The 61461-nt window shown below is 39.1% G+C and overlaps 1 protein-coding gene, 1 long non-coding RNA gene and 2 other non-coding genes across 7 annotated transcripts; 3 read left to right on the forward strand and 1 right to left on the reverse strand.

Annotated features, from left to right (window-relative positions):
• The first annotated feature begins 4469 nt into the window (after window positions 1-4469).
• TRNAN-GUU lies at window positions 4470-4543 on the forward strand. The gene has a single exon. It is a non-coding gene; the product is annotated as a tRNA-Asn (tRNA).
• A 250-nt stretch (window positions 4544-4793) lies between these two features.
• TRNAV-AAC lies at window positions 4794-4866 on the forward strand. Its single transcript has one exon. It is a non-coding gene; the product is annotated as a tRNA-Val (tRNA).
• A 1988-nt stretch (window positions 4867-6854) lies between these two features.
• Window positions 6855-23588, reverse strand: USPL1 (ubiquitin specific peptidase like 1). Of its 2 annotated transcripts, none has more exons than XM_039718286.1 (8): window positions 19409-23588; window positions 18671-18799; window positions 16564-17209; window positions 14331-14417; window positions 13786-13915; window positions 12799-12924; window positions 11978-12138; window positions 6855-10426 (listed from the first exon to the last, which is right to left on the reverse strand). In XM_039718286.1, exons 1-8 carry the CDS (start codon window positions 19409-19411, stop codon window positions 8526-8528), a joined length of 3183 nt encoding a protein of 1060 aa, XP_039574220.1. In that variant the 5' UTR covers window positions 19412-23588; the 3' UTR covers window positions 6855-8525. The 2 variants fall into 2 exon arrangements, with proteins under 2 accessions (XP_039574220.1, XP_039574219.1); XM_039718285.1 differs by having other exon boundaries at window positions 19338-23588.
• On the forward strand, window positions 23581-57480 carry LOC120506587. 3 transcript variants are annotated; one of them, XR_005628547.1, is made up of 7 exons: window positions 23581-23636; window positions 34949-35123; window positions 37010-37110; window positions 37443-37509; window positions 38580-38644; window positions 42781-42923; window positions 56894-57480. It is a non-coding gene; the product is annotated as an uncharacterized LOC120506587 (long non-coding RNA). The 3 variants fall into 3 exon arrangements; XR_005628548.1 differs by lacking the exon at window positions 23581-23636 and adding an exon at window positions 24327-24455; XR_005628549.1 differs by lacking the exon at window positions 23581-23636 and adding an exon at window positions 34083-34429.
• Window positions 57481-61461: the final 3981 nt, after the last annotated feature.

Raw genomic sequence — 61461 nt, forward strand, 5'->3', positions numbered from 1 at the left:
TTGCTGCTGCTCAGTGCCTCTCACCACAGACTCATCCCCACTTTGCTCTCCTGCTCTGCCCCTTCTGATTTCCCCCTGTCCCCTGGCACCGCTTTGGCACTTGACATCCCCAGTGCTCTTCTGGAATTCCAGCCCGTTCCCTCCTCTCACCCAGGTTTGCTCCAAAGCCATCCCACATGTATGTGTGGAGGAAAGCAGGGTTTCACACTCCTCTCTGCAGTAAAAAAAAAACAAACCATGACATCAACTCCAGGGCTTGTTAAAATGATTTCTTGGTGTGCAAGGAGAAAAAAGCTTTGCCAGCAAGAGCCTCTTCGGTATGGCTGCCTTAAGAAAGAAACTGCAGGGTTTTGTTTTCTTTGGTTTTTGTTGTTTGGTTGGTTTTTTAAGTGCAGCATCACTCTGAGGACTCTGCTTGAGGAAAAACAAGGAAATCAAGATGGTATGTAAGACATGGAAAAAAAAGCCCCTTTACAATGGCAAGGCAACACTGCTGTGTAGCCAGACAGAGCAGAAACCTCCTGTGGGAAGGAATATTACCTTTTCATACCCCTTGGCACTGGAATAGCTGCAGGGTAGAAGGAGATTCTGGCAATATTTTTGCAATTTGGGGAATTGCATTGGCAAGGGAGTGCTAAAATGATTCTGCCAGCAGCTTTTTCCATATCTACACACTAAATCATTCCCTCTCTCTGAGACCTAAACACACACAGGATCACTGTCTGGATAAGACAAAGTTGGCACCACTGGAAAACCCCATCCACCTGGGAGAAGCATCAGTGCAAAACACCCCCATCATATCTCACTCGGCCATTTGAAATAAGGGATTTTCCTGAGCAGATAAAAATAAGAAAAGGGGGGGGTGTGGGGAGGGATACACCCATTGGGGAACAGTGCCTGCACCTTCTGTAACCCCCAGCTGTGGTCAGACCTCTTCAGGCACAGGCAATTCAGCACTTCTGCAGCTGCTGTCAGACCCCAGCCCTTTTTCTTGCTGCATGGCTGTTGGACATCCACACCATCCTGTCCACGGAAGATAACCTTGACACAGTGAGCCATGAAGCTCACGAAAATGTGCAAAGCCAGCGAGCTTTTCCAGTTGCGCTGCGAGGCTGCTTGCACATTAATCTCCTCCCCTGGAATCTTGAACAGCCAGTCAAAATAATCCCTTTGTAGAATTGCTTTCATGGTGAAAAGGAAAGGAGTGGGAATGCAGATCTATAAATATCTTTTGGGATGTTCATCTCTCCTCTCATGCACTCTGATCAGAGCTCAGGAGAAAGGACTCTAATCAAAGCGTGTCTCTTGATAAAATAAAGGCTGCTCGTGTGAAGCTCCCACATACGAATGTCAGGTGACACCCAGCTGTCATGCTTTGTCATAAATGCAAGGGGACACAAACCCCTTGGTCTGTCTGGTTAATACAAGCACTGTGCTTTGCAAACTTGAAGCGCCACAGCCCCATCAGATGCAGCGCACACGCACACGTGTGGGTGACTCCCTGCTGTCACCACAGCCTGCCTCAGCATCGCATCCTTGCTGAACCCTGACAAAACCCCAGTGGAGTGCATGAACAGAGCTGGAACTGTGAAGTGCAGCACGAAGAAAAGGGCAGTGCTGCAGGTTTTAAAGTGCTGCCTTCATTCTGCACAGCCAAGAGAATGAGCCAACAGAGCACCGCCCCAAAACCCCCTCCTTCTCCACATTTCACAGGCTTCCTCCTTTCACTCACTGTTTTCATATTCCTTTGGTACAAATTCAGCTCAAAACAGAGCTGGAAGATAGAAGCTGTATTCCCTCCAGGTGCCCTGGCACAGCCTCCTCCTCCTCACCCTCTTTTTCCCATTGTCACGATTCAACCCCAGCCAGCAACTTAGCCCCACACAGCCACTTGCTCACTCCCCACCAGTGAGATGGGGGAGAGAATCAGAAGGATAAAAGTGAGAAAAGGGTTAGGAAATTCCACACATGCAAGCAGATAAAAATAATGAATGCATTCACCACTTCCCACAGGCAGGCAAGTCTTCAGCCATTTCCAGGAAAGCCATCACACATAATGGTTACTATGGAAGACAACACCATCACTCCAAATGTTCTCTCCTTTCTCCTTCTTCCCCCAGCTTTATATGCTGAGCATGATGCCATATGGTAAGGGGTAATCCTTGGATCTGCTGTGGTCTGATGTCCCTGCTCTGTTATCTCTCAGCTCTTGTGCATCCCCAGTCCACTGGCTGATAGGGTGATGTGAGAGGCAGAAAGGCCTAGACTCTGCATAAGTCCTGCTCAGCAGTGACTAAAACATCCCTTTGTGACCAGCAGTAACATCCCTTCGTGACCAGCAGTGTTTGTAGCAACAATCCAAAACAGAGCAACATGACAGATACCAGGAAGAAAATTAACTCTACCCAGAGTATTTCAGATGTAGCCTCACCTGAGCTGAGCAGAGGAGCAGAATCACTTCTCTTGACCTGCTGGCAATGCCGTGTCTAACATGACCCGGGGTACCATTCACCTTCTTGGCCACAAAGGCCCACTGCTGGCTCAAGTTCAACCTGCTGTCCACCAGGACACCCAAATTCCTTTCTGCCAGGTTGAATTCTAGATGGGTGCCCCCAGCATGTCCTGGTGCATGATGTTTGGCTTTTTTTTTTCCTACAGCAGCAGGACTTTGCACTTCTCCTTGTTGAACTTCATGAGGTGCCCATCAGCCCATTTCTCCAACCTGTCAAGGTCCCTCTGGATAGCAGCATCACCCTCTGCTCTGCCTGCCACTCCTGTGAGTCTGGTGCTGTCTGCAAACTTGCTGAGGCTAAACTCTGGCCCATCATCCAGATCATTAATGGAACGTTGTGCAACACTGAGCCCTGATAGTTGTTGGCATCCAACTACATCATGCCACCACACTCTGGACACAATGGTCTGGTCACTTTTCAATCCACCTCACTGTCTGCTTATCCAACCCACACATCAACAGCTTCTCTGCAAGGATCTCACAGGATCTCACAGTGTCAAAGGCCTCACCAAAGCCCAGGCAGACAATGCGCACTGCCCCCCTCTCTTCTACCAGGCCAATCACTTCACCATGAGAGTAAACCAAATTGTCAAACATGACTTCCCCTTGTTCGAGCCATAGTATATCCCACCAAGACCAATGGACTTATGTACATGCAGGTTGCCTAAGTATTCCCAGACTTGCCCCTCATCCATCTAGGGTATATCTTCCTAGCTAATTCGGGTTTTGTAACTCATGTTTGCTGCCATTATCACCTTATTAGCTTTTAGGTGGCTGCAATTTGATTAATAATTCATTTTATGGACTGTTTAGAGCTGAGGTGAGGCTGCCTGAGCAGCAGATTCACAGGTCTTTCTCTCCACTTTGCTCTGAGAAGTCTCTTTCGCCCCGTCTCATGTCTGTCAGTGTTCCCGCTTTCCATTAGCTCTTGCAAATAATTATCAAAGGTCTTTGAATCAAAAGACACTGCGGAATGAATTTTGTCTTCTGCTCTTCAAGTCTCTGGTCACAACTACTCCTTTTGGTACTGTAATTATCTGAAGGAAAGATTTTGGATCCCTTGACCACCTTAGTAACAGGGCAATGCTAATTTTTGCCTTCCCGATCCCTGGCACATACTGTCAGAGCTTCCTCTTGCCAGCTGAGCTGTCTCAGAGGGCAGCTTTCAGGCTCCCATTTGCAACCATCCCACAAACAGGCAGAACTTCAACCACTACATTTTTCTTCTTGTTCACTCTTCCCCAACACCTCAGGAAAACAAACAGAAAAGGCCACAGAGAAAACAAAACAATAGAGAAAACAAAAAAGGAAAGCCAAGTGTGAAAATTGCCAATCACTTGTTTTTAGAATTTTAAAAGTTTAATAAAATGGTTATAAAATGGTTATAAAATAGTAATATAATTAGAGTAATAAAAATTTGGACAATTAGGATTTAGGACAATACAAGACAATAAAAACAAAGAGTTATGGACAGTCTGGGTACCTTTTTCTGGGCAAAATAATTCCGAAAAAGGACACACGTTAACAGAGAATTAACCCTTAAAAGCAATAGCCTGTTGCATATTCATACATCTCATACATGATGCATAACTTCCATTCAAACAAAGGATTCTGTCTGGTCAGTGTCAACTGCTTCCTCTTAAACCTGACGGCATCTTTAGGGCTGAGCGAGGCGGGAAGAAATTAGTTTCTTCTGATAAGGAAGCAATAAATTCCTTTTCTTTGAAAGATTCAGGCGTCCTGTGGCTGCTATCTCAGTGCAAGTACTTCATTCCTCTTTAAAAAATTAACTCACATAGCATAGTTTCTATTTCAACATTTAAAAATTAAAACAATTAAAAGCCCAACCCACGCAGTGCCCCGAAGGAGCGGGAACAGGAAGAGCACGAAGGAGCACAAAGCCCGCCCCAGCCGCCGCGGGACCCAGGAGTGGCTCGGCGGGCGTCACTTGCAGCGCGTCTCTGTGGCGCAATCGGTTAGCGCGTTCGGCTGTTAACCGAAAGGTTGGTGGTTCGAGCCCACCCAGGGACGGAGCGCAATTTTTTTGTGGTGCGCCATGTGTTTTTTCCTTCCCTCACTCCTGCAAGAGGCGGCGGCTGCGACCGGCCCGCGCCGCCTTTATACCGGCGGGAACTGCCCGAGACCGGCTTTTGGCTCCGAGACCTCGCTGAGCGTGCATCGCCAAGAGAAGTTTCACCCGCACGGTGCGCACACAATGGGGCTCCGGGTGCTCCGTCCGATTGCTCAAGGGAGAGTGCAGGAGGGCAACTGTACAGAGGGAGTTTCCGTAGTGTAGTGGTTATCACGTTCGCCTAACACGCGAAAGGTCCCCGGTTCGAAACCGGGCGGAAACACCAAGTTTTTTTTCCCTTCCCGTGTCACCACGGACGTGTTTCCTCTTTAGGCCCGGGGCCCGTCCCACGCCCCGCCGTGGGAGAGGGCGAGCGGGCTCCTGGGCTGCCGGGGGGCGGGAGGAAGGAGCAGGGGCAGGGCTGGGGGCTGTGCTGGAGTTCTGCTTCATTCCCGTGCTCCAGCTCCTCGGCAAACGCACTTTTCCTGCAAAGATCGCCCAGAGGAGGGGACAGGATGTTTAGCTGAAACGGTCTGAACTTCATCAGAAAACTTGGGACAAAAGCTACAACCGCTTGCTGTGGGCATTACAGAAGTCCCTTTAGATATTAACTTACATACAAAGAATAATATAGACCCAGGTCGGGGAGAAGCATCTCCTGAGGGTGTCTTCAGCCTCCTCCTTGAAAATATCTCACATACACTGGAGGCACCCAACCCCTTCTTCCCACCCCTCTTTTCCCAGCATTTTCTCTCCTTTGTGAGTCCTGTGGCTCTACTGTGTTCTCTTGGGCTGTGCAGCTTCAGCATCTGCCTCGCAAACAACCACACCGTGCTGTTTGTGCACAGCAGTGTAAAACTAAAAATGCCTCAAACTCCATCAGCCTTGTTATCCCACTAACCTCTCTTGCTCTGTCTGCATGCTGTCTTAGATCAATACTCTAGACTGGAAGTTCTTCCACTCAGAGACCAAATCCTGGTGGTCTTCAAAGCACAGCACACGCTTTTTGAGTATAAGCTGCACAAAAGGCAATGTGTTTTGCTCCAGGCACGAAGGGGCTCACATCAAGAGCAGCTGTTTAGCTTTGCAAAAGGAACACAGACAAGACACACTGGCTCTCGCTGATATATCGTCAGGAAGGGAATAATTATTTAAAGCAAAAAACAGTGATGGAAGAATAAATAGCAATACCCAGCCATGAAAAACATAAAGATCAAAATCAGATTTGTAATCAGCACCACAATAGATTTCTTGAAGAATGTTCTAGCAGGTATAGAGCTAGAAATCCATCCAGGCAGCTCCTTTGCAGATGTGTTGGTTTTTTGTAGGCAGAATGCGAGAAGGCAACCCTGTATTTCACCCTTTACTGTGTTATAAGAAGTGTTTGAATGTATCATCAAGTAGTCAGATCTGAATCACAGTACCTTCTCTGCAGAGCTGATTCCAAATTCTGATGCCACGATTATGCCTTTCCCAAAGCAGGAGACACAGACTAACAAGGCTCTGCAGAGGCTCTGGACAGGGGGGGTTGATGAGCCAAAAGCAACAGAGCTGGGGAAGGGTCTGGAGGAGACTGATGAGGAGCAGCTAAGGGTGTTTAGCATGGAAAAAAGGAAGCTCAGGGGGGACCTTACTGCTCTCAACTACTTGAAAAGAGAGTGTAGCCAGGTGGAGACAGGCCTCTTGTTGTAGGTAGTAAGAGACAGGATGAGAAGAAATGGTTTCAAGTTGTCCCATGGGAGGTTAGATTGGATGTTAGGAAAAATCTCCTCTCTGAAAGGATGGTTAGGAATTGAAAGAGACTGCCCAGGGAAGTGGTGAAGTCACCATCCCTACATTCAAAAAATTTAGATGTGGCATTTGGGGACATGGTTTAGTGGTGAAGATGGCAATGCTCAAAGCCCTTAGACTTTGGGAAATCTACCCTAGAACACTAACAAAACGTCCATAATACAGGGACCAGTTTCTGATCACTACCTGTACTTACTATATGCCCACCTCCTGTACTTCAAATTGACAGAAAATGACTACAATACTTCGTATTCTCTTCATGGCAAATTAAGAGCTGCATTTAAAAAACTACTCTTAATATAAAACACCCAGTAACATTTCAAATTCCAAACAATTTCTTTAGTCATAGGGTTTTCATTCAACCTCAGCTGAATTCTCACTTGCACAAGATTGGAGGCAGTAAAACATTGATGGAAACAAACAAATCTGCACTGCATCATCTTTAGTTTTCTGTTTCACAGAAAAAGGCAGACAGGAGCGTGCAGCACCAACAGATTTATTTTCATACCTTCTTTAATGTCAAGTGCTATTTGTTTGTTCTTGGAGCTTCTATATATACCTGTACCCACACTGAATCCCACACAGCTGCAGACCAAACACTCCCAACCTCAGTTTGTGGAGGGGGTGCCAGTGGTGACCAGAGGTTCTTGCTTCTGTCTTGGTGTATCTGCACAGCAGGTGTGCCCCCACACCCTCCCTCCTCTGCCATGAACTTCATTATAAACCTCTCCACCAGGACCTCCTCATCTTCTAGCAGGGTCTCTCTTCCTCCTGTTGCCCTGTGCATTCTGCATCACCAACCCTGTTTTACTCACCCCTGGTTTGTGTCCCAAGCCAGTGGTGAAGGGCTCCCATGTCACAGCTGCAGGTCATTGCAACCCATTCATGGATAAATCAAACTCATTTTGGTCAGCTCTTTTGTTTTAATTAGGGAATTCACAAATGGGCAGATATTTCTCAAGCAGTACACCAGCCCTTAACATTCAGAATCCATTCATTTGTTTTCTGTTGTAAAATTACCAATTACAGTATTTAAAACAAAGAAGAAGCTCAAGTTCTTCACAATAACTTGAATTTCAGAAATTCATTGCCTAAAGTGCCAGTATGATAACAGTGTACCCAATTGCAGCAGAAATAAGTGGACAGAGCAAGTTCAGGGCCAATGATAATTTTTCAAACACTTTTTGAACGTAGTTCAAACAATCCAAAACCATTAGAATCTGTAACCATGCCTTGTAATAGCATTATGTTTAACTGCATCCACTGGAAAAGTAAGACTGAACTTTTAATGTTTTGAACTTGGGATCTGAAAGAATGAAAAAATGCAGGACAGCTCTAAATATGCCTGATATAAAGACTTCCTGATAGAATCCTTCTTATTTCCAAGAACACGAAAAATGTACAGCTAATCTAACTTGGCATATAATAACCTCAGCTTTGTGGCCATGCATTTTAAAAAGACTCCAATCTAGCAAAATGAAAGCTACACATATCCAGAAACACCAAGGTGTGAATCCCTCTGCTTACTCACTGCTCTTGCCACATTTTTCCATTTTCTTCCTACTGACCTTGCCTCTCCTTGGCATCTCACATACGGTTGGGGGTGCACTGCCTGAGTCATGAAAAACTCCAAGTGACAACAGTAATAGGCATTAACTTACAATTAAATTAATTCTAAGAAACCTCTAAGTTCATATCAGAGGATGCAAAATTCTCTAATTACAGAAGGTACTGTAATTTTTTTTAAATGTTGGACAAAGTAACTTCAGGAGTTGAGTGGTCCTGTAAAATCATTACTACATAAATAGTACTTACACCATTACATCATCAAGACTACAGAACTTAAATTAGTTCTCAAACTCACTAGAGTATGGAAGTTTTTTATATTAAAAGCAGCAAAAATTAAGACTCATAGGAGCTTTTAATTAAAAATCATTGTCATATCTGACAGCTAAAATAACTGTTTCTCAGAAGAATAAAATACATTAAACCCTGATTTGCTTGTTACAGTAAAATATTAAGAAAAAAAATCTCAAATGTAAATTGTTCAAGTACAGCCAGTGTGCAATTAAACTAGTTATAAAATATAATTTAGTAGTGCTTTGTTTCAAAATATACATAATACTGAAAAAATACTTAAACTGAGTATTTTTACCAAGTTTCAAACAGAGTTTCATCAAAATGAGGTAAATCCATGTCACCTGCCATTGAGCTTGGTGCTGAAATGGAGAACAGGTCTTCGAGGATATCATCTCTCGTAGGACTTTCAAAAGAAAGTTTTTTCACACTGTGTTTGTTTATTGCATCAAGCTCCGGAGTCGTGTCCTTTACAGGACTGTAGTAATTGTGGTCCTCACTTGTCAGTGCTGCCTGTGGCACACTGGTGTTCTCAGGGGGCACGGCTGCTGCCACGCTGCTGTGCACCATTTCCATGTACATGCACTCATCTTCGCTCTTTGGCGCCTCCAAGGAAGTGACAGTGGAAGTAGGGGACAGTAATTCCGCCAGTATTTCATCAGTGTTATCGAGGCCAGCGCACCCTGGCACGGCGTTTGCATTCAGTTTGGATGCATTACCTGTCACATCAATCTGATACTGCAGCTCCCTTAAAAAGCTCTGCAATAATTCACTGTCATTCTGAGATTCAGTCTGCGATGGGGTGCTTACATCTCTGCTCACAGGTTTTTCCTGTTTCATCTGTTCCACTGCTAATCTATCCAGTGAAGCTAACTTCTTCTTTTTAGCATTAAGTTTTTTTAACAATTTTAGGCGAAGTTTTTTTGTTTTGTCACTGTCTGACTCTTCTGCCTTACCAGAGTTATAGCTAGATGAAGAGAACTGAGTCACTTTACCTGAGGTACCCAACGTATTTTCTGACTTAATCCAAGTTGGACCTACAACAGTGGTATGATTTGCTGTTGGAAGACAAGTGTTTTGAGAAAATCCTTTGAAATTTGATAGAGGATGACTATTATTACTCTGAGGAGCCAGTAACTTTAGGGTCTCAGTTGTTTTCTTTGTACCTCTGCTTTGAAATCCACCAAAGTTACTTGCACCCTTAACTGGCAGCCGAACGTCACTTATTTTTTGCACTGAGGGAGTTTTGCAACTTCTCTCATTCTTGAGAGCTGAGGCACTTGAAGGCATAAAAGAAGTACTCTTGCTTAATTTCTTTACCCAGCTTCCTACAAATCCTCCTTTTCGGTCTTTGTGTGAGAACTGAACTGAATTACTGGCACCAGAAGAACTGCCAACTTGAGAATTAACTACAGTTTTGCTTGCATCTTTCAGGTCAGGTGATTTTTGTATAGTATTTTCTTCTGCTAACAACTCGTTGTTTAGCAGTAGTTCTGAACTGAATCCATGTTCTCTGTTAGCTAAATTAGTTCTGTCATTTATTTGAAAAGACGGTAAGTCAGATGAATCAGGGTCATATTTTTTGGGCACAGGAGCAATAATATGTACTGGGTTCAACTCTTCTAGAGGTAAGCAAATACTGGAATTTTCATACAACATTGATTTATTGTCCATAGCTAGACTAGTTCCAGCAAACTCTCCTGTATATGGAGTGCTAAGTGAAAAAGCTGGTTCCTGCTGTTCTGGTGTGCCCCATCCACCAAGAAGGTTATTTCCCACCATCTGTCCATTAGGCAGCGATTTATCTTCTGAGTCAACTAGAATTTCTTCAAGCATCAGTGTTACAAGATCACCATCTCCCAGATTTTCTGAACCATGATGAACAATACTTTTGTCTTCAGTTACTTGCTGCTGTTTCTTCTCTGGAGTCCTCACAGAATCCTCTTTGTGGTGTTCTGCAGGTGTTTTGCCAACAGTGTTATCAAAACCACAATGCAACACTGTGGAATTTGAATGTACATTATTAAGAGGAATATCTTCACTATTTTTACTTTGGAACTGTGAATTCAGTTCTTGTGACACATGGGATGCTTTCTTTTCCCAGATAACAATATGTATCTCTGAAGGAGGAACTTCAAATCTTTTATGTCTCTTGCAATATGGACCCTTTAAATCATCACATTCAAGCCAAGTTCCTGAAAAATAGCAATCAGTGCAGAGACTCAGAGACTTTTAAAATTGAAATCACTATCCTCACACTTGTCAAGTACTTCTATTAACCCATTCCCCTGACAAGCAGAAAATGGAGTTTGGTTGGTTTTTTTTTTTCCTCCAGAGAAAACTGGGAGACTTCCACTGTAAAAAGATCAAATACAAGAAGTTGCAGCAATATTATTACAGGTCAGAGTAGGTCAACCATAAAACAAAGCTAGCTAAGGGTTTTTCTTGGCTGAAATGTCTTGTCTGAAAATACTCTCACAAGTCTGAGGTAAGATCCACCTCTCAAATTAAGTTTCTCTGTAGACCTTTTAATTGCCTGGGTAGGAAGCACAGGGGCTAAAAAGAAACTGCTTATTTTTAATACTCTTGTCTCATCACCTGCAAACTGTTCATAGATCATGAAAGAATATTTTATAGCTTCAAGAATTTAAAAACAGATATATACCACATATAGGAGCTTCTTAACTAGACACTTCCCAGCTGCTTGCTCTTCCCATTTATTTTATCTCTGGCAATATGACTTAGACAATTTTCATGTTGTCACAACATTTCATAAGACTGTACCCCATGCTCTCTACAAAGCATATCAAAATATCACCTTTTCACCTTCTCTGATTATGGATCTTCCATCAGTGGTACAAGCATCATACCATTAGTAATGTTTCCAAGATGGATTTGTGCCACCAACCCCTGAGGTGCCATAAAGTTCAGATATAAAAAATAACTTCATCAATTGCTCATAGCACCATAGGTTACCTTGCTTCCAGCCAAGAATGGATGAATCACTAGTTTAAAAATAAACAATACTATTTGTTCCACAGTCATGGTCAAACTGCATTTTTTAACTTTTACGAAGTAATGAAGGGAAAAAAAACTACAGCCAAATTACTTTTTCCAGTAAATGCACTCTAAGTCAGCACAGTGCAGTTAAACCAACCAAAAACCTTCACTCTGAGAAACAAGTCCTCCCAATTATTCACAAGGTTTTAATAGGAAGTTTATAACGCAGACAAAAGAAATCTTTGTTATTGTATATCAACGGTTGAGAATACTGCAGTAACCCATAAAACATTTCATGTAGACTCATGAAATATTATGGTAGATAAGAACCATAAACTCTATCTTATCTCTCTCTTTTATGAGGAAAGACTGAGGGAGTTGGGTCTGTTCAGCCTTGAGGAAAGACAACGGAGAGGGGACCTCATCAGTGTCTGTATCCAGAGGGAGGGGTCAGAAGACAGACCCAGGCCCTGCTCAGCAATGCTGAGCAATAGGACAAGAGGCAATGGGCAGAAACTGATACACATTGCATTCCACCTGAACATGAGGAAGGACTTTTTTACTGTGCTGTGGCCACACACTGGAGCAGATTGCCCAGAGAGGTTGCAGACTTTCCTCACAGGAAATACTCAAGTACTATCTGGATGCCATCCTGTGCCATGTGCTCTGGGATGACCCTGCTTGAGGAGGGAATGAAGATGACCTACTGTGGCCCCTTCCAACTTGACCTATTATGTGATTCTTACCATCAGGATTCAAAGACCAGCTTATGAAGTGCTTCTTATCTTTTTGGTACTGAACAACAGATGTTATTTGGTAGGTGTCTTCTTCAAATTGAAATGAGTATTTCTCCAGGTTGTTATGTGGCAAGCCTCCCACAAAATGTAACATTAATATTGAGGGTACTCTGACAAAGAAACAATAAAGAACCAGTTTATTACAGTAAAACAGTGGCAAAAGTTCCTAATGAAAAAGTAAGATGTCTCTAAGAGTATTTGGTTCTGCCCTTACTATTCTACTTCCTCACAGACTCTTCAGATTGCTCAGTAAGTGCAAAGGGAAAAGAATATCCCAAGTGGATGTTCCATTTAATTACAGATTAGGGAGGAAAAAACCCAACACCAAATAAGGAATTTGGGAAGTGGGGAAAAGTTGAGAAAAAACACTCCTGTGCCATAAACACAGTAGCAAGACACATTGTTCCCAGGTCAAATAAGTAAACAAATGATCAAACAATTTTCATCCACAGCAGGGGCTGTGAAAAGGCTGACACTGGATATCAGCTGTCTGTATTTACTATTTGATAGTTAAGTATTTATGACCTAGTTCAAACACGTGCTGGTCAACATGTTAAACACTGCTCTGTTTCATCTCCAGCAAACACTATTTGCTATTTTAGCTTTTAAGAATTATCTAAAAATCTTTAAAAGTGAGTACTGATCAGAGTTTAAGGTTTAGAATCTCTGCAAAACCACAACAATAGTTTGGTTTCAAAAGTCATAGGTTCAATAAATGAAATCTCAGAACTTTATGTATGTTACTTTCAAGTTCACATATTCAAACTTACTTTTCCAAGATCATCTGTTGTCTTTGAGATGTATTTCCACAGTTAATACATGGTCCAATATGAACAGCATTGAGTGGATGCCAATCAGGGATTACATTTGTAAACGTTGTTAGTGTTTTCTTCAATCTGGACACACACACACACACATTTAAAGAGGAAGCTGAGTTGGTGATCAGAAAACAATAAGTATACATACTTTACCAGGAAACAAGTTATAAAAACATTATGGCAAACCCAAATTCCATTCATGTTCATGCATTTGTGTGGAATTCACTGTGATAGCATCGCATCCAAGTCAGCCCTGAATTCAGTTCTGCCAAACAGCATCAGTCACAATTTGTTTTCAGCAGCCCTGTGGCCTTCAGTTTCCCATGATTTGCTTTTTCTCCCTTTTAATGTTATCTCTGTTTTCTTTCCAACATGAGACAGAGCTTGTACCAGGATCTGCATAATTTACTACCTAATACAGATGTTTTTCAAATAAAATGAGCTGTCTTCTGAAAGTGTCTCTCTTTCCCTGCTGACTCTAAAAGGAACCTAAATTACAAGCTTGTACCTGCGGCTACACAGAACTAAATCAATTCTCAAGAAATTACTCCCCTGCAATACTATTTTAAAATAGACAAACTATGTTAGACAATCTCTATTTGTTTGTAACTCAAGTGAATATTCCAGGTATTTCTGAATAGCAAAAGTGTGCTAAGCACACAGTCTTTAGAACCACAGCAATTTGTATACTCTCAGCAAAACATCAGAGTATGTCCAGAGACTCACACAGTTACCCATTGCTTCTTTCTTAATTAATTGATAACATGGTTGCTTAACACATGGAATAACAGTAAACTATTTGCAAATGAAAAAGCAGATCATGCAGAACTTCAACAACTAACTTCAACCTGGAAATCTGAAGAAAACCAACTATGGTATGCAGATTTAAAAAGGTAAGGTAAAACAGCTACATAGAAGCTACTTCTATGCAAATCTCACCGGTCCTGGTATTTGTGGCCACAACGTACACATTCAAACTTCCATGAAAAAGAATGCAAGAATAGTTTCTCAGCTTGTTCATCCACTTGTAAGAGTAGCTGAAGTGCAAACACTGGTTTCTTCATATTACCTTCAAAGATGGGGCAGAAAAAAACGGTCACTAAATATGTGAAATCACCTTTCAGTACCTCAAAAAGGAAGAAGATAAGCTTATTACTATGATTTAAATTTCAGTTATTATTTCAAGGCTCTATTTGCAATTCTCACAGCAAAGGGATTGATCCGTGTTATTAGGTTGTTATCAGTGACAATTTCATGACTACAGCAAAATTATAAAGATTATCTGCTCTCTAAAAAGTCAAAATGGGCAAAGAACAAACCAGCTGATCATACTGTAAAGTACGTGCAAGTCATCAACAGAAACAAATGTATTTCCAAATGTTCTTGTATGCATTCCTACAAACATACTTTTATGTATGACATAAAAGGCTTTACATCTAGGGTTTCCTGAAAGTAATTACTGAGATGCTGCACTAATTACTTACCCAATTCACACCTCAGCTGAGGCTGAAGTTCTGTAAAAATTACGTTTCTGATTTCATTGAGCTGAGATTCTGCTTTTGGAAGAACATCTAAAGAAAAAAATACGTATGTCTTCATACAGTCACATGTAAGAGCCCCCACACCTTTTCACACACATATGTACCCCCAGCATGCACTCCCTCTCTGCAAAACAATGCCTTTCATACTGACCCATACTTGCCTAAGACTTGCTGGTAGAACAGCCAATTCTTGGTATTAATCGATTTGAAAATTGGAGAAGAATTTACACAAGTTACTCAGAGTTTACTGCAGTCTGCTGACTAAAAACTACTTGCTCTGACTTAAATTATGACTAAGAGCCTACGCCAACAGCTTTGTAGTAACAATTTTTAAGGATAGTGTGACCACACATTACAAATCCTGAAGATTTAGAGATTAAAAGAAAATTTTAAAACTTAAGCATTAAGACCAAAAGCACAAAAATTTGCTTACATGTTTTCTAAGGTTATACAATTCAAATAATAAAACATTTTAATGTATTATTTCACATTAAATACCAATTTCCTAAGCGAGCCTTTAAAACAGTAAAAATAATTTTAAATTTAAAAATAACTTTTTACTTTTATATATCTTTGTATTTTAATTTTGCATGTTGTTTAAACACAAGTACATTCTTTAAACACAAGCAAGAACATAACTTCTACTATACAATCATGATCATAACCTGCAGAAATGAAAGGAAATGTTTAGAATAGCTGTTGAAACTGCTTAATACATATAAACTGTGTATAGAAAAAAAGAAACAAAGTTTCTTCCAGCTATATTGCTTTTAATTGTTTTTAAAAACAGCTGCATACAAAAGATACTGTAAAATTGCACAGAAGAACAGAATGAATTCTACACCTATTATCCACAAAGATACTCTTCACCCAATCCCCTCTCTACTGGTACCCAAATAAACTGATTTGTTTTGTAGCAATTGACATGAAAAGGTTTAAGTTCTTTCAAAACAACACTGTAATCCAATACTTAACATTCCCATTCAAGGGTTACTGCACACCAGCAGAGCTCCTTTGCAAACACAGCCCAACAAAGAAAAACATCTCAGACAGGTGCTAGGATAGCAGAGGGCTTCCCAGTAACAGCTGAACACCTAAACTCAAGCAGCCTGACTTCCTGGCAAGCACAGTACATGAACTAGTTCAGAATATTTTGGAGTTTTCTACCTGGTTTGTCACATGGATTAAATCACTTGTGATACACATTATTTTTCCCAGGAAAGATAGGACCTTTTCCAAGTTGCCTAGGGCTGTTTTGTGACTGTGGTCTGTGACTGTGGACTGTTTATATATTCAAATATAGTCCAACAGTGTCCACTGAAATTCAGGAGAGCTGCTGGCTAACCAGAGAGTTTTATTCCTTCTGTGGCAGACCATATCTTAGAAGTTTAGACTTATGACACCAGTGGTCCAGTTCAAGAGCAATAAAAAATCCATTATCTTAGTTTAGGAGTCTTAAAAAGAATCCACAGAACAGAAAATTACTAAAGGTCACACCAGTAGAATACAGTGACACATCCTCCTCAGTTACAGTCCTCCAATGTGTTAAGCTGAGCTGACCTGTTAGCACCCTGTTAAGGGTTACTGAGTTACTAACCCTTTCCAGACCATAGGATCCAGTGTTTGTTTCATGTGTTTCACTACTTCTGACTGAAGCAGGTCAGGAAACACTGTCATCTACAGCAGCTCACAGACCTCAGGGAAGCATTCCTTCCACGAGCAGAGCTGGAGCCAGGAAAGAACTTATGTTTCCAGCTTTACTATTTTCAGTGTGACAAGGCAACTGTCCATTTACAGGATATAAACCACAACAGAAATTGTTTCAATGATCAAGATTATAACAGTATCCTAACATGTTAACCAACAGAGAGGAAGGAAACAAAGTAAGTGTGAATTACATAATAATTCACAATATCTTTATGTTGGATATGACAAAAAAAAAATTTAAGAGATGCTTGGTGTTTGATGCCTTCAAAGAGTGCCCCAAGAAAAACAATTTCAGATGTTACCAGGATTTTGCCAGATAAAGCACACTATTCTGCAAATTCATGATAATAGTAGTATTTTTTATCATCTTGAAACAGAATGGAGGCATAGGTAAGTGCACTGTACTAAATTCCACACATTTGTAGCAAATCAGTCTAACTATGAGAAAACAGCAGCTAAATTTACCCACCTTTTACTTTACTCCTTTTACAGGTATTCAGAAGAACAGATGCTTGATTATACTTTGTTAAGAGTTTCTGGAGTAAACATTTTCCACCGTTACATTCTTCTGCTAGAGCAGATTTTAATGTTTCTAAGTGTACCAGTGCTGACAAAATACAATCTAACCAACAAAGATTACGTGCATTTCTCCACTGAAGACACAAATCTCTGTTATTAATGGAACCTTTATCCTCCTTGAGTGAAATTTCAGATGCTGTTGATAAATTTGGCAACAGTTGTGTTTTGGGACTAGAAGTCTTTGATGGACTTTCTTGGTAGTTGATCTTGGTGGTTGTTTCAAAATCCACATTCTGCATGCAAGACCCCACATGGTTGCCAGGGTTTTGCTGGCCATTTTGTAATACATCGTGTTGGCTTGCCTTGGGAATACACAAACTATTCTGGCAGCCTTTGACAATGGAGTCTGCACTAATGGCATGCTCAACATTGAACACATTGTTAGTTCTTGCTTTTTTTGGATCTGATTCAACAGCAGAAAAGTCACTGGTATTACCAAATTTCCTCTTCTTGTGAGTAGATGGAGCTTGATGATTTTCTGAACCAGTAGAAGTAATTATGCTGTTTAATGGTTTATAACCAAGTGGGTAGATACACTGAAGGAAAGAAAAAAGGTTACAGTGAAATCTACAAAGCAATTTCAGGTGAGAAGTACAAAGTACTACATTTTAAAATACTTTTAAAATGGAGTTCAATCACAGAATCATAAAATGGCTTTGTTTGGAAAGGATGCTACACACCATCCAGTTCCAAACCCCCTGCCATGGGCAGGAACACCTTCTACTGGACCAAGTTGCTTAGACCTCCATGCAACCCAGCAATAGGGACTCCTGTAAAGTGATATTTTAATTAAATCAATACATATATTCAACACAGGTATGACAGGAAAGGTGCGTTATCCCACCACTGTCTTATAAGAAACTGTGAAATAAATATATCAGTAGTGCTACTTCAACACTACTTTTCCAGCAAATTCTCCAACCTCTGAAAACAACTTAATTTTGCTAAGGAGAGTCCTCTTGTCTTATTCTGCTAAATCCATTCCTTTAGGGTACAGATTTGACATTATTACCTCATGCCTGAGAGTCTACTGCTGCCCAAACTGACAGGGTATCTTTCAGACTAGCTCAATGAATATAGACAAATCCCTATTACCAATCTCCAGAACTATACCACAATTAGTTAAAAGCAGGAAAGAATGGGAAAACAACTCTGACACCCATATCTAGTCAAGTTTCTACTAATTTAAGGGCAATTTCAGTTTGTTTGGGATTGCTATACCCTCCCCACATACATGGAGCAGTGAAGGGATAGGTAGAAAAATCACAAGTCAAATATTAAGCAGCACAGAAATACAGCTAAGGTTAAATTTAAAAGGGGAAAAAATAAATAAAACATTGCAATTACAATTACCTATATGCATTACCCAGACTTAAAGAAGGGAAAATGGGAGATTCAGATCTGCTTGTTACGTACTAGTTCCATGGATCATCACCTTCTACTCTGACTTGTACAAAAACTTATTCAGTACCACCTGTGATCCCTTGCTAATGAGGTAGCAAAATCACAAGTCAAGCAGCACAGAAATCCAGCTAAGGTTCAATTTAAAAGGGGAAAAAAACAAAAATATTGTAATTACAATTATAAACCTATATGCATTACCCAGACTTAAAGAAGGCAAAATGAGAGACTCAGATCTGTTAGTTATGTACTAGTTCCATGGATCACCAAGTATTCACCTTCTACTCTGACTTGTACAAAAACTTATTTAGTACCACTTGTGATCCCTTGCTAATTGAGAAGAACCCTCCTTTATTTCATTATTTATTTACTCTTTTTAATCCTTTAGGGTAGCTACCTATGCCTGAACACTGCATGTACACAGGTTAGTTCTGTTTTTCCCTATTTGCAAGCAAATATCCTCCAGCATACAGGCTCAGAGGGGTCCTATTTCAAGAGTCTGCTTACCACCAACAAAATCACAGACTTAGAGAGGTGTAGCTGCTGAAGGTAAAGGCCTCTGCAGGGCCAAATAAAACTCTTTATTAGTGTAATACCTGAGGATTTTCACAAAGGAAAATGGACTCTTGAAAATTAAGGCGATAAGTCCGTAAACCTTGGATCTGACCCTTCTCTTTGCAGACTGGACAACACTCATGTGCAGTTGTTTCCACAGGATTACAGTTCTAAAATAAAAACAAACCAAGAAAGATAAAGCAGCATAAATTTATGTATTTCATACATTATCCCAAGGTAAGACATACTTATACAAAATCATTGTTCAATTTCTAGATTTAATACGATACAATATAAAAAGCAAACTACATTGGTTTCTTTTTTATTTTTTTTAATATATTTGTATGGTAGCATGATTTAAATAAATGTATCTTTTTATTTAAATATTCAAATAAGGTGTCGTTAACAACACAATTATGCATATTTTATTTTACTTGAACTAAACCACAGGACCCTTATTGCCAGGGAACACAAGCTCAGATCTTTTGAAAGACAAATCAAATTTCATAGGAATGCAAACAGTTGTAAAAATAGTGCCAGTAAAAAACATAGGCACATATTTACTTAGAATAATCTTTCGCCATTGTTATAGATTTCCGTGGAAAATAACTTTGCTTTTTTTTTTTGTAAAATTAAGACCAATTAAAAATCTCTCAAAAAAGAGAAAAATATGAACTTTGCACATATGTAAAACAAGTTTCAACTGACTTTTCCCAAATACCCCACCATGTGGAGTGTCGATTTCCCTATACCAGTCCCTTCTCCAATCACTTGCAAACCATTTGTAGTCTTCTGGGTATCCATCATTCTGAGCCACTGGCTAATTTATGTCACTTGTAACAATGTCATGACCACTAAGGATTTCTCAAAGACTCCTGAAAAATAAGAAGTAAATAAAACAATTAAAGAAAAATTAGACTGAAGTTTGGGAAAAAAAATACCAACAACAATGCAGCTTGCATAGTTTGTGGAAATTAATTCAGAAGATTATTTCCTAAACTGAAAATACTTTTTTTTTGTTCTAGTACAGACTGTGAACTCAAAACTTTAAATTAAGAACTACATGCATCCAATCCTGATCCTGTTGACTTGAAATTAACTACAATAAATATATATCTCTTCAAGATGCATGAGAAAGTTGAACTGCAAAGTCATCAGTGCAATACCTTTCCTTCAGCCACAACTGCTCCCTTTTCATTATTTCAATGAAAAACATTCTCTCCCACACCATGATATACTTTCAGCCCTTTCTACAGTACAGCAACAGCTCCTTACAAAAAAAAATTCTCCAGGCATTCTATAAATGCTAATTCAACCTAGACCTACTTATAATATTTGGCAAGAAGAGACCCGACAGAACTGCATGAAACGCTAAAATCCAACAGAGCGTGAAGTAAAAAAGCACAAGAGAAAAACACAACCACTCAGATTTCAAATCAGACCCCCACAGCAACTTAAGAGTGGGTCAAAATGAGATGATATCCTATTTAAACCTTCAGTGTGTCCAGCAGCCCTTTGCAGAATTACCAGTCTGCAGCATGCAGAGACAGTATTCCCTGTCTGATGAAAGTAATGGTTGTAATAGAAGGCAAGAACATAAAAATATTAATCCATGTCCCTTAGAGCATGTTTAGCTTTCCAAGTAATGTTGTAGGCTGCACAAGAAACAGCATGGCCCAGGGCTCATACAAGGTGAAAATTAATGAATTAGCTCAAGGTACACAAGCTTGTTGGAGTGTAAAGGAAACACAAGCACCCCGACTTTCCACACAGCAGCAACAGCACTATCACACTGCAACTCTACTCTGTTATCATGTATTTTGTCTAGCCAGGAAGCTGACTTGTTTATACAATTACAAGTTGTACAGATAAGAACCTTTATCATAGGACATATCATACTAAAATACATAACTTTATTTTTCGAGGGGCTTTTAGTCAATTCCTTGGCATGAAGCAGTCTCAGCGCTCCAGAGTAAATCAGAAACAGACCACATGTCATGACAGAAACTCCTGAGAAATTTCCCACCACAAAAATTCACCACACACTCAAAAGGTTAGTAAAACTAAGAACCTGCAGATTGTTCTGTTTTAAGCATGACCCTTGGTTTTATAAAACACATGTGTTTCTTTGCAAGGCCTTGTTTACCCTATCAGCTCTCTCAAAATGAAAACAACTTTGTTTTTTTTCTGATTGTGTTCAGTTTCTGTTACTTCTGCCGTTCTTTTTAAAGATTGAATACTGAGATGTATAAGATTTTCTGACATGTACAATACCTTCCCCAGCTACAATCATCCAGCCAATAGTACCACAATACTGAAAGAAAGACTTTTATTTCTCTTATAAATATAATAGCATTTTTTAAAAATTAATTATCCTTTTAGTTCAAAGGCAAATACAATGAACAAATAAAATAGGTCTGCCAGTACTAGATATGCAGAGTGGTACCAAGAGGCCTGCCTGTACTCTTGGAAGTTTCTAACATTACAGGAAGGTATTGGTGATCTTTGCACAAAGTACAAACACTGGGCATCAGATGGACACTGGCAAGAAGAGCCAAGTAAAAGACTGCTGCATCCAGTACTGCAACAACTCATCACAGCCACGTGCAATAGCTGCATTACACTTGGGCAAGTACAAAGGAACACATGCTCAGCCTTACTAGGGCATGTTCTAAACAATTAATGCTATTTTCCTTCTTTAAGTCTGAATATTGAAAAACGTAATGCAAAATATGCTATGGATGTGATCATTATGCTGTGGCTACACTTCCTTGAGTAGATGAGTTGATCTAACAACTTGCTGCTGCAGAATAGGAGCATCACTTTTCTCTTTTATTTCCCTTCCCCCCACTTTCCCTGACAGCTCATGTCCTAATCAGATTTTTTAATGAACTAAATGAACTCACAAAACAGCAGAAAACTTAGTAAAGAACAAGTTTTTCTGCTGTTCCATGGAATTAAATTGGCCTATGAAAACTCTAATGACCTAGGAGGGCAGAAGATAGAAAATAAGGAAAAGATGAAGTAACAGAGACATATGGCCTTGAAATAGAACTGCTAAATGCCTAAGAACTAGCTGATGGCCACATCCAAACAGCTGCAGCTCAATGTACCGAGCACAAACCAGTGGTGTCCCTCAAGGGCCCCTAGTGAGGCAAATACTGTTTATTATCCTCAGCAAAGAGACACGGACTGTGGGATCTGGATTCTGCCCCTCCAGTCTGCTCTGGTGAGACTCCCCCTGAAGTGCTGGGAGCTGAGGAACGATGTGGACCTGCTGGAGCGAGTCCAGAGTGCCTCTCCTGTGCAGAAAGGCTGTGAGAGCAGATTGCTCAGCCTGGAGAAGAGCAGGCTCTGGGGAAACCTCACTGCAGCCTTTCAGTAATTAAAAAAGGCTTATGAGGAAGAGATAGAGGCCTTTCACTGGGATCTGTAGTGACGGTACAATGTGCAGCGGTTTTAAAGAGGGCAGATTTGGATTGGATTAAAGGAAGAAATTATCTACAATCAGGATGGTGAGACACTGGGAGAGGTTGCTCAAGGAAGCTGTGGATGCCTCATCATTGGAAATGTTCAAGGTCAGGTGGGACAGAGCTTAGAAAAACCTGGTCTAGTGGAAGGTGTCCTTGCCCGCTGCAGCGGGGGCTGGAACTAAAGGATCTTTAAAGGTCCCTTCCAGCCCAAACCACTGCATCAAACAATTCTACGGAAAAAGGGACCTGGGCCTTTTTGACAATAACTGTACCTTGAGAAATGATACTTCATGAATTAGAAGCAGTTACAAACTGCAAAAAGCAGGCAACAACAGTGATTACACTACAGTGAAGAGGACATCTCATTGTTTACAGGCTAAAAGGACATTTAAAAACAACCTTCTTGTAAATCACCTTACAAGTCTTGTTTCCTTCATCAAGGGGGTATTGAAAAGATTAAAAGAAAGAAGTGTGAAGAAAAATAAAGTGGTGTTAGTTACCTTTCCATTCTTTACACAATAAGAAATCAGAGTACTAAGGTTTTTCTTCATCTGAGGTCATAACTACAAATATCCAGATCCCAGTCCCTCCCTCAAAAATTGACAGTTTTGGCCACAAAAAATATTTTATTACATGCAACAGTAACATTGTTCCTGTGAGAAAGCAACTCCCTCTCCAGCACAGCCTGGAAGTACTGGGCAGAACTGCAAGGCTCCATGGTGTGGGAGCAAACATAAATTCCCTTCCTGAAAACAGCCTAGCATAGACAAAGCAAATAAAGATAAATCTGATCACGCTGCAAAATGAACCAGCGTGCAACATCATTACTCCTCTGTTCTAAGAGTTTCTTCTACAGGCAGGCTTCTCTGAGATGCCCACATGTTAAATGCTTTTATGGGTGTATGACAAGGGACAGGAACTACGTTTTGCTGGCAAATCATTCAGTCCTTCCGAAACAAAAATGCGAATGTAGGAGAAACACAGCCTGAACTAGTGCAGTTTATTTATTATAGCCGCAGCGAAGAGGGAAGATTTCAGGAAGGCAGGCGATCTGTGTCCCAAGGCAGTGGAAACCAGAGGCACGGGGGTGTGGATGCCGTCAGGGCAGGGCCGGCCCAGCGCGGGGTGCTGCCCTCCCTCCCTCACCGAAACGTGCCCGGCCTTTTCAGATAAACCTATGGGTACACACTGCCTCCTGAGTTCTTATTCCACATCCAGAGTGCTCCACACGCTACTGCAGAGGAAAAAAGCGTGCACAGAGTTAATCGCTGAACACTAGAGACCCGTGCCAGGGGCACATACGGGCGGACACGCACACGCGGTGCCTCCCCGGGTGCCGCATCTCCGACGGGCGAGGCGCGGAAGGCCCGCACCCTCCCCCGAACGCTACTGACATGAAATACTCAGTCGGCATTTCGGGACCCGCGACACCCACCCCGCTCTCCGCCCCGCTCGCACCGAAGGGACCGGGCCAGGCCCGGAGCCACCGCCGGGCGGGCCCTGGGCCGCGCCGAGCGGGGCGGCAGCGCCCGAGGTATTTCTCGCTCCCTCCCTCTCTCCTCCGCGTCCTTCCGCCCCGCTCCGTCACTCAGGCGGCGCGGTGGGAGGGGACGGCGGCCAGGCCGGTCCTGCGGCGCCTCCCCGGGCAGGGAGGGGCCCACACCTGCTGCCCCGGCCGGGGCCCGGCGGCGGGAGGGGCCGCGCCGCCGCTCTGCGCGGTGCCCGGGGCAGGGAGTAAATGATTAACCTGCGGGCCATTGAATAGCTGCCTAAAGGCGCGCCCAGGGTGGGGTTTAACCTTGTCCCAGGCTCGGTGCCTCCCGTGTGACTCTGCCCGAGAGCCTGGGGCGGCCAGCTCTGCTGCTGCCGCCGAAGCGCTGCGGGGATGCGCAGCTCCCTGTTGAAAATCTCTGCTCTAAATGTCAGCCTAGAGCTCGAGTCGTTTTTGGAAGTATCAGGCTCAGGAGGTCGAGGTGATGTGGGGGTCTCGGCGAGCGGCTCTGCAGCAGCAGCAGCAGCCTCGGGCTGCAGGGGCTCGAGTGTTTGTGGCTGGCACTTGCATCCATGCTGGCCCCTTTTCCTCGGGCTGAGCTGCGAGGAGCGCAGCAGCTGCGGCATTTAGGTCAGTGCTCCGCTTGTCTTGCGTCAGGAAAGCTGTCAGCGCGGCCCCAGCCCGCTGCTCCCCGCGGCTGCGGGAGGGAGGGAGGGAGTGAGTCAGGAGATTGTTCCAGTGATAGCACAGAAATACCTTCTCTCCTGCTGCTGCCTCTGCTCTCCTGACACGCTGCTCCTCGTTGCGTTTTTAAAAAGCGCTGTGTGATTTACATTGCCAAATGATGTGTTACTATAACGGGTCCGTCGTAACATCCGTAACCTAATATTTTGCTGTAGTTATTCCTTTAATTTATGCAACAATGTTGTCAAGGTTGAATTAATGTTTGAGAGTATTCTGTTCTATTGGAGGAAGTTTTATGCCTGACTGGAGAAATACTGCAGTGAGATTTGTGAAGAATTGTGTCACGAGTAGCTATTTTTAAGATTGATGTTGGGGTTTGCTTCATTAGTGCTTTGATTGTAGTGTAAGTTTTACCTTTTCCCAGGGGTGGCTAGAGTCTGCCGTTTTGTTTTAGCCTGCCACAAACTTTTGTTTTAAGTGTGTACAGCCTAAGAGAAAACGTGGTAAAAGGTGTTTACTTGTGTGTGTTTGTGCTCTGGAAGGATTAAATAGATGTTTTTCCTGCTTGTTAGCATGGGCTGATTTTGAAACAGTTCTAGTACTAGATCCCAGTTCTCTGGTAAGTTAGAATTCATGACTCAATACTGTTAAGATTTTTAAAGGTACCTAATGCCTCCATTCTCTACTTTGTCTCCTCCCTCCCACCCCCAACTTTTTTGGTAAATTAACTTATATTTGGGGACAGACATTTTAGCAGGGTCTAGGAAGAAATACTTTACAAAGAGAATGGTGAAAAACTGTCAGGTTGCCAGAGAGTCGATAGATGCCTCCTCCATGGAAGCATTCAAGGTCATTTTGGTCAGGGCTCTGAGTACCCTTGGTCTTGTAGATGTCCATGCTCATTGCATGAGGTTGGACTAAAGGAGCTTTTAAAGGTGCCTTCCAACCCAAAGTATTCTATGATTTCAGGTTTTTTTTATGTACCCCTGAGTACCACAGTAGGATTTACTGGTGCCCTTTATCTTTTTTCTTCCCTGATATTCAAGTTGATTAAAGGAAAGCTCCTGCCACATATAGAATCCAGAACCTGAGTTTTTCCGTATGCCTGAGGAACAGAATTTGTGTGTTGGCAAAGAAAAGAAACTGATGTTTTTCGTCTCATTTTACCATAGAACTTCATTTCTCCTGAACAAAACAGTCCTATCGTAATAATTACTACATGATGCCAGCTCCAGAGTCACTAGGAATTGATTTGAGTGTTCCAGATGTGGACTGGTAATGACTTTGGGATCTAGTTAGACTGCTGTTTGCTCAAATGGAGTTTTGTATTGCATGTTGTGTCAATTTGACTAGATTTGGTTTCTATTTAATTAACAGTGCATGAGCACATAGCTTATTTCTTGTTTTATCAATTTCTATCTGCCTTTTGAAACTTTTTGCTTAACATAGAAAGAATTAGGAGGGTTTTAAGATTTTTGAAGCTCCTTTGGTTTAGGCAGGTGAATGGATGTCCATGTCTGATTTAACTTCGTGAGTCAGGGAATCATCCTCTTCTTGCACTCTGTTCAAGCATTATTTGCCAAATTTGTGATTGCACAGATACAGTGAAGACTCAGAGTCTCCCCCCAAACCCCGAGATGAACTCTTGAAATGAGTGTTGTTTAAGGCTTGATACATATGTATGTGTGTGTATATATATATATGTGTGTATCTCTCTCTCTCTCTCTCTCTCTATATATATATATATGTATATGGTGCTTACAAAGAGTAAAAAATCTGTGCAAGAAACCATTATCTGGAACATAGTTAAGAAACAATATTCAGGGCATTTATTTGCATAGAAAATGTTACTTGGGCTGAGAGCATACGCTATTCATGTGTGCCTTCTAAAAATATTTTCACATGCAAATTACACACCCGCTGCTCAGTTCTAACCATATTGTTGCTGCATGATGGTCTCTGAGAAACTGAGAATGGAGTGGGAGCTACCAGTTGAAAACTTTTGCTTTGAAGGTTTTGTTTCTTGAGTTTTACTTCTGCTTGACTTTCTCTTTTTTCCAAAACCTGACATAAGAACATTTCCAAAATGGCACTTTGCAAGTTTAAATTTTAATATAAGAATAATAAAGTAACTAATTTTAGGTGTACCTCATTTTCTCTGTTTAATTGCTTAATATATTAATTATGTTCTGTTTTTCAAGTACAGACCACAAGAAAGCCATTGTCTCAGATAATTTTTTTTTTTGCATATGAAGTCCAGGTGACTGTGATTGTAAACTTTCTTGCATTCCTCAACTATTTTTAAGCCCACAAATTAGTAACAGTACTCATTGTAATATATACACAAAGTATCCTTTTGCTATTGTATTGCAGTACTTTAACCAAAGGGAGCGGGATCTTTTCTAAGAGAAAAGAGAGTCTAAAATAAGAGGCCAGGTAGTTTTTTGGTGTTTTGTGGTTGTGGTTTTTTTTTTTTTTGTCAACTGCTGCCTGTTTAAACCCTTTATTTTTTCTGGAGTAAAAACCTCTTACGTTTTTATGACTCATTTTCAACAGTACAGGGAAAAAAAAAGAAGTGCTGCATTTTTTCCCTACTATGGTGCCTGTAGCCTTGACAGAGCAGGAGAAATCTATATATTGCTCTGAGGTAAAGGTAGATTTCTTTTTTCTTCTTGGATCTTATAAGAGTGCCTCTTACTTTGTCATCCTTAGCAGGAGTGTGTTTTTTGCTGTGTAGAAAGAGAGAAGCTGAACACTTGACACCTGATGCAGTGCTCTCAGAAATCACTGCAAAGATTTCCATTTGGGAATTGCAGCTGGCCTTCGAAATAATTTCTTCATTTTCATGCTGTCCTTAAAGTTATTTTACTTCCATTTCCTACAGCCTGTATGCTTCTAACCCCATTCTAGGAGGGAACAATAGTCAAGAGTTAACTTAGTATCTCTTGTGTTTTCAGAGGTGAATTATTTTCAGGAATCTTTCTAGTGGGAAAATACCTGTGGTGAAATGTTGTTTCTGAAAACCATGGAAAGCTGTTGCTATGTGATATGATCATAGTGGCTATGTTGTGCATTTGTGTCCTTAGGAATCTTCCAGTAGTTAGGTTATGTTTCTGTGGCATTGTGGTGTTGTATTGCTACTCTTGTGAAAATCAGAAAAAATAGAAAATAGAGCTTAATATTGATGGAAGGATTTGAATAGGACTCAGCATGAGGTAATATAACAACAGTGAAACAAAATTCATGTCTCTGTAGTGGCAAAGATATTGGCTAGCTTGACGTTAAGGACTTGAAAAACTGATGGGAAAATTTGGAGATGCATTGGTTAAAAGACTTACAAAGTAAGGAGGATTACAGCAAGCCAAGGGTTTTGAAATTAAATTAACAAATAGTTAACAGTAGCCCAGATATGATATGCTGGTTTCTGGTTTCATACATTAATTGCTCTTTTAAGGCAGATTATACTTGACTCTCCTTTTTGTTTGGCCTTTATACTGTTTTTCTCTTCCTCTGTATGGAAGTCTGGAATTTCTAAGGTGGTTTTAGGTTTAACTGATTGACTTACAGCAGAATTCAAAGATGTATTATCAGTAAGGTTTCATTCATTTTGAGAATAGTGATTTTTCAGCAGTAGTTGCTAAAGACGGTGTTGTACTGGAATGGTGTAAAAGGTGTTGTCACTCTTGTGTGTGTTTATAAAAGGGAAATTAATACTAAATTATATCTATGCAAGTAAACAATAATTGATATAATGACACTTCCAGAAAGTATCTTAGTTGTTTCATTCTGTTTTCACAGTAAGTTTAAAGGCTGTTTGTTTTCTTGAACAAAGAAGTGGTAATCAAATACATTAGTTAAAGTTGAACTCTTGTGAATCTTGGAAAAAGAATTCTAAGTATCTTAGCTGCAGAACCCAGTTCCTATGTTAGCAGATCAAAGAATATTAAGTAACACACCTGCTGTCCAACAAATTGGCCAGTTTTTTTTACACTCCATAGTGTGCTTGAAGATATTTTTCATGTATTCCGGTACTTTCAGAAGGAAGAAGTCTTTTCAAGTAGACTGATTGTAAGTTTGTAGGATGTCAATTGGTACTGACAACGGAAAAAAGAGCAATGATCCATTTTGTGAAATTTAAAGGTGACAGATCATCCATTCTTACTTACTATTTAAACTTATACTGATGTAGCATTATCTGTCCATTAGAGACTTTCCCCTCTGGTACTTGAAGCAGTTGAACTACGTTTTATCACCATTATTTTGTTACTACATATACCTAATAACTACATATTTTCTTATGTAGTCTGGGAGGTTTTTGCTTTCTGCAGTCCCATTTGGTTAAACGTCCTGTGTAAGGATGCTGGTGTGGCTACAGCCACTTTACCCTGTGTGTGAACAGAGGCTCCAGCTTCTGGCATCTCTTTCGAGTGAGTGCTGTGTAAATGCAATGAAAGACTGATGCTTTTCTGAAGAGTTTCAAATGCCTGTCCTGTCTCCTGTTTCTGGAATTGCCAGCATATTGCATACTTCCCTGATTTTTCAGAGTTGCTTGAGTCTAAAGAGTTTGTAAAAGTTGGTAGGACTAATTCTGTGTGAGCTTAAAGCCCTTGCAAAATCTTTCCTGTTTCTGAATTATCATGTTGTGGTTTTGTTTGGTTTTTTTAATATCTGAAAATTTTATTTGTATATTAAGTCATTCCTTAGGTAGGGCTAATGAAAGAAAATAACTTGTCTTTATTAAGGTGTAGGACCCAGATATTTTTATATGACAGTTTTCATTTGCTTGTGGTGCTGAATCACCACATGATTTTGTTACACTGCTTGCTGTAAGAATGTATCTTCACTCTCAAATAGGAGATGTTTGGGCCTGGAGATCACTACCCTTTCCTAAAGAAATTATTTTTTTTAAGTCTCCAAACTGATTTTAGAGCATTTTTTCTGTAATTCTTGGACTCTGGGTTGACAGGGGGTGTAAGGAGTATATGATTGGGATCATGGTGGTAAAAAAAAAAAAATTACCTTTTTTCCCTCTAGCCTAAAATATCAGTAGTTCAACTTCTAGTTGAAATGAAATATTGCTGAGTTCTGGTTTGCTGATGTAAATTTAGCGCCTCTCTCCTTTTCAACTGTTACAACCCATTGGCCTGTTAAGTGCATCTAATTGTATGTCCTCCTCCCTGTCAATCTCTCAACCTTTCTTTGTACTTTAAAATTAGAGATATGTTCCAAAGCTATGGTAGTGTTCAGTACTTGTTCTATGTAAAGCATCATTTCTACCTTTGCCTTTAGAATAGAGGGAATGGCTGTGATTGTCCTTTTCAGCCTGATAGTGCTTTTTCCAAATATCAGAAATGTTATTAACTAGACAGACTGGTAATTTTTATTAACCTGTGGTGTGCTAATGTAGAAGTTTTGAGGTGTGCTGTTTCTCTTTTTTTTTTTCTTTTTTTTCTTTTTTAGATTGCTTTTTTCCTAGTTAAAGCTTTCAGTAAAGTAATTTTGCACCTTGGCCGAAACTCAAAACCAATCATCTGCTTTTTACATGGCAGCAGCACCTAGCAATGTGGGCATACCTGTGTTGGCAACATACCACAGAGCATCTCCTTGCAATTTATTATGTCTTCTCTCAGACAGTGTGTCAGGACAGGGACTTATTGATTGGTAGTCAGGTATTGACCTTCCTTTCTCAACTAGTATGCCAAACACCACACTTCTAAGAAGGGTTGCAAACATGGAAATGCAGTTAATTTTGTTGCAAACTATTCTAAAGTAATTTTTTTTCCTAAAACACAAAAGCAATAGAGTTTATTGTTAAAAGGGAACTTAAATATTTAGTAGAATCAATTACCTTTATTAATCAGAAAAAATACTGAAGTTTCATAACACAAGTATAAAATAAAGATATCTAAGGTAGGAATTTGCTGGTGAAGATGCTCTGTCAGTTTGAGAATCTGACTGACCTCTTGTTTTTGGCTTTAGAATTGCTGGCTTGATTGTTGTCTCTTGCTGCTTCTCACCTGCATCTTTGAACCATGTCCCTTTCTTTCATGGCTTCGTGGTTGATGTGGGTGCACCATCCTGTGACCTAACTTCTGCCACTTGCACACTAGTGGAAAATTTAACTCCTTTTGTGGATGTTGTTGGAGTGTCCTGTAGTTTAAGTGAGTGAGGTCAAATAGGGACAGGCCCTCTATGCAAACAGCAGTGGCCACTAGTGAATGCTTGGGGAAGGCATGTAAATAATGCCTGGAACTGTAGAATTTAAAAGGTTTTCAGTGTATTTAAAAATACACTGTATTTAAAAATACCCCAGAACTCAGTGTTTTAAAATGCTTTTGGAATGGTCCTAAGACCAAAGTTAGCAAAGCTGCTAAAGTAAATTTCTTTTTTTTCTATATATTCTGCTATTTATTTCTTCTTCTTGTTGTTACCACTTAAATATTGCCTATATTGTTTGCAGTAGTGTCCACAGTATTAATATTTGAAGTTACTTACAATAGCAGCTATTAAATGTTTGAATAAAATAATTCTTTAGAAGATGAACTTTTTTTTTATTTCGTTTGGCAGAGTTCATGTATTGTCACACAGCATAGACTGTCACTATATTTCATGCTTCAGAACAGAGGATATTACTGAATTAATATAAGGCAAATTTATTTTGTAATCCAGCTTGGGTAACCATGTTTTTATCAAACATTTCAATTTTTTTATTATTATTATTTGTGGATTGTTTTAGTGAGCGTTTCTTAACTTTTTTTTTTTTTGTAACTAGCAATACTGTGCTGTATTTCATGCATCAAATAAAGGTGTAAATTTATGCACAAATCCAAAATGGAGGTCATTATCAGAGCAAAATTGGAGGAACAAAACAAAATGTCAGTACTATAGAAGAGGTTCCCAAACTTACTCTGCTGAAGTTTGGTCACTGACCTTGATATGTAAAGGACTGTTGGTGCCAGTAGTGTTGATTTCTCTTTATAGGTGTTTTTATTTTTTTTATATTACCTCTATAGGTATCTCTCAGCGGGACCTCTATCCCACATTCATCAGCCTGTGAACCACCTGAAACCAGGACCCAGCCCTGTGCTTAGGGGCTCATCAGCCCCTACTAAACTCCATCCTTTTGTCATCCATCAAAATCTACCCCTGTACAGCAGGTCCCCTTGGAAAGCTGCTCTCATAACAGGACCTGATTAGAAGCCATTTGAAGTGAAATGCAGGCGTGGTACTGGTTCTGAGTACAGCTGGAAGTGCTATAATGTTCCATGCTTAGGAATAACGTGTGGCCAGTGACTGGTCCCACAAACCCTTCTGCAGATAAGTAATCCTATCAAAGGCAGTTGAGTGCATTTGATTAAGGATTACATGAGATTAGTGGGCTGCAAGGTTGAGAGTACAACTGGTATCATTAATGAGTATTCACATATTAATGCTGCTTTGAGCAGAGATTGAACTAGATGACCTCTGAGGCCTGTTCCTAGTAGAATGATTTTTTGATTATCACACTTGTATTGTGCAAATAGAAAACTTCCTTTATAAAAAAATTCATTAGTTGGATAAGCTAAACTCTAGTAAGTCACTGCCGTTATTTTACCTAATTGCATCCTGTGGTAACATGGAGTTGCAAATTTGACCCAGGTGTAAGATTTAAAACAGTAAGAGGAATACACCCATGCCTTTTTTGTGTATTGCCTCAAATTCTTTGTATACAGTTTTATGTCAGATTGTATTCCTTGTGTAGGAATTCTTTCCTAGCATACAGCTGGCTTTTTCTAGAATTAGTCCAGAGCAGAGTGCCTGAAAATTGGATGCTTTATGTGCAAATGAGGTGTGTGAATGGATTTAAACTTACTCTGCCTAATTCTTGTACCACTAGTACTGAGACTATGGTAACGAAGGCATCAGTGCAGGTTAGCAGCCTAAGAAGGGTTTGAGGCCCTTAAAACTTTCCAAAGCAAGGGCTCAGAATGTGAGAGGGCATTCTTATATTAAAAAAAAAAAATCCCAAACCCACTGCCACCCCAACAAACTCCCCACTGTTAGAATATACTATATAGAAACTGAATATATGTAGATGTTGAGACACAGCTGGTTGAGTTTAATAAAGAATAATCCTTCTTATGTGCAGGGAATCATATGGATTTTCTTCCTGTGCCTGGATAAACTTTGTACCCATTGATACTTCTATAACTGTTCTCATTTAGTATTGTTAATTACTTACTTTTAAGCAAGAAGTTTGTGATAAGGGAGGAAATCTCTTAACTGCTACCTGTAAAAGGCCAATCACTTTCACTTGCATGCAATTAGAAATGTTTTTATGTAACATTTTAAGCCTCCCAATAGTTGCATTAATCTCAGTAACAGGCTATAGTTGTTGTCCTGTGTTATTGGTAACAGTGTATTTCAGGAAAACACTTGGTTGTATGCTTTTATTTAAAAATACAGGGAGTATGGTCACATTGCAAGTAATGTGTTAAGGACCTGGCAGGTCTCTTGGGCTTTTAGGGAGTATAGAAAGCCATTAAAAGGAATAAGAGGTGCTAGGAAGGAGTGGAGTTATTTCTTTATGCTGCTCTTCACCACAAGGATGTTGTGAGCATTTTATTCTTTTCAAATAATGTTGATTGGATGTTATCTGATTATGGGATTAGAATGGCAAAAGACTGAACGCTAGAATGAAGTGCTAAAGACTCCTAAGTCACCAGGACTCGGTGCTATTCATTCCTTTAGTGGTTCTAAAGGATGAAGTGGCTGATCTGCTAAGAAGAATGCATCTCGTTAGGATGAGATGCTGTGCCAGGAGACCGGAAGCTGTCAAGTGCTGTACATACTGTACTTCTAAAGTGAACACAAAGAGCAGAGCTGGAATTTGCAGACCAAGGACTCTTCTTTTAATGCCACTTAAGTAGCTTTGAATTCTGCATGGATAGTCTAGTAGTTCAGTGAGCACAAGATACAACAGCTTCTATGCAGTTGTATCTTAGATGTAATGAAAAATACCAGCTGCAGCTGGGGTACTTGTCATGTGTCTCTTGTTTGTGTGTTTGTTCCCTAATAACAAGGGCAGAGGCTGCAGTCTGTACTTCACTTTAGTCTGTTTGTCGGTCTTCTATATCTATCTGCCCAGTGCTTGGATTTCTGAAATTTCTGAATTCTTATTAAACTGTAAATGACTTTTCAATTTTCCGTCTTGATAAAGTTTGAAATCAGGTAGTGGATTTGAAAGTTAGAAAAGGCCACACCTAACCTAAGCAGACATGTTTAACTGCATTAATCTCTTCTGTGTTTAGCAGTCTAAACCATGACTAAGTTGCTTCTGTTATTAATAGACAAGAGAGGGATGAACCTGTATACTGATACACTCACGCACCCTGTTTAGTTCATCCCACCTTAAACTTGCAGTGTGTGGCCTTTGGCAGGAAATTGTACCCCACCCAATTTTGGTGAGGCTCTACAAGTCTTCATTTTTGATGTAATTGTGGGGATGATGACCAGTGATGCAGAGGTGGAACTGAATGTTAAAGCAGTCCAATGGTATGTTATGCTGTTTCAGTGGCAAAGCTGTGATGTACCTTGTAGTTTACACTCCGGTGACAACGGCAGTTTCTTAAGTACTGACATTTGTAGCTGCAATTAGCTGTGTGGTCTTGTTCCTCACTTTCCCTCCTGTTGTATAGCACAGTGATTTGTGCCATCATGCAGTGACTTGAATCAGAAAATTGATCCTGACTAGTTAAAGCAGTCCAATAGTATGTTATGCTGCTTTCAGTGTCAAAGCTGTGATGTACCTTGTAGTTTACACTCCGGTGACAACGGCAGTTTCTTAAGTACTGACATTTGTAGCTGCAATTAGCTGTGTGGTCTTGTTCCTCACTTTCCCTCCTGTTGTATAGCACAGTGATTTGTGCCATCATGCAGTGACTTGAATCAGAAAATTGATCCTGACTTCGAGAGGGGTCTGTGGCAAGCAGCAGTTTCTAACCCAAGCTAGTTTCCCACTCTGGTCTAGTGGGTGGCTCCACCAGGAGATGGGATCATGGCCTAAGGATGAGAACAAGCAGCAGGAGGGTCCTCTCTCTTGAACTGGCATTTTACTGAATAGATGCTCATCAGATTATGCCTCTAGAATCTGTGACTCATCTTGCCCTCAAGTAAGCATCTCAAGTAAAATACTGAATATGTTCTGCAAAATCAGAGAAAGTTGTGAGAAACTTGAAGGCAGCCTTCTAAAGCTGTCTGTATTAGTACAATGGTGGTAGATGACATTTGGTGGTTTTAGTTACAAAATAATTTATGCTGGAAGGAGTAACTTGAACTACTTGAAGATAATTCTATAATACAAGCAAATGTTCTGCAAAATATGTGTGTCATTATAGATACCCAGGTGAAAGCCTCTTTGAAGAGAAGAAATGTATAATGTGTAAGAAACATCTGTAAAATGTATGGCAATGGTGCTCTGCAATAGCATTAAATGGATGTTCCTTGTTTAGGCATCTCTGCTTAGATGAACTGTCTGGTTTAATGAATTCATTTATACTTTATCAATCACTGCATATACATATCCTTTATGTATTTTAAATGCTATTGTTAAGTAACAAGTTCTTGAAAACTAAGTAAAGTATTTTTAGTAACTTTAGACCAAATAAAGTTGCTGTATTTCTTGCTTTCAGTTCAATTACTTCAGAGGATCTGTAAATTTTCAATAATGGCAATACATTCATTCTGCCATTTGGAGGAGCCTGTGCCACAGAATAATGATCTGAAGAAAGCTCACTCATTTGCAAGGAAGAGTCTTCATTTGGGAATTAGCACTGATGCAGCTCAAGGGTGCTTCTTCAAGTCCAGGTACGTTTTATTTAATTATACTTACTTGCGTTTGGTATGCTGGCATTTCATTTACATTAGCATATATGCTGTGTCCTGTCAGAGCCTTTGTGTTGGTCATTTGACACATAAAGTATGTTGAAATTAAAAGGCACATGTAGGAACACAGATACTTACAAGATGTGTGGAGGGAAATAGTCTGGAAAATAATTCTGGCACCATTTATTATCTTGAGAGTAGCTGTAAATGGAGGTTATGATCTTAATGACACAATTCCCTTCTGCTGCATGCTTTTTCAGACTTTTTGTATGTGTTTATTACATAAATTCAGTATTTTGCTAAGCCTGAGTTGTTGCTTTTGATCAAAATGTTATTAAGTCTCAAGTCATTCAGAGGCAGTAAAAAGGAAGGCACAGTTAGGTTTCCAAAACTTTCAAATTTTGACTTTAAAAAATCAACTTTGGAATTTTTAAAAATTTATTTTAATTTTTTTTTTCAAGTATGTTATTAAATCTTGGCATTGTAACACCTGACCAGGATTTAATTTTAGACTAATGGTTTCTGTATGTCATGTTTATTTTTTATCAAGACATCCAATTATTTTTATAACGTAATCATGACTTCATAGCACAAGTTGTTTTCTAGTAATATTCTGTATGGGAGCTATATGCAATGTACATTCAATAAGAACTATTAGCAGTAAATTGATAAAATAATTGTGACTATTTAAACAGGCACTTGAATTTCTTGTTTTCTCATTGCAAACTGTGGGGATTCTTTAACTGGCGATGGGTTTGGTGTTCCAACCAGCAGACAAATAAATGATAGTTTGGGAAAAAAACCCAACAGCCAAATGCTTCTTCTGAGGTAGAGTACAGTTTGTCAGCCTTTTCAGTGGTGCACAAATCAAGAATCCTTTAATGATATCTGTATCTGTCTACTCTGTTAGTTAAATTACTAGTTTAGTTAGTTAAATTAGATTCATTAGTTAAATTACTGGATCACTTGCATCTTTCTAGATACATCTGTGATCTGAGAAGCCTTAACAGTATCATTTGTTATACTAAAAATCCTGCAGAATGAAATGGATTTCAAATTTCTCAGGTATATTACTGTGGTATCTTTTGGGTCTGGAAACAGAGGCTCCTGTTCTGTGTGTTTTCATGCACGTTTGACTTCTGTAAGTGCCTTCCTGGTAGAGAACTGATGCTGAGAACTTTGGTGACATAGAAAGAGCATTGCTTTTTTTAAGTGTAAGCCTTTAGTTTAGTCCCCTCATTCTTGTAGGAATCATGAAGATGTTGTTTTAAATAAATGCTTTATAATGTAATGGATAATCAGAGGTCAGAAACTAGTTTAAAATAGCTTTTGAACTGTTAGTGTATTCCAAACAGGAACAGGAATGCTTTATAATGTAATGGATAATTAGAGGTCAGAAACTAGTTTAAAAAACTTTTGAACTGTTAGTGTATTCCAAACAGGAACAGCAGTAGTGAAAAGGAGGCTGTTGCTTCAGTGTACTTCTAAAAATTGAAATGCATGTCAATAAAATCATCACAAACCAGAATTATCTGGTCCTATTTTGCAGTGTGAATGCTATGAATAGTGTTCACTAGATACAATTTTAATTTTTTTTTAATGATACAGAATTATAAAAACTGAGGGCTTTGGTGTATCCAAATTTATTTTTAATGTAATTGAAGGACAATATTTATTCTTAAGCTTATTAGGTCCTGCTGGTGAGACTCTATTCTGACTGTACATGAAGTCAAACTTTAATGGAACACAGTTCCATTGAACCCAAAGTGGGACAAGAGTAAAACAGAAACCAAGTTCAGTATTATTCATAATAATGCTTATGGTGCCTATAATATGGATATTGAGAGCAGCAAGTGTATTTTTTTCAGACTCCTCAGCAGAACTGTAATTTTCCTAACACAGCCTCTGGTACAAGGATGAAATTGGGTTTTTGTCAAAGAACGGAGTCCTGTATCTGAACAGTAAGAAGGTAAGGTATTTGAGATTATATCATTTCAGCAAGCAGTTAAGAGTAATTTTGATTATATGTTACTTTGCAGAGAAATATACAAAAATACTTGATTCATAATGCATCAAGAAGTCTCAAGCATTTTATATCGGTTCCTTTTTGCTGGCTGGGATTTTTTTCCCCCTTTTTATCTCATGGGTGGAATTTCTGAAAGCATTCAGCTCTGCTTTCTAAATGTGTTTTCTGTGAAATCAATGAGTTGACCTGAGTGGGAATGAAGGTTGGTTTATCTTTGGTGAGTCAAAGTTAAGTTGTCAATAACTGATGTTGAAATACCATCCTTCAAATGCTAGGTCCTTGACATTCAGTGGGATGAGAATCTCAGAACTGACTACTGGGGACTCCCAAGCTACAGATCAGGTAAATAACTTCTTTGGAGGAGGAAATTAAAGGTGTCTTCTTTTTTAAGTTATGATAATTAAGTAGCAAAGTGTGCAACTTAAACTATAAATATTTCCCACTTAACACTTAATTTAAAATAGACATGTCTATATTTGTGAGAGGGTTTGTTAGTTGCAGTTTGAGCCTTATATAATTATCTAACATTTCAACAGTACTGTTTCTAAAGAGGACTTCTATACTGGCAGAGAACATGAATGTCTAATTCTAATCCCATTTTCCTACATGAACCTGTGTGTAGTTGGTCCAACTACAGTCATTTCCATTTTTCAAAGAAAGAGCTGGCTTTTGATATTGAATGTATAATTTAGAACTAACAGCTTCCATATTAGAGTAAGTGATAGGGGCTCTGTTCAGATCATGGCATTTACTTGGTTTGTTTCCTGCTTCAGCTAGTCCCCACTTTCTCCAAGGACAGGGTAGCTCAGTTTGTGTTGTGACAGCTCAGTATGGTTGGTAACAGAGAGCCTTAAAGTGCCCCAGAACTGGTGCTGCTGTACTTTATTTCTGCTCTTGGAAAGTACAGCACTGCTGCTGCCTCAGTACTGGGGGCAGGAGACTTGGAGAGGAACAGTGTGCAATGGCAACAGGAGCTGTTATGGCCATCTCCAGTAGCTTGTCCTAGTTCATGATCCAAGGTTCTCTTTTAATCTGCTTTTGTGGGCGGGGGGGATGGGGAAGAAAAAGTAGAAATAGTTCTGTAATTGTTAAAAAAAGCAGTAAGTTTTCCTTGTTAAAAAACAAAAAGTTTTTCTTCTGTCGTAGTGTTTCAAAAGAGATAACATGACCGATTTGGGTATTTGTTTTTAAGACTTACCCAACTTCAACTATAGACTTACTTCCTTGCCATGTTCAAAACCAGAAAGATAATATAAAAGGATCAGTATTTTGAGATCAAGAATAAAAATTGAGAGTATTTTAAGATAAAAGATTACAACAAATCAAAGAAATATATGTATTACCTTTTAAGATATATAACTTCAATAGACTGTTAACATCAATGAGATATATTTAGGGTTTTCTATGTTCAGTTCTATAGGCAATGCAGAATGTGAGAGAAACAGCTGCATCTGAAATAGATCATCTGCTTTAAAAAGTAAGCAACTACTCCTTCCAAGCAATTGGTTAAAAAAACTGTTAAAATACAAGAGGCTTTATAGTAGCTTCCTAATCCATTTAAGTAAGTAGAAGGAGAATCACATGCTTGTAATAAGTTGTATGTTCCTAAGTGGTGAGGAATACAAGGTTTGGGGGTTTTTTCCCTATAGAAATGAGTAATCCCTGTAATTCTTGCCACAGAATATGCTAAACGATTGGGGGCAAATTCCTGTACCTCTTGAATTCGTCAAGTTAGAGAAAATCTGAGCAACAGTTATTTAAGGTTCTTTACAACTGAAAAAAATCGTGTAGCACACAGCACATTCAATCTTAGAGAAGTGACGTATTTTAAGAAACAGTTCATTCCACTGTTGGCAAGTTTGTACCATTAGCAGTTTGAAATACAAGTATCTGAGCAATACATAAGCTGTGCATGTAACTCTCTCTGTGGATAACCCATTGATATATTAGTTTTATGGAATATCTTTGTTCCACTGTTCTTTGGAACACTGTTAGCTTCCTGCCTGCTCAGAAGAACGTATCTTAACTTGTTCTTGGGATTTGTGTTCCAAGAATGTCTGAGAGGGCTCATGTGGGAGCTGATGTATAGCTTACCTTAGGGCTTAGCAACAATGACAGGACTGGATACCACCCAACATGCTACACTGATTTTGGGTCCCAACATCTTGGCATTTTTTTGAGTGCAGACCCAGAAATTTGTTATCCTGCTCATGAACATCCGGTTTAAATGGTCTCCTCTTGGATCCCACTCTTTTATTGTTGTTACATTGAACTGGTTGGTTATATTTTTGAAGGAGGAGTGGAGCGTCTAATTCCTTATCTGCAATACAGCTATGGGAGTTTCAGGATTGTCCATTCCTGACATGCTCACCAAGAAGAGGTGATGAAGCCTATGTAGTGCTTTGAAGATTAACTTCATTATCATGCTGTGGAATGGTAATTGTGTAGGTTATGGAATACCATCAAAAAGAGCAGTGAAGCTGATTTTTAAGGAGTAGATTTAAGTATTGCATCCTTCAAGATGCTTTCTTTAAGTTAAACGTATTTTAGATTGATTTTTACAGAATTTCAGAGTACTGAGAAATGATAGTTTCTGTATATAATAGACTACATTTACTGGCAGGTCTTTAAAGTGTTCTGTTAACTATTTGCAATGAGAATTTTTCTAAATAGAGACATGATGTTTGTTTAACAAGATTTTCTATACAAGTATGCCTGTCTCATTAATTTATGATAGCATGCTATACAAGAGTTGTAATGTTAAGTTTTATTTTCAACTTTTTTCTTTTTACTGAGGTTCATCAACTAGCAAACAAAAACCCCCTACTTTTAAGCACCTCACTTTTTAATACAGATTGATCCCTGAGATGAGAATGTTCAGCTGTTAAAAGTCAATTTTTTGCTATTTTTTTTAATAACTAATAAACCTATCAGTACATGTGCTAGGTTATGGTCACTGCAGTTCATATTCTTACTGAGGCACATACAGTTCACCTTTGATAGGTAAGTTACAATTGTAGATATTTCATTTTTTATCCAAAGATTACTGGGAGAAGAGGTCTTATTTTAGGGGGAGGTGAAGGTAGGGAGACAAAAACAATGCATTTCTCTTGAGTCTGTTTTGGAAGCTGTTGTAAAGAGGAAAATGCATTCTTGTTTTATCAGGTGATGCTGGTGTCCCAACTCAGTTGTCTGGGAGTTACCATTCATGGTGTCCCAGGGGCAACACAGTAGTTAAAACTTTTTTTTTCATTTATTTTGTCCTTTAAAGAACATTTGGATAAATAACTAAACTTTATTCCTTTAGAAGCAAAACAGTTGGGTTTTTTTGTTTGTGGAGTTGTTTTGGGGGCTTTTTTTGTTGGTTTTTTTTTTGTTTGTTTGTTTTTTTAACAGCACAGCTGGAATTGGCAGATGCTGTTTCAAACAACCAAGTAAAGTGCAGGTAGTGTGGAAGTACTATTGTGCAGCTGAACTAAAGGAATTTTGCTGGATAACTACTTGCCTGTTATTGTCATTGGCAAGTTACAGGTAATTTCCAAAGCTGTAGTCTGGCAGAGAAGTAACAATTGCTTTTATGTATATTTTCAAGCCAAGATACACACTTTACTTTTACCAGTGTTTTTACAAAGATTCAAAATTACCCCAACATTGTTTCTAAAAAAAAAAATAGTTTGTTTTAAAAGAAAAGGAGGTATGAAGAGAATAGTGACACCTGAGCAGCACAGAGAAAAATTTGTTAGATGAACTCCTGATGGAATCTGGCAGAAATTCAAAGTCTGGTTTGTCTCTAGTAATTCCATTAGCATTTCAAAGGTTGGTGATGTTCTGGGAATGACACGGGAGGGATTATTTTTTAAGTTAAGAATTAGTACTCTAAAGTGTTGCCTGTGCTAGGAATGTTGTTGCTATCTTGCAATAGGTAAATGGACTATATCTGAGACACTTGGTTTTCTATCAGACATTTCCCTACTTTATCTGTACTGACATAATTAAAGTATCAGCCACCTTTCCTCGGTGTGAATAGAGCTGTATCAGTGTAAAACTGTATCTATTGGTACCTTATTTCCTCACAGAAGGAAACAACCTAGGAACACTGGCCCAATTCCAGGAATTGTTTTTGATTATATTGCAGTTGCTATGCCAGTATAAATTATTCCTATTGGAGTTCTTGCACCAGATGAAAGTGACTTCAGTCTAGTTTATTTGCCCTTATCCATACAGCCCCATAAAAAATTACACCACTTCAGTTTCACAGGTTTGATTTGCCTTTGTAGGCAGACTTGCTCTTTACACTGGCTTATCTCTATTTATGCTAAAGGATATAAACAATGAGTGTTTTGACAATGAAAATGCATCTTCTGTTCTGATATAAGCCTAATCCATTCAGTTAATACTAGAACAAGTACAGTTTACTGTGAAGGTTAGAATATTTCCATCTGGCTGTGTGCACCAGAGCCTATAGAGCAGCTGTACCCATCCTGAATCCTAACAACTCTGTTATTCAGCATGAAGTACAGTGTTTTATGTACTCTTATCAACTTTCAGCTGCTGTTTTATAGAACAGTGTCTTGCCTCACTTTTCTACTTACTAGTATGTGTTACCTAAGAAAGAGTTAGGAAGGTTGAAGTCAGAATATAAGAACTTGGATCGCTTGCAAATAGGGCTGATCTGCGTGTCCTTGTTCTATACAGATATTGTTGAGTAGATTCATATAATCTCTGTTTTAAAGCTACAAGTGAGGGAGAGATCTTTGATCCTGTCTTAAGATGTGGGGAGGGGATTGTGATAGGGGAAAGAACTGAAAATACGTATAAAATAAATGCTCTGAGCCTGGGAGCAGTAGTGAAAAGACCCTGCCAGAGACTAACTCACAGGAACAGAAAGAGTCAAAAGCCCAGGGACCTTTGACCATTCAGAGAACATTCACTAACTTTAATTAGCTGTTCTCTGTCCTGTGCTTACTGATTGTTTCTTCCACCTCTTGCTGTCCATTCTTCCTCTTCACTTCTGCTTCGTTCCTGCATACTACATGAGCTTCCTCCCACCCACTGTGCCCTCCTTACCCTGTACCTCCTTCTGTGTTGTTTGCAAGCAAAAGCCACCTGCAGAGTAGAACTACTGTTACATTTACTGCAGTCCTGCTGTTTGTGCTGTGTGTGGACTTTCCCCTGTTCTGTCTTACCTGTTTAGACTTGGTTTTTTTTTAATGTGGTCAGGGACCTTTTACTGTTCTGTGTATTTGCTCTATCCAGCATAAATGGAACTTCAGTTGTCATAAGTCCTTAGAAGACCTTAAGTATAGTTTAGAATAATGTTCCTTTATCCTGTTCTTTTATAAAAATCATTCATAAGCAAATGACCGCCCCTAATGAGATGAAATATATGAGATTCCATGGGATAAAAAGGAATTTTGCTCTTGCAGTTTTTCTATAGGTGAACCAGTGATTTAAAAGTATAATGTTACAGCTGTGGTTATATTAGTGTCCAGCATAATAGGATGAACGTTTCAGAATGAATTTTCTGTTTGCTGTGTTTGCATTTTACTTGCAGTGGTTTGCAAATTGCTGGTTTGTTTTCCATGTCTTACAGCTATATAATTTGCTTTCTAGAAACCATTTTGGTAGGTGTGGGCTTCTTGTCAGAAATCCGTTCCGAAGCTTGAGTGCAAAGGAAGCAGGGTACTAACGATGAATAAGAATGGATATTTGAGGATAACAATGGATACAGCATCTTCAAAAGCATTGGCATTCTGGTAAGAATTTGCATGTAATTTATTAAACACTACGTGATAGTTCTCAGTAAAATGTGTTTGTGTCTCTCTCTGAGGATTTGTCTGATGAAATTTTCTTCTAGAATGTGAAAAGTAGGAGGATTGCTCTATATCATGAAGTATTTTAAATTCTGAAGCATTGTACAACTTTACTTAGCATTGAGTTCTTGCATATAAAAATAGTGAAAACATCTTTATACAAAAATGAATTATTTTAGAGAGGGAGTTAGTGGCCATTTATGGCTCACTGTTTGTGAGCCTGTTTCTCTGAATATTTGGAACTGAATATTTTTGAACTGTCATTTAAAAAAAAAATGCTTTTTTTCTCTCTGAGTATAAACTCTCGTGGCATATTTCACCACTACACATGAGAATGTTCTAACAAGCATTGCATCCAGCTTTGCAGGAGATACAAAACACGCAATTATTGACAAACTAATCATAGCTGAAAACTTTTAATCCTCATATTGGTTAAAAAAATGTGGCAGCATGCTGAGTTACTGATTGGTACTACTTTGTTGGAAGTTTCACACCATTTAAATAATTTACACAATTAGAAAGTGCAAGTAAAAACACAGATGAATGTTTTACTGTAACTGCAGTATAGTACAAGTGATTCCTTTAAATTTAGTATTTTAAATAACTTAGGCCAACAATTCCCTAGGCAAAAATTTTTGTTTTCACCAAAGCCAAGTATATTCTTATCTGTGTAGATAATGACTTCTTGAAGTTAACAAAGAATTTATGCCTCTTTTTTGTCCTACTCTTTGAATCCCACTGGTGGTTTATATTGAAATGGAACTGTTCTGGTGGCAGCTGGCAGTTCTCAAAGCTCCTTGGCAAGGGTATTTTGAGGTGCTGGATGTGCATATCCTCTGTAGTAAAGAGCAGCACAGGCACTGCACATTCTTCTGCTGAGCCAGTTTCACAGCTGAGATAGCTGTTCCAGAGCGTGCTACTTCCAGTGGAATCAGGGTTTAGACACACGTCAGGAACTCTGAATTTTGTCGTGCCCTGCAGAAAGCAGCGGTGGCTCGGGAGCCGATTCACAAGCGGATTAGGCGTTAATCGGATAGGCTGTGTTGGTCAGAGGGGTGGTGGTTCATGTCTGAGTGGTAACAGCGGGCCTGTCAGAGCCCTTAGCCCTGCTGAGAGGCAAGGATAAGGAGCTCAGACACATCCTTGTGCCAACACGGATATTTCCCATGGGCACACAGGAAAAACTGGGGTGTATTCTGGTGAGGTGAGCACCAGCCAGGCTGGCAGAACCCAGCTGCTCTGCACTCCACTGCACGGTAGAGATGCACATCATAACATGTACCGAGGGCAGCATTAATTGAAACAGAGCATCCTCACTAAGATACTGGGGGAGGAAGGACAGAGGGTGTCTGGTAGGGTGAGCTCCTGGGAGGTCTGTGGCCACACTCCAAAGGTCTGATAGAAGTGCATAAGTTAGACCTAAAAAGATTAATGTAAGCAGTCTCCTTATTTGAAATTAGATTGGCAAGCAAGGTGACTAAGAGGGACTATTTAATATCCCTTTCTCTAACATTCAAGGTGGGAGGGAGATAAAATCTGGCCTTCAAAGTGCTATGTACTCATTCCAGTGCCAAAATACAAAACACAAATCAGCAACTTAAATTTAGGGGCATATTAGGTTCCCTTAACTGCACTTGGACAAATATGTTAGATATATGAATGTAAACTTAGATAGCTGCTTTGATGTACTTATAAATGGGTTTTTTTGACTGCTGTGATTTTGTGGGCTAATGTAGTAAGAAGCTAATGGAGAGGAAGCTAGGCTGCTCTACAACTTTTTTTTTTTTTTCATTGCCAGGCTAATCTTTCACTGAGGTTCATTTCACATCAAGTGTTTGGTTAATTATTTTATTTTATTTTTATTTTAAACCAACTTTTTGGGTGTGAGGGGTGGAGGGAGAGGGGGCTAAGGGAGTGATGTTAAGTTTTTTAACTCCCTCAGATTCTGAAGGAGGATAGTAATGAAGAAAAACCTACTTCACAATTTCCATGTTGTAGAGGTATCTTATCTGTGGTTGCAGTAGTTATAAAAGTCAAGTCTGGAGTGTCTTTTTTTGATTGATCTTTTCTAAGATGACTGTACTGACTGGTATGGTTTCAAATAAAAACAGTTAAGTTATTGACTTCTAAAAGAGTTGACTGTAATTTTCTGCTTAATTCCTCTTTTGCTGAACAATTTCTGTGATATTAACTTAATTTGTGACACTTTAGTAGGTGCAGGCCTGAGGGGGAAAATGTTATAGTTCTTTCACAATTCATTGGTTTGTGGATATTTCTGTTATGTTGTTTCCACACTGAATGACTCATATGTTAAATGAACATGCCAGCCCCAAGGCATGCCCTCGCTATTGCAGCCCACAGTGAAACTTGATGCCATTGCACATAAAAATGTGGAAGATGCTCATATCCATTTGAATCCTTGGGAAGTTTTGTGCACTTCGGATGCGTGTGCTAGCAATTACTCAATGTATGTTCTTTCAAAAAGCTGTGGTTTACCATGTCTGATTGCTCTTTTTCACACTGTTAATTTGCTGGGTTTGTAAGCTATGTCTGTCTTGTGAGCCCAAGTTGGAACTGAGAAATAGCAATTTTTAGGGGGTTTTTTTGTTTCTTTTAGCAAGGTGGTACAGTTTCATTGTATTCATTTCTGGATAATTTGATGAGAGGCTACAGAAGTATCTGATTTGCATTGCCACCTGTGTATTTTTAAAAGTATTTTGACAGATTCAGAAATTGTTTTATTTTCGAAGTTGATAGCACAGATCTAATGCTCTCCACGTTGTGAAGACACTAATTAGTGTTAGATTGAACTAGCTGGACCTGATTACCTTAGCTCTCCTTGAATTTGGCTTTCTTACCCATTTGATTTTTTGTTGTTTAATAAGAACATGCAAGACTAAACAGATTTACCTATTGATGAAGTCACAAAAATTATCACATTACAGAAGCTTCACATCAGAATGTTGCTAGGAGCAGGCTCTTTGGTATCTGTAATAGGGAGAGAGAGGTGCACTTACAGCAGCAGGAGGAAAAGCTTTGAAAAGTATATAAAGTAAAACTTTTCTGATACTGTTTTGAATCTTTAGGACATTTGGGCTTTCTTTCATGTGCCATATGTACTGGTGGTAACGCTAAGCCTTCATTGATTAGTGAAAGTGTGTGTATGTCTCCTGAATTTTTGTTCTGTGGTTTTGTTTTGTGGTTTTGATAGCAGTAAGACAGATTGCTGTGACAGGATAGATAAAACATATCACAAGTCAGGTATTTTGGCTTTTAAATAATGGTCTTGTTCTGTCGTGCATAGTATGTAATGGAGGAGTTTATGCCAAAGCGAACAGATACATCTATGGGAAGACCACTCTTCAATTTAAATTTTTCACTCAACATTACTTATGGCTGTACATTGGGGGCAACTTTTTCTGTGTCCCTGCTTGTTTTCATGAGGAGGTTGTCACTGCCCACCTAACTCTGCTTTCACTGATGGGGAACTTGTGTGTCCCATCCCCTGTCAGCTTTGGCAGCAAGACTAGGCACGTTAATGAAAACTATGTGCAGCTGTTAACAACAGTGATCGCAACTGCACAGGAAACACTGGAAGGCAATAAATGCAACTGTTTCAATCCTGTTTGTACTTCTAGCAGCCCCAGACCAAGTCATCTCAGGTCACTTAAGGATGTCTCACTAAAATGGTATTACAACATATAAAGTTATAACAAGTCTACTGTTTAATGTTCAAGTGCTGTTGATGTGCAGGCAAGAAAAGAAGGAGGTAGCAAAGTGAAAATACGTCAGAAATTACTGCTCTGGCCAGCTGATGTGTTTGAAAGAATGGTGTGAAGGTGCAGAGGGTGGTAATCTTGTACAGCTGCATTTGCTATTAATAGACCATAGTAACAAGAGCAAGCCAGAAAGTGGATGTGCTGGTGTGTTCCACATCTACAGGTATAAAAGCTGCCTCGCTGGATTCCTTGCAGTCTTTGGCTTGTCAAAGCCTTCGTTTGTTTGCCAGGAGAGATCCTGGAGTGCTCATGTCTGCTGCAGCATGTACAGTTTTAGTCCTCCTCTCTCACTTTCCCACCTGTTCCAGAGTGTTTTTTCTGTTCCTGTACTGCGTGAAGAAGATGAGCAGCTCTCAGGTAAAGCTAAGGGGCTGTGTTTTGACAAACAAATCAGGGTTTCTTACAAGTATAGAAGGAGCACCGATGTCAGGGGCTGGTGGGGTACCGTCCTCTTCCTTTTCCCGTGGAATCCTTCCGTGCTTTTCTCTCGGGGGAGGTGGGAGGTGGTTCCACCCGTGGCAGTGCTCAGCTCTGCGGGTTTCCGGCACACGGACCGTGTTGCACATGAGCGCGTCCGAGCGGCCTCAGGCTGTTCCCCGTGACATCTGTCCTCAAGCCAGCACCGCCAGAAATGTCTGCACTGGGATGGTCCGGGCATCGCCCCGGTGCCTTCAGCCCGCCGGGGCGGGAGGCTCCTGCCCGGGCCCGGCGGCATTAGGACCCGGCGGGTCGTGCCTCCTCTGTCCCTGCCCCGCCAGGTCGCGGCCGGGGCCGGAGGGACCTTTGGCCGCCGAGCTGCAGCCGCTGCCCCGGCTGCCTTCGCGTCGGGTTTCCTTTCTTCGTTTGTAGCCGAAACTTAGCTCTTCCTTCAGTGGTTGTGCAGGGGATTGTGGCGCTTCATCGTCTTCAAAAACGTGCTTTGGCTAATGCTAAAATACGTCAAATTTAATGCTTGCATGATAGTCGCACTACAAGACTTTCACAGCAACTACTATGTATCCTGCTGAAGTCTTTGTAGTATCATATTTGAAACAAGACCGTAAGAATAAGAGTTCTAACCATTAAATTAGAATTAGACTGGAGCAGAAGTTGATAGATTATCTGACACTTGGCTTCTGTAGTGTCTGTCACAAAGTAATGGCTCTCTTAAACTGTACATTAATCATCAACAACAAGTTCAGAAATGTCTGTTTCAGTCCAGAAACTCTTATTACCAAATAAATAGCTTTGGTACTGTTGGAATGAGCAAAGAAGTGTCCTTAACAAGAAATTCCTTTACATCTAAATGAAGTAAGTTTACACCCTTTTCCCCATGAGTTTGATTTATTGCTCTTGCCCACCTTCTACTTAAAAGCAAAAAAAGCGTGGGGCAACTTTGCAGGTAAATGTCCAGTGAGGTAGATTTCAAGTTATGTACATTCAGAACATACTATCAAGCGTATAATAGCTTTAGAAAAGCAAAATGTCACTTTTATCTTAGAAAGTGACAGTATTTATTAATGGGATGTGTTATTAAAATGATCACAGGTAGAAACTATACACTGAAAGGTAAATCTGCAAAGTGACAGTTCTTGCACTCAAATGCACAGCCCATGGAAACTGCAAAACCGAGTAAGTTACCCAAGGAGAATAATTTTTATGTTCTTAGAATCCTGGTGGCAAATGGTCTGCTGCTTTCAGAACACAGATGATGTTGCCTTTTGGGTTCAGAAATTTTATATAGCCTTTCTGCAACCTGTTGCATTGCTTTTATTCCGATTTTCCTGTCACTGCTGGCAGTAAGGTCTTCTCAGACCCACAGCTGCCCATGGACTGAAATTCCCTTCTCTACCAGAACCAGAGCCTACACTCAAGTATCACCACATGAAGTTCATGTAGGTTTTTCAATCTCTCAGTTTCTTGTGTCCTAGTACATGCTATATTCTCTCTATCCAGGAAAGAGTTCCCAGGTAATCTTTGCAGTTCTTTGTGCTCTCTGTTATTGATGTGAATCTTCACTTTTACTGTCTCTTGTACTGTGTGATGCTTCAGCCTTTTACTTCTGCCCTGTTTACCTGACCCAGCCCCTGACTAAGCCCACCCTTGCATTGACAGTGGGCAGAGGACAGCATCCTCTCCTGCTCCCCCACCTCCAGACAATATCATGCTCTCTTCACTGTCTCAGATATGATGGAAAAAATCAACCAAAATATATGAAGGCACATTGTTATGCTCTCTTTCATTTTTGTCTATCCTAATAAAATTAGACTCTGCTCTTTGATGAAAAATTATAATGTTATATGTCTTATATAGGTTGTAATGTTATGTATGGTTTTGTAATTGGTAATACAACAGGGCCGTGTGGGTCTCAGTATGTGCAGTGACAATGTGCATTTCAAACTAAACCAGGATGATCTTATCAGGATAACCAAGCAGTATAGTTGTGGCATAGCAAGGATTCAGTGCTTAAGCTAATTCTAGCTGTCTTGTCTGTGGGTGAGTGGTAAGTAGTCAGTTTTTGGGTGCTTGTTAGCAAGATTTGTGATGAGAATCCTTATTAAAATAATCTTTTTAAAAAGTGATAAAGGGAACACTTCAGTATCAGGTCTTTGAAAAATAGACAAGCTTCTAGGAAACTGGCTATGATTGGAAATGAGGAAAAAAGATATTTTAGATAGAACTTGCAGTGATGGAGTAAACAAGTTCATAGTTGTGCAGTTTTTAATTTTTCATGTACTTGACTTTACCGCTCACATAAAAGCTCAATGTGTCCAAACTTTAGTTGCCTTTAGAAGGTTTTGAAATAACTACTGTTGTTAATGAGCTATTAATAGTATTTAATGCAAACTGTAGAAAGGGTTACTGTGAGATTGTGAATAAAATTTCAATAATGAAATCAAGTTGCAATTACTTTTTTAATTCATATTTTTACAAAGGCATTATCATATTTGCTTAAACCATAATACAGTTTCCCATCTGACTGGTAAAATATCTTCTAATGCTTCAGTTGATGTTAGCTACAAGTAAGTTGTTTCCTGATTTCTCTGTGTGGTAACTGGTAACTATAATTTAGATTAGTATAAATTATTAATTTAATTTATACTAATCTAAACACAATATAGGGATATTGTGTTTAGATTAGTAACTGAATTTCCATGATAATCAATATGAATGGATTATATATGATGTGGGAAAAAAAAAAAACATTTCTTCTTGTCAGTTTTGAATTTTCCACACTTTCAGTCCTTCTTTGTATTTTTCTTGTGTTGTACGATAACAAGCATACAAATGTCTGATCTGACCTCTCTAGAGCAATTGCTTTACATGTGCATGCATAATATTCCTGATTTGAAATTTTCTAATTTCTCTTCATATGATAATTTTTATGTTTAGTACTGTTCACACTTGAACCCTGTCTATATCTTTAGTATCCTTTTGGAGGAATAGTGACCTGTACCTCTTTTGGGATTTTTAATTTATACTGTTATTGATAGGGATATTGTGTTTAGATTAGTAACTGAATTTCCATGATAATCAATATGAATGGATTATATATGATGTGGAAAAAAAAAAAACATTTCTTCTTGTCAGTTTTGAATTTTCCACACTTTCAGTCCTTCTTTGTATTTTTCTTGTGTTGTACGATAACAAGCATACAAATGTCTGATCTGACCTCTCTGGAGCAATTGCTTTACATGTGCATGCATAATATTCCTGATTTGAAATTTTCTAATTTCTCTTCATATGATAATTTTTATGTTTAGTACTGTTCACACTTGAACCCTGTCTATATCTTTAGTATCCTTTTGGAGGAATAGTGACCTGTACCTCTTTTGGGATTTTTTTCTTTTTTTCTGGTAAGGTCACAGCACTGATTTTTATAATCCTATTACACTGGTTTTCTTCTAATTATCTTGCATTGTTTAAGCTGCCTGTTTTATTATTTATATTTTGATTGTAGTCGTGTGTTGAGCAGAGATTTTTTACTAAACTGCTCAAGTGGGCCCTGGTTCCTTCCTGAGGCCAAAGCAACTGGTATGTTTTCCCATTATGGGATAACTGATCTAATGATTGACTTCCATTAAACAGATGCAATCCTACCACCCCCTTGCACCTGACACTGGCATGTAGTGATAGGACAAGGGTTAATGGCTTCAAACTATATGATAATTTTTATGTATTACTGTTCACACTTGAACCCTGTCTATATCTTTAGTATCCTTTTGGAGGAATAGTGACCTGTACCTCTTTTGGGATTTTTTTTTTTTCTGGTAAGGTCACAGCACTGATTTTTATAATCCTATTACACTGGTTTTCTTCTAATTATCTTGCATTGTTTAAGCTGCCTGTTTTATTATTTATATTTTGATTGTAGTCGTGTGTTGAGCAGAGATTTTTTACTAAACTGCTCAAGTGGGCCCTGGTTCCTTCCTGAGGCCAAAGCAACTGGTATGTTTTCCCATTATGGGATAACTGATCTAATGATTGACTTCCATTAAACAGATGCAATCCTACCACCCCCTTGCACCTGACACTGGCATGTAGTGATAGGACAAGGGTTAATGGCTTCAAACTGAAAGGAGATAGATTAGATTAGATGTTAGGAAGCAATTCTTCACTGTGGTGAGGTACTGGAATAAGTTTCCTAAGAGAAGCTGTGCATGCCCCATCCCCGGAGTGTTCAAGGCCAGGTTGTGGATGGATTTGAGCACCTGGTCCAGTGAAAGATGTTCTTACCCATGGCAAGGAGGATTGGAACTAGATGATCTTTAAGGTCCCCTCCAAACCAAACAATTTTATAATTGTATGACTTGTCTAATTGATATTGATAATTAAAACAACTCCTGAAATGGGGTGAGGACTTTATAGCTGATGGTCCTTGTCTTTTGTTTTACATGGAAGTTATCTTGGCCAGACCTTTAAACAGACCTTTAAAGTGTTAGTGCTTGTGAGTAAGTGAACGTAAGACTGTGGGTAAATTAAATCTATGGGAGACTAAATGTTAGTGACTAACATCAATTTATCTGGAGATTTTGTAGGTAACTATTACTCTCCCTTTGCCTAGCACATTGAATTTTATTACACTAAGTTGCTTACAATTCTGTCTTTAATTTGAAACCTCATAAAACACACTGTTGTTTTTTTTTTCTAATGGGTTTATTTTACTCCGTATCTTTATCTGTCTATCATAACTTAAAGTTTATTTAGTGTTTCTGGGGTCTACTTACTAATTTTGGTTAGATTAATAATTTTCCTTCATTCAGAGTAACTGAAATAACTGCAGATTTTCTGCCATGATACTTGCCCCAGTTTCTGAGTTATTGACAACTGCACTGTAATACAGGACCAAATATGTCCTTTTCAGCATTTTGCGGTTAATTCTTTGCTATTAAGGACATATATTATCATGAAATCAAATAATTTAATTCAATATTTTCCCTGGTTAGATTTTGATCTATGACCGACTGTGTCCTCATTTTTTGTTTGATTGCTTCAGGAGGCATTTTTCTCTTTGGGCTTTGAAAGAACTTGTTTTCTGTTATCTGGAGCAAGAACTAGATTATCACCAGTTGCAGTTGTTCTGTGCTATTTTCTCTTTTACATGGTGCCTGGTATGACTTTTGATTATTGTTTATGCAGTCCATTCCAATGTCGAATCACCCTTTATATGAATAAATTCTTCTTGATATCCTAATTCTTCCTAATATTCTTGTTTTCTTCTTTAGCTATGTTGATTTGTCTTGAGGATTTACCCGTGATTCATAGTGGGGAGAAAAAAGCTGGTGCCAGCCATGAACACATTCCAGGTCTTTATTATAGGATATTTATATTTATACCAGAGCTGAAGCTGGGGTACAGATCTATGCATCATCCACCATATGTGTGTAATGCTATGATTGAGGAATTTAGTAAATACCAGAGCTGAAGCTGGGGTACAGATCTATGCATCATCCACCATATGTGTGTAATGCTATGATAATTGCATGATCAGGATGTGTATCATGAAATACTGTATAGCATTGTCAGACTGTTTTTGTATGGTTGTAAAATAGTTGGCATATGTGTGTAATGCTATGATAATTGCGTGATCAGGATGTGTATCATGAAATACTGTATAGCATTGTCAGACTGTTTTTGTATGATTGTAAAATAGTTTGTTCCTATGATGCTTTGCATCATAGGAGACATGCAGACGTGCTGGAAAGGATATCTGCAATTTTAAATTTTAGCAGTGTAAATATAATACAGTTGAAAGTAGAAAATATACACAGAGGAAAAGGGAAATGCTAGTAGTCAGGGAACATTCATACTTTAGGGATCCAACTCCTATAACTAAATCAAAAGACTGATTTCCTTAGGCCATTTCTGCAGTGTATGCAGACTCCTTCACAGGACGTTTTGCAGTGTTTCAGGAGTTCCTTCAACTAAATCTCTCTCAAGGAGCCTCTCTCTACCGTAGGGTAGGATCTGTCTCCTACATCCCACTCTTGCTTACTTTTGATGTTTGAAAACAGGTGATGTGTATATAACTACTTATCACACATTTTGCTCATTGGGGCTGTAGGGGCATGTTAGTAAGCTGAATTTCAGAGAAAGCTTTGAACAATGGTAATGCAGTATGTTTTCAGATATTTAAGGGAGTTTCCATAAAGTGTAAAGTGTAAGACAGAAAAAGGCACAAGAAGTTTGTTTGAAAATACACCATGTGGGTGTGAGAGGAGCTGGAAACTGGACTCCTGACACTGAATGGCAGGTGGGAGATGGAAGGGAAGAGATACAAGAAGCATCCCTGAAATTTATTTTTGTATCAGTAAAAAGTGGAGGGTTTTAAAGTGTCTTAGCCAAAAACAACATAACAATCAAATTTGACAGTATGATCTAATGGTCTTTTGAGCTTTATTTTTTATAAGAATTGGCCTGGTTTCAAACATGAGCAAACCACAGCTGTCTTTCTGACAAAGATTAAGGAGTAATAGGTGTGGTGGTGATCAGCAAGGATGGACCTTAAAAGTGAAGACAAGTGGTGGATGCTGCAGAAGGAGCCAGGGAGAGCTGTGGAGATAGTGAGGTGTTCTCTGAGTGAGTGACTAGGAAAAGGGTCTTTGCAGCAGTTTCTGAGCGAATGTGTGTGATATTAGGCTGTGTTTGTCAAAAGCAAAGAGGAAAAATGTTGCTGAATCAAAAAGCAGAGAGCAAAATCTTGCTGAATCAAAACACGATGATGATGATTAACCTGATTGAATGCTTTAGCTGATTGGGAGGATTAAGAAAAATACCATCTTGGAAATGTTGCATTGAAAGTATCTGCAAATTATGAATATGAATCTTGGGATTTGAAGTGTCTTTGGGATGTAAGGTGATGGTAGAGTTACATGTCTGAGCAATAGGCAGGATGATGCTGTAGCTGTGCAGCTTTGTGTGTGTCACCAACAGTTAAGTCATTCATAGGAAAAACTGTAAAGATCTGTCCTCAAGTATAATTGTATTATTTAGTATTTGACATTCTTCACTCCTACAACTGCTTCCCACATAATATTGCTTAGAATATTTCCCCACCTGCCACAGAGGACTGGACATTAATTGTTGAGTTTGATTTGTAATCAAAAAAAAAAAGTCACAGTGGGATGCTTAGTATGAAAAGATGTGTTTTGCATTTGCTGGGAAGGCACTGATCTTTTCATTTGGTTTGCAGTAATGTGAACATAGATGCAGTAATTTCCTTACAATTAAATTATGAAGTCAAGTCTTCTAATAATAATACTCCATAGTATTTCAGTAATAATTAATTGATTCTGTTCCTTATTCCGATTCTGCCTAATGATACAAGAATTCCCTAGAGGAGGAGATAGCTTTCAGTTTGCTTGAGAATTTTATAGCCAGGTCGCATACCAGCCACAGTATTTTTTTCCTTCCCCCTTTAGCAGGTACTGGAACTCACAGGTTGAGAAAGGACAGAGGGCACACATCTGCTCTTGGATAACTTTCCATTGGTGTGTAGTTGTATGGACATGGGAGCAAACAGGTGTGACTTAGAATTGTTTCTAGGCTTTTCTGACTTAAACCAGAGAAGAGGCAGCTTTAGTATCAGGGAAGCATAACCTGAAGAAAACATCTGAACAGCTTTTTTGTTGTTTTTCAATAAATTTTTGCCGGGTGTGGAAATCTAAACTGTTAATGTATGTTTGCAAGAGCAAGAAGAAAGGTTGTCTTAGGTGTTAAGTAGTTAGGTGTCCAGATTAAAAAGGTAAAGCTTCAGGAAAAGAAACTAAAACCTGGCTTTATTTGGAAATGTAACTCTGGCAAGGAATTTGATATTAATGGCCCATCAATAGTTTCAGGTTGTTCACATAAACAGCAGTGAGAGCCAGATAAGGCAATAAATTTCTCTCTGCTTGCTAAAAATTTGTGAAATCATAAATTCATTGAGCAAACATACCCCAGGGGCATACTGGGACTGGGACCTCTCCCTGCACATGGCTGAGCCCTGCTGGCTGCATCTTCCCCCCAAGTCCCTGTGTGCCTACAGAGTGACCCCAGGTTTGAGGTGTAACTCTCTGGAGATAAAATAACCAAAATCTGACACTATATTTGAAGCCCAGTGTTGTAGATTCTTTACCATGTGCCTGTTTGAGACATACATGTGGGATATAACTGAGAATTCAATATTAAAATGGGAGTAAAGATTTTGTTATCTGTCCTGAGCTAACACCAACTCTAAAAAGACAAACATATTTCCTTTCTTCACAAATTTTGGAAATCTCATCTGCCTTACATATCTGTGAGTTTCCTTGTATATAAATGGTCTAAGTCAGTGTGTCATCTTGGCAAAAAAAGCATGCACGATGTCCATGTGCAAGGAAAACTTTGTATATACTACTATTTTTTCATATCTAGAAATAATAGCAGTTTGAATCCTTATCTCTCCTGAGTGCTATAGGCAAATCAATGTCTCGGTGAATTTAACATGTTCATGTCCTCATGTATCTTGAATTTTTAAACTTACTATTTTTTTTTAATGTAAAGGATCTTGCTGCATCTTAAGCCATCCTGTAGGAGATACAAAAGTAATCAGAGATTGTTGATTGTCTTAAACATTTTTTTGGGGTAGAAGGTGTATTTGAATTGATTTGTCTGATTACATGCTGATCTCTGAAGATATAACTCTGCCCTAGTAATAGGAAAAGTGGTAAAATACTCCTGGACAATTCATTTTGTCTTTGGTCTGGCTGTCTCAAAGAACTAGTGAAGGTACAAGGTGCAGTGATGACATTGAGAGGCGTGGTGAATTGGCCATTGTGGCCTCCCAAGCTGAGCCAGCCTCAGGTAGGGAGGAAGCATGGACCCCTTCCTGGAGTGGATGATAAGTGCTGGCGTGGAAGTCTGGATGACACAGCTCCCTACAGTGTACCCTGTGATTCCATGTGCTTGTGCCACCATAAATCTGATATTCCTGTAGTGTCCTCACTGCTTCTGTCACACTCTCCTGTTGTGTTAAAGTCTGTATTTCAGTGGGCAAACCTCATTATGAGGTAGGCATTTTTTTGCTAATCTCTTTTCTCATTAGCAGTTGTATGATGCTAGGTACATGCTACCATGAGGTTTTACTGGAACCTTGGGGGGACACACTGCCAAGCTAGAACTTCTCACAACCTTCAGATAGTCATAGCAATGGTAGTTCTTATAGAAATATTATTTACTTTCTGTCAGTTTTACAGTGTTTTAAAATAGAGGCAGATTATCTCATTTTAGTTTTGGACATCGTGGTACTAAAAGGCTGAAAATCTCCATGAAGAGCTGATGAAGATAAATACATCACCTTTATTGATTTTAGACCACTCTCTTTTATTAAAAATAATAAAACAAATTACATATAGCAACAAAAAAGCAGCAGCACACAGGAGGTGAGCAAACACACTGCAGGTACTTGTGTTTGCCTGAAGGGGAATGCACTGTGATCAATTAATGCTTTATAAATCTCTTGGCATAAGAAATTACTGTTGCCTTTGCTGTAGCTGCAGCATTTTAAGGTAAAAATAGAGATCTTGTCATGGTCTAGGCACTCAAATTATTTTTCTGTGATTCGTTTTGTGTCTCTTTAATTAGAGCTGTGTGCTGTGTTCCCTGATTTCATTCTTTTTCTCTTTACATATTTAGGTCCTGGTCCTGCAACTGGATTTGTTCAAATGGACCTCGATAGCCTGGGGGCCTGATGAAGTTCATGGGACTCTGGTGACTGCAGGTTCTCACTCTGAAGATCTAATTGTAGGCCTGAACCTAAATTTCTATTTTGTTCTCCTGTGTGTTTGCTTCTTAAATGATGAAAATTATCCTTTAAAATGGTGTTGTCGTTGAGCCTCATGCACATCCACTTTAGTAATGTTCCAACACTGTGTGCCTGGGATGTTGTCAGACATTGTTAAATTATTTCTGTTCTGTTGTGTGCCTAAACCTCATGATTGCTCTGATTATTGTGTTAGATTTTTCCATTTAGTGCCTTCCTACCTAAAATGGAGGTGATAATCACCTGTATTTGCAATCGTTGTGGTATTTCTCTTAACTCAGATTTTTAAGTCAGAGTTACTGGTGAAACTGTTCAGGTTATTTTTAAAGATGTAGGTAGATTTGTTTATTTCTTGCTGGACACAAAGTATAATAATTTAATTTGCAAACTTGGTAACCTAGTATTACTGAAAGCTTTCAATATGATGATACTCTGATGTAATAAAATGAGTAGGAAATGATCCTTCTAGCTCTCCTGTTGCTTTTCTATTCCTGTGGCTGAGGTTGCACAACATACAACCGAGAGTGAAGATATTTTTATTTTTTTGTAAGCCAGTCTATATCTTTTGTCGACAATAAGTGCTGTTCCCTGTCCTATTCCATATTGCTGTTTCACTGAATAGTAAAGTGGTAGCCGTGGTAGAAGCTGTAGAAAGGACTTTGAAAAATCACATGTAGAGTGTGATCATAAATAGAGTGTGAGAGGAAAAATAGATGTGTTCTATCTCTATACATGTTAGTATTTATTGTTAATATTTTTAAAGGAAGTATGTGTGGTGTACGATAATGAAGAGATTAAAAGATCCAAAACATCCTTTCTATACAGACAATCAGATATTTTTTTTTGTTGTTTTTGTAGGCTTATTACAATGATATTAAGGAGCTTCACAGTATTTGATGAATTTTTGCATATTCCCTGAACAGAAAAGAACCATTGTCCTGTTAGACTAAAGAGAAAACTGAGCAGCTTTTTTGGTCAGCAGTAAAGTCAATGACATTAAATGGATTCTCCTGCCTTTTAACCTTGTGCCTCCAGCTCCATTTTTCCCTCAAGACCCAAACCTTCCCTTACCATCATCTGCTTTGCATTTCTATGTGAAAGAAAGAGGTAATTCTGTTTGGACTCCCAGAAAATGAGGAAGAGGAGGTTGGTTGGCCAGGGTGTGAGGTCTGACTTGCCCCTTGCTCACGGGGGCTGCTGGTGAAGGCAGAGGCAGAACTGAGTGTTCTGTGTGGCATTCAACTGCCTTAACCACATGCCCATCGCTCTCTTCCTGTAGTTGTCTGTCTTGTTCTCAGCAGAACTCCTAAAGACAACACGTGTACCAACCAATAAATAATCTAATTTGATGCACAGCCCTGATTCACTTCCTGAGCCATGTCCTGCACACATGGAGCGGCCGCAGTCCTGTGGAAAAATTCAGCACAGCGCACGAGGCCAAAGAGTAAGGCTGTTAAGTGTCTTTAAACTTTGCAATGAAGCAGTGTTCTTTTAATGTCACTTATTATAGCCATAGGTCAAAGTATTTTTAACAAGAAACAAGAGGAAAATGAAAGCTTTTGGAACTGGTTGTAACCAATTCCCTGTCTAGCCTGTGAACGTGAATATCCAGCTTGGTGAAACACAGAACATCAGTCAGGGAGGTAGAGAAGGAAGAAGGATGGGTCCTTAACACCATGGTTATATCCCATTTGCTTCCCAGTCTCAGGGACTATTTGTGGAGTGTTGACCCCAGCTCTTTAGCTTTTTTTTTCTTTTCAGCATTCCCACCCCCAAAAATTAGCTTCTCCAGAGCTTCTCAGTGCAACATACATTGGGGGTGTAGCTGTAGTCTGCTAATCATTTAAATGAAGAAACAGAAATTAAAGGTGGGCTTTTCTCCTAAGTTTTCACATTGAAAAATAAGAAGAGATGCTCCCAGTTCTCTCCACAATGAATTTCAGGGGCTATCCTTCTGATCCTTGATCTCACAAATAGATGGCAAAAACTTTAATAATAGAAAATTTGCTCTTGGCTTACCCCTTTAATCTTCTTCCTAGTCAAATTGTAGTGGCCTACTGTGTTTGTAAGCTACCAAGGATGCTGTGGAGGCTCCAGTGCCAGAGCAATTGTGTTGGGAATGCAAGCTCATCTTATTATCTTTTATGTTAGAATTTGGTAGCATAAGTATTTTTCAGAGAAACCTTGCCAGACAATGGTCTGAGTTTCAGTTTTTGTTAATATCTGCTTTATCTATGGATAGTGCTTGAGATTTGGTCACCAAGCCTAGTGATTTGCTCTGAGGAAAACAAAACAATCTCATACTTTGCTTTTGCGTGTTTTTCTCTGGGATATAGAGTCTTTTCTTGCAAGTAATGCAGCAAATTCCTGTAAAAAGAACTGGTGGGAATACTGTTAGGGAAAATTTGTTCAACCCATTCACTGAAATTCATAAAAATCAAAATACTTGCAAAAGTACTCACTGGCATTTTGTTGCAAAATAAAAATGAAAACCCTGATTTTAGTACTTTTTTATTTTAATAAGGATCAGTTTTCAACATTTCATAGCTATAGAGAAATTGTGGGAATAGGACAAAACAGGCATGGTATGTAGAATCACCTTAAGTCTGTATCTCAACACTTTGTATCATGAAAACATGGCCTGGAACTGCTGCCTGTCATATCAGATAATATTATTACTGATTTATTATGTTACTTCATCTTACCTGCTTTTTGTAACCTTTTGGTGGGGATCACAATTTTTTTCTGTGTTTTGGGTATCTTCTTTCGGTTTGGGGTTGGGCTTTTTTACCAGCACCTAACATAGCCCTGATCCATGATTTGGCTTCCAGGTACTAGGAAAATACAAGTACTAATCATGCCTGCTGCTAAAAATTTTCTATGTTATTTCATTTGCATTTGTTTGCCTTCAGCTTCTAGTGGTTGATTCTTGTTATGCCTTCCCTGATGGATTAAAGAGCTCTTTAGGACTCACTATTTTCTCCCCAGGAAGGTGCTTTTACCCTGTGATCAAGTTACTTCTCAATATTATTTTTGTTGTTGTTTATTTATTTAAAGAAAAAGCTAAACAGATTGTGCATTTTAGGGTTCTCTTTATTTTTTCACATTCCTAGATGATTTTTGTGGCTCTTATGCATCCATAAAACTGTGTGTTACTAGTCACATGCACAGGAGTAAAATTACTTCTCTAGTTCCTCTTGTGTTAGTATGGTTAGAAATTGATGTTATTGCAAGGTCAGATAAAAAAAACCCTACCTAATATGATTTCTGCACACCTGAGTGTAGTTATTACACTACAGAAAATTATGGATGATTTTAAAAACATTTAAATATTTTTAAGTGATCCACAAATCAGCAAGAATGGGTGTGCAGGAGGGATGCCAAAAGTATTTATGTTGAGGTTTTTAAGGAGCTAGAAGTGAAAATAAAAATAATAATTTTAATTGTAAAGCAACAATAATACATCAAAACTTAAGTGCTGTGTTTAGTATAGTAATACATAGTTGCAGAAATTTTGTAGGATTGAATGAAAAGCGTTTGTTATTAACACACTGTTATGGGTCACAGGAAATAGAGACTGTAAGTGGGTGTGAATATACATATCCCTTTCATCCATTTAATCCTATAAGTAGCCACTTGCTTATATTTGGAAACCCAAGAACAGTTATGTGATCTATTATGCTGAAATAGAAGAAATAACATAGTATTAAGAATTCCATTTTTTATAAAGATTGTTTGAACTTTTATATGACTTAATAATGACAATCAAAATCCAGAGCTTGAAAGAAGCTCTTGAAAGTTTTACTGCTTCAGTATTTCTTTCCAAAGGGGTGGCTATTTATTTTGATTTGCATCCATACTTTAGGACAAGGTTAAGTTAAATTTACACGAATGAGACTAATCAGATGCCTGTCTGGTCAAAACATCTCAGCCCCCAATGACTTTTATGCATATCATGTATAGAAGCATCTGAATTGGATCTGCACTCCCAGCCCCACACTTATCCCTCCTGGAAACCATCAGATTTTCATCAAATTCAACTTCAGACTGTTTAAACTCTTGGTGCTGCACATTAGTTTGATGCAAGTTTGTCTAATGTGTCTGACAAAACTTTGAGGTCACCACATTGACTTTCTGTCCAAACTGACTTGAGTTTTGACTTTGAAAATAATGTGTCTTTCCCTCGTGGCAGCATTCCCTCTGTGAAATTTGGGGCATATTCCATAAGGGTCTTCATTTATTTCAGCAAAATGAAAGTTCATGGAAACATGGTAAATGAGGAAAGAATGAGATATAAAGTAAAGCAAAAGACTTAGAATCCTCTAAAACTTGTGGAAAAGAAGTAAAGGTGAACAAGAAATGAATAGAAAGCCAAATGGCCTCCAGTTAAGAAAGTACTAAGCTAAACAGATTTAGACTATAAATTTGTGTGTGTTAGTGG

This window comes from Passer montanus, unplaced genomic scaffold (genome assembly GCF_014805655.1).
Source record: "Passer montanus isolate IOZ18808 unplaced genomic scaffold, ASM1480565v1 scaffold4, whole genome shotgun sequence".
Taxonomy (NCBI): domain Eukaryota; kingdom Metazoa; phylum Chordata; class Aves; order Passeriformes; family Passeridae; genus Passer; species Passer montanus.

Coding starts and splice junctions, on each gene's coding strand:
- USPL1 (XM_039718285.1), bottom strand. CDS start 19,436: ATGATGGATACCCAGAAGACTACAAATGGTTTGCAAGTGATTGGAGAA. Junction 14,418..16,563: donor TAAAAGGAGTAAAGTAAAAG/GTGGGTAAATTT, acceptor TTTTTTCTTTAG/ATGTTCTTCCAAAAGCAGAA. Junction 12,139..12,798: donor CAACAGATGATCTTGGAAAA/GTAAGTTTGAAT, acceptor TTTCTTTGTCAG/AGTACCCTCAATATTAATGT.